General features: G+C 33.7%; 3 protein-coding genes and 1 pseudogene across 3 annotated transcripts; all 4 read left to right on the top strand.

The window, feature by feature from the left end:
* Nucleotides 1–8,866: 8,866 nt before the first annotated feature.
* On the top strand, nucleotides 8,867–9,781 carry LOC101267514 (uncharacterized). Its single transcript, XM_010321333.1, has 2 exons — nucleotides 8,867–9,376; nucleotides 9,500–9,781. Exons 1-2 carry the CDS (start codon nucleotides 8,867–8,869, stop codon nucleotides 9,779–9,781), a joined length of 792 nt encoding a protein of 263 aa, XP_010319635.1.
* A 48-nt stretch (nucleotides 9,782–9,829) lies between these two features.
* On the top strand, nucleotides 9,830–15,755 carry LOC138348004 (uncharacterized). The gene is made up of 5 exons (XM_069296608.1): nucleotides 9,830–10,001; nucleotides 13,179–13,237; nucleotides 13,355–13,520; nucleotides 14,596–14,867; nucleotides 15,090–15,755. The coding sequence occupies exons 1-5, from the start codon at nucleotides 9,830–9,832 to the stop codon at nucleotides 15,753–15,755; spliced, it is 1,335 nt and encodes a 444-aa protein (XP_069152709.1).
* A 16,073-nt stretch (nucleotides 15,756–31,828) lies between these two features.
* Nucleotides 31,829–40,209, top strand: LOC101262611 (probable alpha,alpha-trehalose-phosphate synthase [UDP-forming] 9). Its single transcript, XM_004237212.5, has 4 exons — nucleotides 31,829–32,075; nucleotides 37,077–39,167; nucleotides 39,348–39,615; nucleotides 39,703–40,209. The coding sequence occupies exons 2-4, from the start codon at nucleotides 37,186–37,188 to the stop codon at nucleotides 40,024–40,026; spliced, it is 2,574 nt and encodes an 857-aa protein (XP_004237260.1). The 5' UTR covers nucleotides 31,829–32,075; nucleotides 37,077–37,185; the 3' UTR covers nucleotides 40,027–40,209.
* Nucleotides 40,210–49,755: 9,546 nt separating this feature from the next.
* Nucleotides 49,756–55,501, top strand: LOC138348003 (uncharacterized; annotated as a pseudogene).
* The last annotated feature ends 16,588 nt before the right edge of the window (nucleotides 55,502–72,089 follow it).

Here is a 72,089-nt window from a genome sequence, read left to right as displayed (position 1 = left end):
ATTGAAGGATTACGACATGAGTATCATATATCTTTCTAGTAAGCCGAATGTGGTGGTAAATTATCTTAGTCGACCATAGATGTGAAGTGTTTCTCATGTTGTGGATGATAAGAAATATTAGTATGTGATGCTCATAGATTGGCCCAATTAGGTGTTTGTTTTGTTGATTATAAGGAAGGTGATTTAGTTATACAAAATGATTTGTAATTATAGTATGCATCGGATGTGAAGGCTTCATCCTCTGATAGTTGAGTTAAAGAATTCGGTTTCTGAAAAATCCATTAGGCTTTCTCCCAATAGGAACATAGAGTAATTCAATATCACGGTTGGTAATGTTTTCTAAATTTTTATAAGGTGGGATATAATATTTTGATTGAAGCTTTTGGTTCTTAGTATTCTATTCACCCGAGAACACCATGGTGTATCGTGATTTCCAGAAATTCTATCAGTGGAATGGGATAAAAACGAATATTATGGAATTTACGGCAACATGTTTGAATTGTCAACAAGTGAAGTCTTAGCATCAAAACAGTTGGTTTGGCTCAAAAAAATTAGTATCCTTTAATGGAGGTGACTATATTTAAGTATGGACTCCATTATGGGTTTACCCCGCACTCGATGATAGTTTGATCAGATTTGGGTTATTATGGATCAAGTGAAGAAATTGGATCACTTTATTTTTTGAAGGGCTTTATTCTTAGTGGAAGAGTATGCCGAGATTCATATCCAGGAAATGGTAAGTTTGCATGGAGTGATGTTGTCTACTATCTTCGATCATGGAACTCAACTTACATCTCAATATTGGAAGTAACTTTAACATTCCTTGGTACTCAAGTGAAATTTAGCATGACTTTATACCATTAAACCACTAAATAAGTCTAGCATAATTAAAACATCAAAATATATGTTACGAGCTTGTGTGATTGATTTTAAATGTTATTCGAATAATCATTTACCTTAGATTGATTTTACTAATAATTATAGTTGTCATTCTAGCATTAGGTGTTTGAGGCTCTTTATGGTAGACGGTGTAGGTCTCTTGTATGTTGGTTTGAATTTAGTGAGGTTGTCTAATTAGGTCCTGATTTGATGCATAAGGCTATAGAAAATGTTCGGCTTATTTGCAAAAGTTTGAAAATAGCTCAAAGTTGAAAAAAGACTTATCACAATGTTAGAATAAGGGAGCCTGAATTCGATGTTTATATTGGGTCTTCATAGAAATTTCACCCATCAAGGGTGTAGTAAGATTTGGAAAGAACGGTAAGCTTAGTCTTCGCTATGTGGACCCATATCAGATTTTAAGTTTTATTGGAAAATTTTCTTATGAAATTGAGTTGCCTAATAATTTAGCATTGGTAAATCCAGTATTCGATTTGTATTTGTTGAAGAAGGTTGTTGGAGATCCAACATCTGTTGTGCCTTTGGAAGGTTTAGGAATTAAAAATCTTAATATGCAGGGGTTTTGGTAGAGATTTTTTATCATCAAGTTTGGTTGTTAAGTATTAAAGTAGTTACTTCCAAGAAGGTTTTTTTGGAGATAAAAACTAGTTGAGAATGCTACTTGGGAGGTTGAACAATACGATGTCTCAGTATTCTGATTTCTTTCCTTTATCTTTAACTATAGCTTGAGATATTAGATCCTCATGATTCACTCTTTCAAATTCATGGACTTTAGTTTTTCTCATGTTCACATATCCACGCGTGTTCATGAAAAGTAATCTTTATTTTTGACGTTATGATTTAGCTTGAAGTGATTCTCCATGTTTTTGTGCATTATGATGAGGTTTTGCATTCATGTTTGGCTATTAGTCTCTCTCTCCTAAGCTATTCATATTAGTTAGAGTTCCATTCAAGGGTGGATCTTCGCAAGAGGAAGATATGGTAACACCACGGAAATTGGAAAACCAAGTTGAAAATAAAAGTTTAGATTTTTGAACGTAGTGTTCTACGTGTCCAATCTACAGACGTTAGGAGTCCTATGGATCGTACAAAGGCAATTGTTGAAGTTGAGTTAAATTTCTGACTTAAGTACAAGTAGTAGAAATTTTCACAAGTCGTAGATTTCCTTCATAGAAAGGACTCAGAGATTTTATTATTAGACATCATGTCAAAGAATGTTTTAACAAGTCATAGTTGGTTTTATGGATCATAGAGTGGTCCCATAGAACTAATCTTGACTTAGTAAAAATTTTGTACTTGGACTTGAGTTCTACAAAAGAGGCATACTGACCATATAAGGAACGATAGATCGTAAAAAGGTCTCGAGGGAAGTTAAACGTATTTTGAGTTTTTGAATTGTTCTATGGTTGACTAGTATGGTCCATATAAAGTTCTATCGACCATCGGTCCACACGCGTAAAATCCATCCAATAGTTATTTTAAGGGTATTTTGGTTGTTTCCATGCATTTAATGTTTATATTTTGTCTTTTCGACCCTAATTTTAGGTCCTGTAACTACCTCTATTCCTAAATCTACCAAAACCCTCCCATTCTCTCAAATTCTTGATTTGACTTTATGATTAACAAGTAGGATATCCCTTTTGTAGTTGTCACAACTCATTTGATTTTGTTGATTTTGAGACAAGCTTTAGAAAGTAAAACTAAAAAATTGTAGTGATATGCACAAGTGAAAAGGAAATGGAAGCATTAGGTCTGTATCTTAGTCACTTTACCAAATAATATCCTACATTTTGCAAAAAACTAAGTTAAGCCTGCAAGTCTTTGAGGATTTTGAGTCTTGTATATATACATTAGTGGCAATCGTCTATGTGTATATACTGGAATTAATTTATGAGTAATTTTGCAGGATCTATAATCCCTTGAATTAACATTCTTAATTTTGTGTGTGATTCACTTTTGTTTGAGTGGCATTGCATCCTTCATATGAATTGTGATGTCTTGATTTCAATTGAGTTGTGTGAATGTGACACATTCGTGTGAATCTTTGGGCAACCATAGAAGGTTAACACTATTGACCTAAGATGTTATGAGATTTGTACTTGAAAGAAAGATTGTCTCAGAAGTGCATGTTAAAAATATTTTGTTTGAAAAAAAGGAAACACATTTGTCTCATAATGGTAGAACCAATAGTGGATTGTGCTTATATAAAGTCTTTTTTTATTTTGGAAACCTTTTGTTGTCATTTATATGGAATCAAAATTGTAATAATACAAATCATATACGTCTTGGGTGTAGTTGAGTTTTAACGCTATTCTTAGTAAGCGTTTAGCTTGAGAACAAGCAATAGTTCAAGTTACAAGGTTTGATGAATTTTTATTTTACCAATTCATTAGACTCCAATTTATGAATTATTGTCACATTCTAATGCTAATTGAAGGATTTTCAGGCCTTAATTAAATTGGATGCATAAATATTTTGGAAAGAGCAAGTTTGATGAATTTGAAGACAAAAATCATTAAAGTATAACAACGATGAAATTGGCATCTTGTAGGATCCAACAAGCATCTCGCTGGATTAATTGGATATGTGTTACCTAAGTACATGCACTACTATTGGTTTGGTACAATAATTGATCAATAATTGACCATTTCCAACATAGATGACCATGTAAGAAGTGAAGGTCGAAACGAATAAGTGATCCAGCACAAGTTTGGAGATGGATCCTAAAGGGGAAAAATGTAACTATAGAAAATATTGCTTCATCTGGATTATTTCAAGGATGAAATAGAGATTTGTGTTGTTATGTACCATTAGCTTCTTCCCAATTAGGGATAGACAGAGGCCTAATATTGTTAAAATTATAGATAAAGAATAGTGAAGAACTTCTTTGCTAGTTAATAAAGAAGCCTCATATTTGTGTCAATCTAAGATTGGAATTCAATTTGTGTTCATCAAATTAACTTACAGTGGAGATATTCTACTTGGTTGTTGTCTCTATTTCTTCTTTTATGAGAAACTAGACCCTAAACTAGATGTGTGTGTCCGAGATAGGGGTGTAAGACTTCAAATAGTGTATTGATTAATTGATTATAATATTGATTGTACGATATGAATCTATTGTTCTCTAGAAGTTTTAATCCTAAAATCTGTGGTTGTAACCATTGATTGACCTCTCTAACATCGTTTTGCCTAGGAAAAATAAAATAGAGTTGGGTAAGACTCAATAGTGGGGACTTATTGAAATTACTCTATGAAATTAAGATAGGGGTGGGATAATACGAGTGATTTCACATTCAATGATATGAGCTAGGAATAGTCTATCTACTCAAGAAATATTTTGTGTTTTATTTTAAAGTGTCTTCGAGTTTTGATGAATCCAAAGGATATATGCTTGCTAGTTAGAGAGAATATAATAGTGTAGCCTAGACCAAGCACTATTCATGTATTGATCGATGTTGTTTCAGTTAATATTTGCTTATTCGAGTTGTAAGTACAAACATTAAGCACACGCCAGCTCTCAGTCCTTTCTAAACATGTTAGGTCTTATTTTTAGTTATATTTTTGTTTTATTTTTTAATATTGATAAAAGTTTTGTTTGAAAAACTCCATTATTTATGTGTGTGTCACGCCACGAGGAACCCTCTTTGATGTAAACACAGGACCTAGTATCATGAGTAACTCCAAGCTAACCCTGAGCTAGCATAACATAAGTATACAAACATTTTCTTAAATAAGAGATCATGTGTGGATGTTTAACACATGAGATAAACTGAAATGGTGGGGAATACACAATACTATTCTGAATGTAAATAATGGATGAGAGTTTATTACATTGGAATACAACTCCAAAAACTAAAGTTGAATCTAACTATATCTAAAATAACCCTCTAAATGACTAGAGATGATGGGGCATGCATCCAGCTAACTCTAGCATAGTTGAAACTAAAATGAGAGACTGAATGTAAAAGAACATATTTATCATCTTCGATGAATGAGGACTCACCATTTATACTTAAGAGTATGGATCGGAAACCAAAATACACATGATCTAAATGTTGGGAACCTAAATATATATCATGAAAAGATATGGAGTAGAGTATGCATCAGCACTTAAAATGTACTGAGCATGCAGAATAAGGAAAATTTGAACAAAATATAACATAATAAGTATATTGAATGATGAATAATATAAATATGAAGAAGATACTTATATAAAATGAGTATGAACTAAACTGAATACAATGACCAAGTACATAACATGTTGAGAGAAAATACTGAAGTATAATTGATAACCTAGCCAATGTAATAGAGTCTGACTGTGGTAGATATTATTAACCGACTTAAACTATGTGAGCTAAATGTGGAGTGTGATGTATATGACCCATTGAGAGGACCCAATATGCCTTGTCAGGGGTATAAAGGCATGGCTGGCGTGATCACTAAATTTGATGCCCACATATGGGACTTATAAACCTATGGGGGTACTTAGCTTTTGGACTATGAGGGTGACTAACCCTAGTTAAACTTTGTTTTAAGCATAATCCCAACTAGAAATGTGTTCTATACAACATAACTGAAATATATTGGATAACTCAATATTCTACCATATGAACTGAAAATGCAACATTTAAAGACATATAATGAAACATATGAGAACTGAGGCATGTATATATGTTTATATGTCCTAGCTAGTGTTATTCATGAACTAAAAGAACTACACAACTAGGGTTCTGAGTTTGACGTAAGAATCTACCCAAAAATGTTATTAAGACATTACAATCTAATTAAAGACGTTCAAATAACTAAATCATATCAATTATCTGAAGTTGTATAAACCCTAGGTCTAAGAAACATATAGGGGATAAAGATTCCAAATAAATTCTAGGGACCTAGTGGACGAAAGGAATCCACTAGTGAAATCCCACATACCTTGTGACAAATTTCATAGAGAAATATTCGATTTCTCAACTAGAATTGACAAAAAAAAATTTGTGTTCTCTAAGAGAGTTTGGTCAACTGCCTTTGCGTCTTTTCATTCTAATTGGGTGAATTTCAGAGAAAAAATTACTTTTGGTAAGTTCTCATTTAGTTACTAGGGTTAAATTGACCACAATAACGTAGTTTATTAATTAAACAATGTAGTTTAGGTTCCTAAAGCATACGGGAAAAAACAAAATGATCCCACTTATATTTAACAGGGCCCGACCACAGACACAAAGATGGATCGTCAGAAAGACCACGGTCTATCATACACGTTGTGGTCTGCTAACCATTGTCTACTGGTTTTGGGGAGGTCCGACCACAAGCTCTACCACGACTCGTGTGGAAGACCCTAGATTGTGACGGTCATTATGGCTTTTCACTTGGGCTGGTGGTCTAGTGGCTCAGGTCCGCGAACCTTCAATTCCCATGGCCCGTCATCCAGACCATAGCCCATGGAGGCAATGTGGTATGGAACCAGAGCTTGGGAGATTCTGCCTCACTTCCACGAACCTTTCCACGGCTCGTGTGGTGGTCCACAGCCCGTGAAAGGTTCGTGGTCCACTATTTATGGGATGGTGTGACTCACAATGAGGGTGATGGACCGTGGTTCCTTTCGGCTTTCACGTTCTGTGAACTGTCCGTGTTTCACATGTGTTCTGTTGTTCTGTCTTATTTAAGTTTTGAGGTTTGAAATTGTGTGTGCGCTCCCGTTCATGTGTCCATGTGTGTGTATGTTAATATATCAATTTTCTAATTTGTTTCGAATTTTGCAATCAGTTGAAGAAGAGTCTAATATGTTAATTCTTGTGGTTTGACCCGGCCATCACAAGTTGGTTTATTATTTCTCATACAACCATCTTTCCCCTATAATATTGGACATAGTTGAGAGTTTATTAGAAGTTTTATCCAACCATACTTTTCTTTCTTAAGTGAAAATAAACTTAATAAGTTCAACCCAAAAGTTTAACTATTGCTTTTCCTGGAGCAAAGCATTCAAAAAGCATATGATTGATGCTCAACCACATATGATATATGTTATTTGGAAACTAAGTACCATAACTCAAAATTATCAAAAATAAAAATACTCATAGCAAAAGACTTTTTATACAAACACAACTCACAATCGATTCCACCATTATCGAAAGTCATCTTTTTTAAACCATTCTCATTTACGATCAACTTCTCAATTTAAATTGAGGGGAAATATTTTATTTAAGTAAAACTCAAAGCATCTCAATTCAATAGCATCAACCATTAATGATTGCCTAATAATTCACACAAACTTATCATATATTCATGCAACTTAGTTGAAATAAAGACCTCACTGTTCACATGAAGGATGCAGTGTCACTGACAACAAGAAAGATTTCCACTCAATATCAGGAATATTATATCAATGAATTGTAGATCATGAAAGTTCACTCACTCTTACAAGAAAATTTAAGCATGCACACATTGAACCATAGGATTATTTAATATGTAAACTTGACATTAATGTAGATTGGTAAAGCCTAGGATCACCAAAGACTAACTAGGGGAAATAGTAGGATATCCTTTAAAGTCAAAGGATTTTAGAAACCTTCCTAATGCGATCAGATCTCACTTTGAGCATATCGCTCACATCGTTGACTTGTTTTCACCTGAATTCTCTCATTTATGACAACAATCATTTATTGAAACGTTCATTTTTCTTTTTTACATAAGGCATTTGCACAATACGAGTTAACATCAAATCATTACTTTTTATTCTTTTGCTCTTTCATACAAAAGTTCACTATACGAGTTAACATAAAATTTTTATTTTTTATTCTTTTGCTCTTTCATCCAAAAGTTCACGAAAGGATATACAACTTCTGTTTCTTGTTTGGGTGTATAAGATACTTATGACGATGGAGAAGAAATTGAAAAAACTTGATTGCTATTGTAAATTAAGTTATGATTGCATCTGAAAGTGGCTGAATATTACTTGTAGTTGTCCTGTGTGCAGAAGGTGTGCCTTGTCATCATGATGTTATAGTTTCTTATTTCATTTTAATCAACAAGTTTTCTTGTATCTAGATAATTCTCAATTACACTTCATCCTATTCGAAGTGTAGGCAATCTCTAACAAGTATTAACTCAACTAAGAGTTGGGGTCGATCCCGTCAGGAGTGATACATATAAGAATTCAATTAAGTAAAAACTGTTAGTTTAAAAGAGTCCGGTTAGTTAAATAAGAGTTGGTAGTAAATAAGACTCCTATCTGATAGGTTTATCCTGGTCTTTAGGAAGTTGTTTTTTATATGTGGGTTGTTGTCTAGTTTTCAGGAGAAATCTTTGTAAGCTAATTCCTAATTTTTAGTCCAAGTCTTTTTTTTATTTTGCTATAAAAAAGACTATAGTAACAGCATTGAAGAATATCAGTCAAGCAAATTTCTTTCTACGTTTACTGCCTCTCTTACTCTACTTTTGCTTCTTGAATCTGTTTTTGATATCAGTGGCATTAGAGCCAGGTTAGACAAAAAAAACAGAGAGAAATATTAATAGCTTATGGATTCATAGAGCAATTAAGTTCAAGCAGTTATTCCTCATTTTGATAGTCACTATGACCATTGGAGAATGCTGATGGAAAACTTCTTGCGTTCAAAGGAATATTGGTCAATTGTCGAGAACGGAATCGTAGCTCCGGTGGAAGATGAAGCGTTAATGAATTCTCAAAAGGCGAAGTTCAAAGAAAGAAAGTTGAAAGATTTGAAGGCAAAGAACTCTCTTTTAAGCTATCGATCATCCAATCATAGAAAATATTCTTTGCAATGAAACTTCTAAGGATATTTGGGATTCGATGAAGAAAAAGTTTCAAGGTACTGGTAGAGTGAAGTGTGCACAGCTTCAAGCCTTGAGAAGAGATTTCGAGACATTGCAGATGAAGGAAGGAGAGTCAGTAATGAGTTACTGCGCTAGAACAATGGGGATTAGCAACAAAATGTGATTTCATGGTGAAAAAATGATTGATGTCACAATTGTGGAAAAAATATTGTGCTCCCTGATGCCAAAGTATGACTATGTCGTTTGCTCCATTAAGGAGTCAAAAGATATAGATGAGTTATTGCTTGACGAGTTGCAAAGTTCCTTATTGGTATATGAGCAAAAAATGAACCGTATTTCATCGTCCGAAGAGCAGTCTTTAAAGGCTTCTACTAATACTCGTGTCTCAAATTTTAGAGGAAGGGATAGAGGTATAGGAAGAGGAGATCGAGGATATAGAGATGGAGGCAACACAGACGACAATAGAAATTTTAGAGCCAATGATGACCATGGTAAAGGCAGAAGAAGGAATTTTGATAAATCCAAAGTAGAATGTTATCGATGTCATAAATTTGGTCATTATAAGTCTGAATGTTATACCAGGCTGCCTAATGACAAGGATGAGAAGTCAAATTTTGCTAAAAGTAACGAAATTGAGATATTGTTGATGACATTCCAAGGAGAGAAGAAACCTGAAAAAAAATGTTTGGTATTTGGATACGGGCTGCGGCAATACATGTGTTGAAGTAAGTTTTCTTTTTCTTCTTTGAATGAAGACTTCCGTTCGACAATTAGTATTGGCGATTCTTCCAATGTGAGTGCAATTTGAAAGGGTGATATTAAGGTTAGAGACAAGAATGGTTTTGAAGAAAAAATCTCAAATGTATTTTATGTTCCTGCTTTGAAAAGCAATCTTCTAAGTGTTGGTCAATTGCAAGAAAAAGGATATGTTATAACTATTGAGAAAGGTGCATGTGAGATTTATAATCCTACTAGAGGAGCTATTGTTGTGGTGAAAATGATTTCAAACAGATTGTTTCCGTTGAGGATACCGAATAGTCACTGGTTGTTTGAAAGCAGAAGTTATAGATTCGTCATGGTTGTGACATTTTAGATATGGTCATTTGGGTTTGGGGGAATTAAAAGTTCTCCAACAAAAAATATGGTTATATGTCTTCCTGAAATTACAATTCCATCTGAAGTTTGTGAGGAATGTGTTGTTGGCAAACAACATCGTTCTCAATTTCCTAAAGGAAAGTCGTGGAGAGCCAATGTTGTTTTGGAGCTAATACATTCAGACATTTGTGGCCCAATCAAACCAGTTTCTAATGGAGGTACACAATACTTTTTTTATTCTTCATGGTAACTTTGTTCAATTGGAAGTAGTCGATGCACATTCTAGTAAACCCATATTTCTTTCTAATAAACAACATTGGAGAGCCCCATGGAGAAATACTTGGACGAAAAAAACCCTTGTTTAGAAAATCCTTCAATCGCTCTTTCAAATCAGCCGCATCAATTCTATAAGGAGGAATGGAGATAGGTTGTGTATTCGGCAAAATATCAATGCCAAAATCAATTTCCCACTCGGGAGGAATGTTGGGTAAGTCATTGATAAAGAATGCTGCTTATAATAACATAAGTAATTTAGAAAAATAAAATAAAATAAAATAAAGAGAAGCGGAAAGAAAATTGACCTGTGGCGGCGACATCGAACGAGTGCAGGTATGTATCATCCTGAATGGATTCTTCTTTTAATTTCTTGCTTGTTTTCAATATTATATATTATATATTATATATTATATATTATATTATATATATATATATGCATAGGAATATATGGTAACTAGAAAGAGAAAGAGTAATCGATTAGCTCCCTTTAAAGTTTTAATTATTGTATAATATTTTGATTACTGAAAATAAAATATATAATACTAATAACCTAGTCATTGCCAATGATTAATAGGGTATGATCAAATATATATATATATATATATATATATATATATATAATCAAAATATTATAAAATAATTAAAACTTTAAAGAAACAATTCGCAGACTTACTGCATCCAACCGATTCAATTTTTATTTTTATTTTCTTTTGTTTTATTTTTCTTTTCTTATTGTTTACACTAGAAAATAAGATATTATTAAAATGGGTTGTTGTAAGTGATTGGAAAAAAATATATGTAAACATTTGTGCTTTTGCAAAGTTGAGAATGTACGAGTATAATGATCTCTACTAATTAAGCCTTTAACTAGATGGGTAAGTATTGGAGAGTAAATTTATAGAAATATCGTTACTATTGTTAGCATGTTATAATTCAAGTTTTGTTGTACTAAGATAGAAAATTGATTATTGGTGCATTATATCGTCTGTGAATTATTAGAGATGGAAAATATGGTGGTTGAAATGTTAGTTGGCATCAAGAATTAAGAACTTGATTATAAATTTGGGTGAATTTTTTTGGTCAAGGTTAAACACATAATAGTGTGGGTATAGTTAGTTCCTCAACCTTACTGTGAATATACATAGTTGAATAGATTCCATTGATTCGAAGCTCAACGGAAAGGGAAGGCTCAAGTCCCGAAGTGATTATTCGATTGGCTAAGGCAAGTGGATTTCTAAACCCTTGTTAAGAGTATGAAATTTGTGTTTTTCCTTGTGTGATGTTGAGAATGACTTGGAGACTTGTTGCTTATTTTTTGGTGTTGTATTCCTTGTTCTAAATTGTGCTTTGTTATCAAAATGGTTATCTCCTCGTTTCGTTTGAGCATGTCATTTGTATTGTATCTGAGACATGGTTGTGGTAAGAGGATGTACCATTTCAAGGGTCTTGTCGCGTGCCGTGATGGATATTATATTTCGATGGACGTATCATGTGGCGTGAAGGTTACTTTTATCGAGAGTCGTGTTATGCGCCGCAATAGATGCATGGACAGATATGTCCCCCATGGGTCCCAATCTGAGAGACAGCAGGTGTGTATCGTTAGGGAAGAGATGCATCAGTTTACTTGACATTGAATCTCATGGAATTACACATTTTTATTATTGATGAACTTGAATACGTGTTTTACTGATCTTGTGTGTGGATCTCTGTGAAAATTGGGGGTCAAGTCGCACTAGTGGTTATTCTAATAGAGGATGAGCAGCATAGGTATGAGAGATTTCAAGAGATGGACCCTCCTTAGTTTCAGGGTGGGGAGAGTGAGGACGCTCATGAGTTTCTAACTACATGCCAAGAGTTACTAGAGGTAATTGGATTAGCTGAGTCACATGGGGTTCGATATGCTACACTCCAGCTTCGTAGGCCAGCGAGAGTGTGGTGGAGGACTTATTCGAGGGTTTTACCAATTGGATCTCCTCCAGTGACTTGGGAGCATTCTTCTAGTGCATTCCATGATCATTTTATCCCTTAGAGCGTGAGAGAGGATATTTGCTTGAGGTTTGAGAGTCTTAGATAGGATAGTTTATCAGTCACAGAGTATGAGCCGCATTTTTGCCAGTTGTCTAGGCATGTGTTGGCCATTATTCCAGATGAGACAGAGAGGATCCACAGATTTGTGAGGGGATTGACTTTTTCTATCATGTCAGCAGTATATTGGGAATCTAGAGAAGGGGATTCTTTCCAGTCCATTGTGAGCACCGCCAAAGATGTGGAATTGATGGAGAGAGAAAGGAGTTTGGGGACCCTAAAATGACTCGTACATCAGGTTTGTTTCATGAGTGAGTGGTTTCTTTCAACAGCGAGGACTTATTCATGCATCTATCCCGACATTTTAGGGTGGTCAGACATATAGGGGTTCTTATAGCCCGGATCAGGGTTCGTACAATTCACAGCAGTTACCTACATGGAAACGCAATGGGTTTTCAAGGTCCACAGCAATTCCCAGGTCAAAGATTTTGTTTTACTTGTGGAGATCCCGATCACCTGATGCTGCAGTGTACTTCTCAAAGGGGTCATGGTGGGCCTCGACCTAATTTTTCATTTCAGACGAGACCACCAGCACCATAGGGTAGAGACCGTGGAAGACTTCAGTTAGTTAGAGTTTATAGAGTTTCTAGTAGTGGTGATGCAACTCAGCAAAGTTGGGGTAGAGGTACCACCCAGGCAAGAGGTAGACGAGGGGGCCACTATTATGCTTTCCACGGAGACTTGAATCGGACACCTCTGATGTTGTTATCACAGTATCATCCTAGTATTTCGTCGACCTGTGTCTATACTGTTTGATCCAGGGTCTACATTCTCGTATGTGTCTACCTATTTTGTTGTTGAATTTTATATGATATGTGATAACATGATTGTACCTATTCGTGTTTCTACACCCGTGGGTAAGCCCTTAGTGCTGGATCGAGTGTATCGATCTTGTATTATTTCTTTGGCTAGATATGACACTTGTGTAGACTTATTAATTCTGGAGATGATAGACTTTGATGTTATCTTGGGTATGAATTGGCTTTCTCCTTATCATCATGTCCTTGATTGTAATGTTAAGACTGTGACTTTAGCTATGCGTGGTGTTCCGAGGGTTGAGTGGAATGGTGTTAGTGCTTCTTATCCTAGCAAGGTCATCTCTTTTATCCATGCTCAGAGATTGGTGGAGAGAGGGTGTTTGTCTTACTTAGATTTTCTTCGGGATACTAGCATTGAACCACCTCCCATGGACTCTGTTCCCGTGGCTTAGGAGTTTCCCGATGTATTTCCTTCTGATCTTCCAAGTGTTCCTCCCGATAGGGATATTGATTTTGCTATTGATTTGGAGTCGTGCACTAAGCCTATTTCTATCCCTCCATATCGTATGGTTCCAGCAGAGTGTAAAGAACTGAAGGATCAGTTGCAGAATTTATTGAGTAAGGGTTTTATTCTCCCTAGTGTATCACCTTGGGGTGCCTTGTATTATTTGTGAAGGAGAAGGATGGGACTATGAGGATGTGTATTGATTACAGACAGTTGAACAAGGTAACGGTGAAGAATAAGTATGCTCTTCTGCGTATTGATGACTTATTTGATCAGCTATAGGGAGCATCATTGTTCTCTACAATTGACTTGAGGTCTGGGTATCATTAGTTTAAGATTAGGGCATCAGATATCCCTAAGACAACTTTTCGGACCCAGTATGGGCATTATGAGTTCCAAGTGATATCCTTCGGATTGACTAATGCCCCTGCAGCATTCATGGAGTTGATGAATGGGATGTTTCAACCATAATTTGATTCTTTTGTGATTGATTTCATCGAGGACATCTTGGTTTACTCCAAAACTGAGAGGACCATGTTTGACATTTGAGGATTGTACTTCAGAGGTTTAGAAGAGGAGTTTTATGCCAAGTTCTCAAAGTGTGAGTTCGTGTCCAAGGATGATATTAGTGTAGATCCGTCCAAGATTGCGGCAGTTAGAGGTTGGATGCAACCTACTTCACCTATTGAGATGCGGAGTTTTGTGGAATTAGCAGGATATTATTGACGATTTGTTCAGACTTTCTCTTTTATTGCAGCTCCATTGACTAGATTGACTCAATAGGATGTGGGTTTTCAATGGTCTGATGAGTGTGAGCAGAGCTTTCAAAATCACAAGACTTCGTTGACTTCAGCTCTTGTGTTGACTCTACCTGAGGAGGGTGTAGACGTTACAATGTATCAGGAGTTGGATTGGGTGATGTATTGATGCAGAAGGGGAAAGTGATTGCTTATGCTTCTAGGCAGTTGAAATCCCATAAGAAAAACTACCCTACTCATGATTTGGAGTTGGCGGTTGTTGTATTTGTACTTAAGTTATGGCGTCATAATTTGTATGGGGTGCATTGTGAGATCTTCACTGATCATTGTAGTCTTCAATATATCTTTAGTCAGAGGGATTTGAACTTAAGGCAGCGGAGATGGCTTGAGTTTCTGAAGGACTATGACGTGACCATTTTGTATCATCCAGGGAAAGCCAATGTTGTGGCCGATGCTCTGAGTAAGAAGACTCCTAGCATGGGGAGTCTTGTAGAGCATAGTATTGATGAAAGACCTTTGGATAGAGATGTGCATATATTAGTTAACAGTCTTTTCCCCTTTAAGATTTTGGAAGAGAGTGATGGGATGATTGCATTTATTGAGGATCGGTCTTCTTTAGTCGAGCAGATCCGTGCACACCAGTTTAATGATAAAAAGTTATGTCTCATTCGAGAAAAAGTATTGAGATGGGAAGCTAAGGAGGTTGTCCTTGATTCTGATGGTGTCTTGAGGATCGGAGGCAGGATTTGTGTGCCCAAGACAGGCGATTTGATTACATTGATTCTTGAGGAGGCCCATTGTTCTCGGTATTCCATCCATCCGGGATCGGCAAAGATGTATCATGATCTTAGTCAATATTACTGGTGGTGTGGGATGAATAGGGATATTTCATACTTTGTTTCGAGGTGTTTGACTTGCTAGCAGGTCAAGTGTGAGCACCAGCGGACCGGGGGTGTATCTCAGAGGATGTCTATACCTACTTGGAAGTGGGAGCGGATTACCATGGACTTTGTTGTGCGTTTACCTACCACAGTGGGTGGTTATGACTCTATTTGGGTCGTCGTTGATATGTTGACCAAGTCTGTGCACTTTATTCCAGTTTGGGTGAAGTATACGGCAAAAAAGTTAGCCGAGCTATATATCAGTAAGATTGTACGACTACATGGATTTCTTATTTATATCATACCAGATCGAGGTTCACTATTTAGTTCTCACTTCTGGAAGGCATTACAGTATGGTCTGGCTACCCATTTAGGTATGAGTACAACCTTTTACCCTCAGACAGATGGTCAGTCTAAGCGGATGATTCATGTGTTAGAAGATATTATCCGAGCGTGTGTTATCGATTTCAAAGATAGATGGGATCGACATTTACCCTTAGCGGAGTTTGCCAATAATAATCTGCTTGCCAATAATAACAGTTATCACTCTAGTATCTTGATGGGCTCACTTGAGGCGTTGTATGGAAGACGATGTAGATCCCCAATTGGTTCGTTTGATTTGACGAAGATGGACTCTTTGGATACAGACTTGCTTAGAGATGCTATAGAGGAAGACCGTATGATTCAGTATAGACTGCAGACATCCTAGAGTTGACAGAAGAGTTATGCAGACCGGAGAGTTAGAGCCTTAGTTGTTATGAAGGGTGATAATGTTTGGCTCCGAGTATCACCCATGAAGGGAGTGGTGAGGTTCGGAAAGAAGGGCAAGCTTAACCCTAGATTCGTTGGACCTTTTGAGATTTTGCGCCGAGTGGGAGAGGTGGACTATAAGTTGACCTTACCACCTAGTTTGTCGGCAGTCCATCCTGTTTTTCATGTTTCTATGCTTCGGAAGTATATTTCGGATAAATCTCATGTGCTTTCACTTGATTCTGTGGAGTTGGGACCACACTTGACATTTGAGGAGGAGCCTATAGCTATTCTTGATAGGCAAATTCGACAGCTTAGGACCAAGGAGATCGCTTCAGTGAAGGTGCAATAGAACCACCGATCTGTGGGAGAGGCAACTTGGGAGACAAAATCTGACATACATGCTAGATATCCACAACTTATTGAGGCTTCAGGTACTTCCTTTCACCTTATGTTTGAAGACGATATGATTTTTAGTGGTGGATAATGTAATGACTCGGACCCGAAAAAGTTATTTTTGATAATTTTGAATAGTCATTGAACTATATTAATTAATTTAGGGATGATTTAGTTATTTTTAATATTGATGAGTCAAGTCTGAAATATTAATATAGGTTATAAGGAATGCTACTTTTAATAACATAAGTAATTTAGAAAAAAAATAAAGAGAAGCGGAAAGAAAACTGACATGTGGCGGCTACATCGAACGAGTGCAGGTATGTATCATCCTGAATGGGTTCTTCTTTTGAATTTGTTGCTTGTTTTCAATCTTACATATTATATATTTTAATTATTTTATAATATTTTGATTGTTAAAATAAAATATATAATACTAATAACCTAGTCATTGACAATAATTAATAGTGTATGATCCAATATATATATATATATATATATATATATATATATATTTTCAATGTTTATTTTTCTTTTATTTTATTTTATTTTATTTTATTTTATTTTTATTTTCTTATTGTTCACACTAGAAAATAAGATATTATTAAATTGGGTTGTTGTATGTGATTGGAAAGGAAAATATATGTAAACATTTATATTTTTGCAAAGTTGAGAATGTACGAGGATAATGATCTCTACTAATTAAGCCTTTGACTAGATGGGTAAGTATTGGAGAGTAAATTTATAGAAATATCCTTACTATTGTTAGCATATTATAATTCAAGTTTTGTTGCACTAAGATAGAAAATTGATTATTGATGCATTATATCGTCTGTGAATTATTAGAGATGGAAAATATGATGTTTGAAATGTTAGTTGGCATCAAAAATTAAGAACTTGATTATAAATTTGGGTGAATTTTTTTGGTGAAGGTTAAACACATAATAGTGTGGGTATTGTTAGTTCCTCAACCTTATTGTGAATATACATGCATGAAGAGATTCCATTGATTCGAAGCTCAATGGAAAGGGAAGGCTCAAGTCCCGGAGTGATTATTCGATTGGCTAAGGCAAGTGCATTTCTGAACCCTTGTTAAGCATATGAAATTTGTGTATTTCCTTGTGTGATGTTGAGAATGACTTGGAGACTTGTTGCTTATTTGTTGGTGTTGTATTCCTTGTTGTAACTTGCACTTTGTTATCAAAATGGTTATCTCCTCATTTTCATTTGAGCATGTAATTTGCATTGTATCTGAGACATGGTTGTGCCAAGAGAATGTACCATTTTGAGGGTCGTATCGCGCGCCGCGATGAATATTATATTTCGAGGGACGTATCACATGCCGCGAAGGTTACTATTATCGATGATTGCGTCGTGCGCCGTGACAGATGCATGGACAGATATGTCCCCCATGGGTCCCAGACTGAGAGACAGCGTGTGTGTATCATTAAGGAAGACATGCATCACTATACTTGACATTACATCTCATGTTATTACACATTTCTATTATTGATGAACTTAAACACGTGTTTTGTTGATCTTGTGAGTGTTTCTCTGTGAAAATTGTGACTGTTGAGTATTGAGTTGTTATTGAGAATATGTAAACTGATAGAGTGTGGTTATTGAGTTGTGTGTTTGGTAAACTGTGAGTTGTTTGTAGTGTGGAGGTTCAGATAGGGTGTAAGGAGTACTCGTATTTTGTTCACTTATCTTGTGTTTAGAGGTTTGCTTGTTGGGTACCGCCTGGTTTGGTACTCACCCCTTGCATCTACAAATTTTTGTAGGTTACAAGCCTCGATCTTCGTGATACCTCTCATTCTTTTTGTTTCCGACGCATCTAGTGGATGATTGTAAGGTAGTTGCTTGTCACCTGAACGAACTTTTCTACTCCAGTTTATGACTTTGTTTTTACTTGAAAAAACAACTTCATTTTAGACTTCTATTTTATTTCAATTCTAATACGCACGTGACAACCTTGTTTTGGGGATTGAATTTAGATGAGTTGTTTTCATAATCGAAATTGTTGTTGGATTGTTATTTACTTTCACACTTTGTTAGATATGGGGTTTTAGGCTTACTTGTCTTGGTGGGATAAGACAAGTGTCATCACGTCCAATTTTGGGTCGTGACATAGAATTATTGAAAATTGGAATTTGACAACCCGAGTCCTACAATCCATGGAGGCATAACATGCATGCAACTAATCCATACACAAAATCACATTAAAGTCCAACATGTCTAACTTCACTAAATCCACTAAAGTGGCTTTATAAAACAAATAAACAAGAAAACTTCTATAGACTTTTTTTTCACTACCAAGTCACCAACCCGGATAGAAACCGAAAAATGTTATACTAACACTTCGGGAGTATTTCAAAATTCATAGCTACAAAAGGTGTAACAAAGTACAAAGTGGCACCGGGATATAAATGTATATATATCAATAGAAAAGACTTATAATGTACTGGTCACCACATCTGGGGAGCTCTCTTGGTCACCTCGGTATTGAAGGGCATAAAAGTGTTTAGCTTTTGAGCATTGGAGTTGGAACCGCTTGGAAGATTTTGTTTGCGTTCTCTTTCTCGGCCATGAATACTGGGAATCTCTCATCTTCTGGCCACTCTTTCCACACCCATAGTACCCATATGAGCCGACTAAACATTTACCTTCATGTTTTCTATCACATTTTGCACAATTAGGCCTAGCAACATCTAAAACACAAGTATTGCCTCTTTGAGGTTTGTAGTTGGAAAACCTATCCTTGTCAACCCTTGTAGTAGTAGAGGAGCCTTTATTGGAGAATATTTTCTTGAAACTTTGTCGACCTTACCCATTGGACTTAGCATTGGAAAAATTCCCTTCTCTAGGACTAGATCTTTTCACCTTCTTATTGTTACCTTGGAGTTTATCACTCTCTATTTGTTGGTCAAACACCATAAGATGTGAGATATTCATGTTATGGAAGATCATTACCATGTGGTATTCTTGTCTTACCACCTTAAATGTACCCGTCACATACTTACTCATTTCATCCCCTGTATCCGCCACTATATCCGAAGCATACTTGGAAAATTAGGTGAACTTAAGAGAATATTCTTGAACACACATGCCTCCTTGATGAAGGTTGATAAATTCTTCTACCTTAACTTCCCTTATCTCTCGAGGAACGTACCTATCAAGGAATTCCTTCTTTAACACCTCCCAATCTATGGGACCCGCTCTTACCAGCCTATTCTTCTTCCATCGAGTATACCATACTTGGGCCACACCCTTCAATCGGTAATCGGCTAGATCTGCTTTTTCTACCGAGGTCACCCCATAGCATTAATTATCTTGTAAACCTCTTTTACAAATTCTTCAGGATCTTCTCCCATTTTGGAACCAAAGAACATAGGAGGGTTCATTATTGTGAAATCTCTCAACCTTGAAACCATGGAGTTTATACTAGGGTTTCCATAAGATCCAACATCCCTATTGGCTTAGGTTGTCATGGCTTGAGCCAATGTTAGAAATTCCAACCTAATCTCCACATTTGTCATAGCCGGAGGATCAATCGGAGTTTTCTCTTCTTGAGGAGTTTCATTATCTTGAGGAACTCCTTGATTCACTAGCTCCTCTTCCACCCTTGTAGCATTTCCCTTCGTGTATTCATTTCCTGAAGATGCAAGAGAAGGATTAGGAGGACTTTCTTAGAGTTAAACTCTATGGTATGACTCAAGAGTAATGAAAGAAGTGTAACTTCCTAAACATCTTGTAGCGTCTTACTCATAAATGTGGTGCGCTTCACACTCATGAACAAGACTCTACTAGACTAGCTTATGAGACATCATCCTAAAATCATTCTAAACATTTTGATCTGATTTTCAAGTTTGTTACAATGTTAGGGTACCCCCTAAACGTAACATGACATATAACACCCAAAAAGGCACTATGTAAGTCACTTAGAATCTCATCGTATAAGTAAAGAACAATAAAGTGTAAAAGCATTTTTTTATCAAGTCCTAATAAGTTTTCATAAAGAAAATCAGAAATCTAGACATAGTCTCATTTAGCCATCTATTACAATTGAAGTCTCAAAATAGGGTCACATCCCTTACAACAGAAAATTCAAAAGTCTAGTACAATAAAAGGAATGGAGCAACAAGACATCACTCGTCCTCGGAACCATGACGACTCACCACAAGCTTTGGAGAATAGTCAATCCAATATTTGAACAAGAAGTAAGATCATCTCAAACGTCGGAATGTACACTTTGTAGAAAATGTAGAAAAAATATGGATTACTACAAAAAATACACTAAGTATGACAGTCATGCATAAAAATCCTTGAAATCATGCTAAAAAGGGCATTTTAGTTTAATGTATGCATTTTACCAAGTTAAGAGTTCCTCATGAAAATTAGTGTAAAAAGCATACTATACAGTCATTTCAACAAACTGATCATCACATCATAATTGAAACAAACCATAAGTACCCTCAAAGCATCCTTGTGCAATGTATGAATAAGATCCATACTCTTAAGCACACTAAGGAAAGCTTATGAAGTGATTATAGTTCATAACTCCAATTTTAGTTCATACTATAATACTGAATTATCTTTACACATGGAATGCAGTATCTACCCCACCAAAAAGGGGTGTCTTACTTGCCTAAGAGAACATTCAAATATTAGCTTAGGATGATCACTTAGCTAAAAGTCCTATGAGGGCACATATCGGATAAGGGGATGGTAACTAGAAAACCCGATCTATACTAACTTAAGGGCTTCCAGAAAACCTCGCCTCTACTAACTTACGGTCTTCCCCATCCCAACAGATTGTTCTTAGAAACCCGACATCTACTATCATGAAGTCTTCTATTTCATATCATTATTCACTGGTGCTAAGCATAATTCCCATTAATTTTACATTAAGTCTTGAATCAAATTGATAATTATGAAAAAATGTCTTGACACTCAATCCAACAAACTCATGTTAAAGCTCATAAACTTATTAGGGGAGACTAGTCTTCAACCCTTAGAATCACTACATCAGACAAACATTTCACATTGTATGATATTCATACCTAAGTATACAAATGAGGATAATCATCCAATAAACACAACAAGTTGATTATAATGTATTCACTTTACTCTAAAATAAATCTAATTGTTTACACACAAGTCTCATGCGCATAGCTAATTCCCATGTTTTTCCCTTTAAGGGCTATAGATCACATTCAACCAATCAATCTAGAATTACTACATAATACATAGATGGTGACATGATTCAATTAACTAAACTACTATAAGTACAATTGCATAATTACTACAGTTTACCTAAATTCACAAGTCATAAATTAGGGTTATGGGAAATTCAGGGATCCATGGGATATTTTATCATAAAACCACTATAAAAAGAAATTCGATCATAATATAAGTTAATTAAATAAGTTAAAACAATATTAGAAAGAATCCATGACTTGGAGTGAAAACCCTAGGTTTTGGAGACCTTTCTACTTTGAAATTGAGAGTTTGAGGACTGATGGATGAAAGCTAACCATGAATCAAAAACTACCATGCCTTAGATACAAAAAATCCACCAAAATTTTGTGATCTCCCTTCTTCTTCTTCTTCTTTTTGGGGTTTAAAGAGAGAAGATTTTGGAGAGATTTTGATTTGATTTTGAGATTTTATGTATTATGATATTAGATGGGCTCTTTTAGGTGATTAAAATACTTATATAATTGTTTAAAATAGGCCTAAAACGACACCACATAACCATTAAATAAAAAGGAAATTACAAAAAGACTCCTAACCTTAACTGTCAAAAGCCAGTTCAGGTGAGATCTAGAACTAGAAACCCAAAGACCATAGGTGGACCTACTGACTATCTGCAGGTCCATAGGTCCATGATATGGAGCTTGATTTTTAGGGCTTGACCCACGACCCCGGCCCACCTACGGAGCGTGGGTGGACCTTTGGGGCGTAGGTGTCCTCTTGGGTCACTACCTAGGTCAATAATTTTGGTTCTTTCCTCAAGGATGCATGGTTGGTCCTTGGAGTTTAGGCCTTGACATCCTAACACCAAACCATGATTTCAAGGTACGAGAAGGTACTTTTAAGGCTCTAATTCTAACGTCAAGTTCTAGCTTAGCCTACTAATTTTATTTTGGACACTACTTTAATATACAAATTTCTAAAATGTTACAAAAGAGAAGGTCGTTGAATTGTCTGTTTCGAAAAACTATCCTCATAATAGTGATTTGGAGGAAGAAATTCCCATTGCCAAAATAGATTAAACACTGAATTTAATGGAGCTACAAAATTGTCTGAAAAGGTACTTATTTTTCTTGAAAAGAAATCAGAGTTGCATTTTTTTAATCCAAACTAAATTGGACAACCAAATCGTTATGAATCTTCATAGATGAAGATGGATCACTCACTACATATTTGAGTTCTACATGAAAAAATAGTTCTATCCACAACCAATTGGGAAGCTAGCTATACTAATTATTAAGCCTTTGTGTTTGGTGTTCACATCATATATCACTCCTTCAATATTGTATCCCCGTACTTACCTTTGATAGATTACAACTTATTAATCATTCTCCAAAATAATAGTGGAATTATTAAATAAGAATACATATATAATACAATCAAAATTAATATAACAACAACAACAACAACAACAACAACAACAACAACAGCAACAACAGCAACAACAGCAGCAACAGCAACAACAGCAACAGCAACAGCAACAACAACAACAGCAACAGCAACAACAACAACAACAACAACAACAGCAACAGCAACAGCAACAGCAACAACAGCAACAACAACAGCAACAACAACAACAACAACAACAACAACAGCAACAGCAACAGCAACAACAACAACAACAACAGCAACAGCAACAACAACAACAACAACAACAGCAACAGCAACAGCAACAGCAACAACAACAGCAGCAACAGCAACAGCAACAACAGCAACAACAGCAACAACAACAACAACAACAACAACAACAAATTTAATATTTTCCAATTTTGTTGTCTATATACAACCCAAAACACACTATCAACTCCACCAGTATATGTACCCAAAATTTTTTACCAAAGTTGGTGTTTATATATGTATGACCTCAAACATAACAATTACACCGAAAAAAACTCTTGTATTATGATTTTTATTAAAAAAAATATATAATATAGGCTATCTATTACACTAAATCATCTACACTAAGTACACTATCAATTACACCTTATATTCTACCAAAAATATTCATAAAATTTGACGTTTATACACAAATTAAAATGGACCATCATTTTCGGATCCGGCTCTTCTTTTGTTTCTCTTCTCTTCATTTTCTCCAAGATCCCTATTTGGATTAGTGACACATGGCATAGGTTAAAATAAATGATTAATATTTAATTTCCAAAGTAAATACATTATATATTATAACTATCTTAGCAACATATTATCTTATCCATAAATATAGGGGGGAAATTCTCTTCCTAAATTTCTTTTATACGTCAGATTTTTTTAAAATTTTCTTTTAAATAATCTTTTTATCTAATTAACTGAATAGAAGTATAGAAACTATAATTAACTACCGTATGAAATGGTATCACCGTATTTGTAATCTTATTATGAAATTGAAATTAGTTTGTTAAAATGGTTTGATTATCACTAGATAATTTATAAATCACGGATCAATATACTTTTAACAAAAGATTACAATAAAAATGTTATATAAACGGAAAAAAAAGATCCTACGATTAAAAAAAGAGAGGAAGAAATTCTATATTTATGGACAAGATAATATGTTGCTAAGATTGTGAGATTTTAATAATTTTAATACTTGATATATAATGTATTTATGAACTAAATCATGATTAGAGGTTAAATTTAAAAAATTAAATCTCAACCATTTATTTTAACGTGTGACACGTGTCATTTTCAAATAGAAACTTGAAAAAAATGGAGAGATGTAACGACCTGTGGGTTAGTCGTTTTGAGCAGCAGATTTTATTTTGAGAAAAACAGGCTGAGGCGACGGACCCCACGACGGACCGTCATGGGCACGACGGACCGTCGAGGGTGTCTCGTCCCAAAACACTTAGAAATTCTGAAATTTGGGTGCTGAAATCGACTCTCTGAACTTTGTAACGAAATGGCAGGACGGACCGTCACAGACCCTTGGTGGAAATTTGGGTCTCTGAACTTTGCGACGACCTGCAGGACGGACCGTCGCAGGCACGACGGCCCATCACAGGTTGCGCAATCCCAGTCCGGGTCAGATTTCTTGATACGTTTTAAGGGACGTTTTTGACTATTCTTGCCTTAATTATAAAGTTAGTGGGTTAATGTTAATAAGTCTAATTACTTGGGGGTTAAAAGAGGTAACCTTAAGTTAATTAGTGGGGCATTATTGCCATCTTTTATCCTTAATTATACACTAATTAGGGTAAAAGAAAGAGGGTTTGAATAAAGAAAATAGAAAGAACAAGAGAAAGAGAGAGAAAGTTGAACGAGAAAGAGGAGAAACGAAGAGGACACAAAGCTTTGGGAATTTGCTTGCTTGATTTCTAATCTTCGGTGGAGGTAGGTTATGGTTTTCATGCTTTCATAGTAAACTCTTAATAGAGAATGATATGTATTGATAGTATTGTAAACCCTGCTATGTGCTTAATTGTATGCATGCATGAACGTGATTATATAATTGTGATTATATTAAGCATGATGAAGTTATTGAATCCCAAATCTTGATAAAAACCTAATCTCTTTTTAATGATGATGCCTTGGTAAGGGAGAAGGCTTGATGAACTAAAGTAATGAGATTGATGATGCCTTGGTAAGGGAGAAGGCTTGATGAACTAAAGTAATGAGATTGATGATGCCTTGGTAAGAAAGAAGGCTTGATGAATTGATGGAAGGAGATTAGGGGATCGGGTGTCACGAACCGACACGTAGAATTAGGGGATCGGGTGTCACGAACCGACACGTAGTATTAGGGGATCGGGTGTCACGAACCGACACGTAGAATTAGGGGATCGGGTGTCACGAACCGACACGTAGAATTAGGGGATCGGGTGTCACGAACCGACACGTAGTATTAGGGGATCGGGTGTCACGAACCGACACGTAGAATTAAAGGATCGGGTGTCACGAACCGACATGTAGAATTAGGGGATCGGGTGTCACGAACCGACACGTAGTATTAGGGGATCGGGTGTCACGAACCGACACGTAGTATTAGGGGATCGGGTGTCACGAACCAACACGTAGTATTAGGGGATCGGGTGTCACGAACCGACACATAGATTTAGGGGATCGGAGTGTCACGTACCGACACAAGAGGATTAATGAATATTGAGGGAGCGGAGTGTCACGTACCGACACGAGAGAAATAAAGATAATGAATCTTGAAAGATGTTAATATACTCAATCTAATGAACATGATTCCCACATGAGTATGGTATTGAGGCTTGAGCCCTCATATGTGAATTTGACGGTAATTGTTAATGATATAGTATTTTTTTGTTGCTACATGTTGAGTATCATAGTTGATTTCATGATATTACTTGGTATATATTGATTTCTATTTTGAGTTGGCCGATGATATCTACTCAGTACCCGTGTTTTGTACTGACCCCTACTTTTATGTTTTCTTCTTGTTTATTTGTGGAGTGCAGCAAACGTGCCATCGTCTTCAACTCAACAGTAATTCAAGCCAGTCTTACTACATCGGAAATTCAGGGTGAGCTAATGCTTCTAGCTTGGACTGGATCTTCTTCTTCAAGTCTTGATGCCTTGAACTTCCGGCATGGACTAGCTTCTTATGTATTTTTAGCTTTTAGAATACTCTTAGTTTAGTTATTTGATCGTAGATGTTCTTGTGATGATGACTTCCAGATTTTGGGGAATAATAGATGTTGAATTTTAGAAGTTAATGAATTGGTCCTTATTTAATGAGTTTAAGTCTTCCGCATTACTTTCTGTTGATATTAGATTGAAATGTTAAGGTTAGATTGGTTGGTTCGCTCACATAGGAGGGTAAGTGTGGGTGCAGTCGCAACCCGGTTTGGGTCGTGACAAGAGAAGAGAAATAAAGAGGAGCCGAATCCATCATTTTTATTAAATCATTTACCAAAATAAAATCATCAATTTTGTTGTATTTGAAAATCCCAAAACACAACGAAAGTTGGTGTTTACATACTATCTAAAATATAACAATTACACAAAAAAAATTAACGAAGTTTGGTGATTATAAAAAACATAATATACGATATCAATTGCACCACGTGATTGGGTACACTATCAATTATACTGAATAATCTTCAAACAATATTCATGGAATTTGACATTTATACACAAATTAAAATTGACCATCTTTTTTATCGAATTATTTATAAAAACAAAATCACAAAATTTGATTTTTGAAATCAACCTAAAAGACCTACAAAGTAAATCAAAACAAATACCAAAAAATAATCACAGATTTGTTGTTTAGTACCAACGTAATATACACTATCATTTATACCACTCAATCTACCAAAATTCAATCCATAAAATTGATTTTTAAACGACCTCAATCTTAGTATGGTCAGATTTCGAACTAAAATTTAACAACTAAACGCCTAATGCCGTCTATAACACAAGAACATATACCAACCTAATTGATTACAAGATAAAGATCATGAAAAAATCGTCAAATATATTAAATAGAGTAAGTAAAATAATCACATCAAAAAACACAAATTCAATCGTGATTTATAAAATTTGACACGTCTCATCATCCGTTGTGTTGAATTAGAATTGAAAAATTGTTGATATCCATAACTGAACATCGATTAGAATAGGGGAAAAGAGAGTTTTATGTTTATTAAAAAAACTTTTTGGTGAGAGAACAAATAACTTATCTGAGTAAATCGTGAAAGGTAAAAGTATTAAAAATATTAGAGAATGATAGAAAATCGTGGCTGATTATTACCACGCTACATTTTTGTATATTAATTCCTATTTTTGAAAAAAAACACTATTGCTATGTTGGTGAATAAATATATTTATTACTATATAATGGTTATTAATGTACTTAATTTGTATGCTCAAGTTTTTTGTTCAGGTTTTTTTAATAAGAAGAAAGCTAACTTATAAAACTGAAAAATATCACATAATTAATCTTATTAATCCAAAATTGAATTATTGAAACCTGACCAAATTTACTTATTTAGTCTGATTATATAATTTGCCAGTTCATATAATGAAATAACACAAAAACCAAATCGAATCGAATTACTCAATAGACGAAATGCTCAATAGCAAAATCATAATTTCCACTAGAAAAATTGCAATATAATAAAAACACTTGAAGAGATAAAAAAAAGTTCAATCTACTATATACATATACTAGATGGGGGAGGCCCGTGGCAAGCACGGGCCCAATAGTCAAAATATCAGTATTAATGAATCATTGATGATAGTTGTTGTAGAAGATGGTTAATGTGATATGTTGTATACTATTAAAGATATTCAAAATATATGTACAGCTGATATTGGACATCAATTTTTTTTTTTTGACATATGAGATCAACATGCAATTGTTTATCATATCATATGTAGAGGATGCTGCTGTTCATTTTTAGTTGCTGAATTTTCACATGAGTTTCTTCTCCTCTGCCCTTTTTTGTTTGATTTGCTAAGAATTTTTAGTTGCTGATCTACTTTATCTAATTTTCACATAAGTTTCTTCTCCTCTGCCCTTTTTTGTTTGATTTGCTACGAATTTGGTTTCCATTCTGTGCTAGCTACTTTGTCACAATAGACCACAAATACATAAAACAAAGTTAATAATTACCACTCCAACACAGGCTAAGAAGTGTAGTTGAAATGAAATTAGTAAGTCAAAATAGACTCCAAAGGAGTAATAGAAATGATCAGTCTGGAAATAACTAATACTCAACACTGAATTACATGCGCTACTCCAAGGGCATACCTTAGATTTTCCTCATGGATTGTATCCTCTTAAATTTGAAACAGACCTGATTCGGGCACTACAAATGCAAATTAATGAATAGGATCAGTTTGACATTGAACAACCTGGGAATGGAACCAGCCTGCATTGATGCCCATCCACTACTCTTTTTGAAGAACCACCTGCAAATGTAGTGGATACCTATGATACCTACTGATAATGTAGGAACCTACTTCCTAAGGAAAATAAAATATAATGAATGGTGAATCTTATAATTTAGAAAACCTTAAGCTCCACAGCAGCATCAAGGTAATGACCAAGTTTTATCATCCTCAACTCCAGATATATAGAAGTCCATGCATAGACATTTTGGCTAGTCGTAGGGAGATATTTCGTCAGGAAAATCTTCAAATTATGACCAAACAAAAAGTCATACCAACCCATTGAATTTCATCCATAAATGGAACAGTTCTTATGAATATCATTTATGATGACAGAGGAAGTAGGAGCTTTGAATTTGATATGCAGAGATATCCACCCCATTCATGAGATGGTGTGTAGGAGGAGACGATGTATTACATCACAAAATGTTCTCATTTTGCGTAATACAGAATGTGTAAACCAAGTTCCTTAAACCGAGCACCAACAAATGGAGTCATTGAAATGCTCATAGAGTCTCCAGTATCCAAGTGAAGTCCTATTTTCCGAAGGCATAGTCTCGACAGGTTAGCTAGTAACCTTCACTGCACTTTTGCTCCAATTGTGAAGGAGACTGTTGGCATGAAAAAAACCTTTCCACGGTCAACAGGCGATTCTCCCATTGGGTTTGGGAGACACTCGTAAAGTTGTCAGCCAATTAGCAATTTGTATCGAACAAAAGGAGAAAGTTATAGTGACAGGACTTCTTACCTCAAATAAGATCTTTGATGGATCAAAGGTATCTTGTGCAGATACTATCTGTGGGAGGGTTTGATGTGTAGATTTTGTGGCAACTAATTTCATGTTTCTAATTGATCAATTATCTGCTCAACTTATAGATGGCTGACGACGAGGATGAAGATGAGGATTGGAATGATGATGGATCACCAGAGGATGAAGCAGCATTTATGAGAGAACTTGAAAATTTTTACAGGGAAAGATCCATGGAATTTAAACCACCCAAGTTTTATGGCATTCCTGTTAATTGCCTGAAGTAAGTGCCTGATGTTTTCCGATTGCACAGATCTTTCATTTAGCCTCAGGTACATATATGATTCTTACCATGAAATTGCTTGATAGGTTGTGGAGATCTGTGATCAGATTTGGTGGCTATGATCGGGTAGGTCTTTGTCTTCTTAACTTGTATGTGACAATATTTTATTTCTATTATAAAAGTTTATAGGGTCCCTTACTTGACAATTTAAGCATTTTTTCACTTCAAAAAAAATTCCACATACCAAAATAAATAAATTCCAGGGGTGCTGTAAAGGTCAAGGTCAAACAATTCAATTTATTTGACAGTTTGGCATCAGAATGCACTGTAAACCTAAAATAAATGAACAAAATGTCCTTTTTTGTCAAAAAAAAAAGATTGTGTGAATCTCCTCATTTTTATTTTTATTTTCGATTTCAAAAACATGAGGCGATGAGGGAAGTGGGAGTGAGACGGTTTGGACATGTGAAAGAGTTGTGAGAGGTTGGCTATATCATGTCTAAGGAGGGGTAGAGGTTTAATTCACTGAGGACATGACTCTAGACAGAAAAGGTATGGAGGTTGACGATAAAGGGTACAAAGGTAGACAAGTGTTGTCGTAATTTCATGTGTGAGAGGCAGCGGGTCAGTTTCCTCTTCTCAACTTTTCCTTATTTAGTAGTATTAGATGGTATTCAGGTAGTATCTTTTTCTTCAATTTTCACTACTACATGTTGCTTCATTTCCACTGTTTATCTTGTTATCATTAACCTTTCAATCCCTTCTATTACAGCAAACAGTCTAAAACTTCAGAGATTCCATACACGTTCTATTAAAGCATAGAACCCTCACACAGAGTTCTAGTCGAGAAATCTTTCAATTTTACTCAGTGAATTCAATTGCCAAAAAAAAGATCAAATTGAATTAATCAAATAAAAACATATCAAATGAATGAACAGAGTAAATAAAAACCAACAGTTACCTGTTTAGCCATAGATTTTTGTTGATCAAGTGTCGAAACTTCCTTTGATTTGCAAAAACTACGCCCTAACAACGGCTCCACCATACATTCCAGCAATGCATCAACTACTTCCTCTGTTGCACACATCTTCTCCGTCACCTCCATTTTTTCCGTCATCTGATTCTAGTTCTAGTTCTAGATTTTAGTTGATAGAGCAAAAATCAATGATCGAAAACGTGAATTTCAATAAAAAAAATGCAATGGGCATGCAAAGAAGCATGGGCTTTTACGCCCTGTGATATTTGGGGGGAAATTGGATTTTTCCTCTTCTTTTTTTTTTCAGGGTGTTAAAAAAAATCTCACAAAAAAAGTCACTTTTACCCTATTAATAATTGATTAAATATAGGAATAGGTTGGAATAAAAGAAAGTTAAGAATTAGATTTGTTCAATTGCATCCTAGAATGACACGTACACAATGTAAAAACAAATTTAAGCCTAAAGGAGACACGTAGCAATTATACTCAAATGATATCATTTAACACAACAAAATCATGAAAGTTCCTCTGCTACTCTTATTCATTTCATCTTTGATGTACACCTTTTATTGCATAGGGTACCATCCATATTACCGTGTTCGTACTTTCAACTGTCATTTCTAAAATAGGAGGAAATACGAATAACCCACAAGTATCCCTTAGACAATGAAATATCAAAAACACACCTTAACCAAAAAAGATCCTATTACCCAAAAGAAAGGATAAATAATAAAAATCTCACCTTTAAGTTCTCTTATTATCATTATCCCCTATTAGTTTTACAAATCCTCAAAAAACCTCATTTTATTAATGTATTAGCGTGCCAAACTAATGTATCTCGCACATCAAATAATGTATCTGGCGCATTAGATTAATGTATCTTGCGCATCGATTAATATATCATGTATAAAATGTACATCAGATTAGTGTATCATGTATAAAATGTAATGTATCTTACTTAACGATTAATGTATATCGCGTATCAGATTAATGTATCAGCACTTATATTATTGTATCATTTGAGGGATTTTTGTAATTATAAATTTATAAGGGACAAATGATAATTTTACCTTAAAAATATGTAATTTGTGTCATTTATCCACAATTTTTTTTAAAGATTTTATACTTGTATATTTTCCTCATACAAATAATATAATTCTACGTCAAAAAATTTTTGAACCCCCTGGACCCTGGCTAGCTCCACCCAACGTAGGTCTACTTCCAAACCCAAACAAAAAAGAAACAAAATAAAATAACAAAAAAGAAACAAAATAATATAAGTTGGTAAGGTTATAGTAGTAATAATATGGTAATAAGATGGCAATTTGTGGAGAGGGTTGGAAGAAAAGAAAATTAAGAAATTTTATATGGAACCATGGTTAGTTTGTAACTAAGGTAAAACCTCCTTAGTAGTATACAGTAGAAACAATCTTTTCTCCTCTTACACGTAAACATGAACACGTGGTACTTTGTGCAACAACACTTATACAATATATATATATATATATCATTGTCAAATACTCATATCCTCATTTGGCTTTATCACTATCCATTTTCCTCTCTCCAGAAAAAATACTCCTCCTCCTCTGATCTCTCTCTCTTACTGTTTCTTCTGTTGAAAGTTCGAATAAAACTCGTCGGTTCGGTGTTTTTTGGTTTTAGCTGTAGATTTTATGTATCTGATAACCTTGACCTCTTCGGAATTCATCGGTTTGTGACGTCAACGTTAGTTTTCCGGTCATCGGAATTGCATGTTTTATAGGTAAGGACCTTCCTCTCCTTTGATCTGCTTTTCCTTTTCTTTTTTTTTTCTGTTGAATTAATGTTTTTAACTGATTATTTGATGGGAACATTGTTGCAGATAATTAAAGGGAAATTGAAATTGAGTTCAGCTTTTTTTTTTTAAAAAAAAAATATACTTTTTAATTTTTTTTGGTGAGTTTTAAGATAAACCAGATGATTGATTTCTAGTTGTGTGTAGATTGAAGAGCGTTCACTGGAAGTGATAATTTTAGTGAGCTGATTTATATTGATTCTCTCGAGAAATTGTTGAGTCCTTTTGAAGAGTTTTAATTTGACCTAATTTGAATTTAAGGTGAGAATTTTTTTGTTAGCTTAATGTGTTCATCGTTCATTCATTTATTACTTGGTTTTACCTGTATCTTGACTTGATAAAATCAATTTAAAAACAAATTATTTGTGTTTTTTTTTTTTTGATCGAGTGTTAGCTTCTCTCTTTTTTTTTTCTTTAAAAAAAGAAAATTTCGTTCCAATTCGCCAGTGGTTTACGTTTACCATTTTTTGATTCTTTGCTTCTCTTACTCTGAACTCTAAGAGGAGCTAAAATGTTTTGCCTTGATATGAAACTCTCAGCATTAAATGGTTATTTTACAGAACCTTGAGATATGTCCTTGGGTATTTTCTTAATTAGGTTAGATTTGTGAATTTTTTTTTACATGCCTTCTCCCTCTATTTTTAAATACATCATGACATTGAATTGTACCACTAAGGGGTCGATTGGTGGGGAATAGGTTATCATGTGATTAACTAATCCTTTATTATATCTTGGAATTATTATACCGTATGCCTCACGTCAAACGGCTCTCAAGTGTATGCTAATGGAAAAATGTGTAATGAGTCATGAAAGTAAATAAATGTCAATATGATTTAAATGAAAACTATTGAAGTAGGGATCTCTTGGTGAGGGTTTATAAGATAGTGATGTATAGGATGGAATCTGGATTAGTAATGCTGACATTATTTTTTATCCACGGCATAGTTTGGTGTATTAAAAATGAACGTCGTACATAGATTATTTCTAAAAAGCATCATTTGTTTAAAAAATACCCTCCGCATTCTTTAGCTTTGTACACTTCCAGGGCATGTGTCTTTAACTATGCCTGTGCCTGTACTAAAAATCCTTTTATTGCTAATACCATGGTTTGCTACGTATTAGTTATAACTTATACACATTACACAGGATACTACCAAAAAGGGTGTGTCACAAGCATCAGTTGTACATTGGTTGAAAAATTGTACCGAACAAGGGATGAGTAATATCAAAACTGATAAATGCACTATTTTCTCTAATACCTTCCATCAAATTTCATGCCATGCATAAAGTGCTACCATGCTGGTGTAGTGTAGGAGGAGAGTGGGCATGTGTTGTAGATAGCTCCCATTGCATTTATGCAAAGAGGATATTTCCTTAATTAGAATCCATGGCCTACAAGCACTAAAGGAGCATGTCTGAACATCGAGATGAAATAAGCCGTGGGGCCGGCAAACGGAACTAAGAGCTGCTCAAGGCACCACCAGCCCTTGGCACAACGATCAGGATCCCCAATTCTTCATTGATCCACAAGACCTACATAATATAGACACATTTATTTGTACCTTCATGAAAATAAGAAGTATGTCACCCATCTGTTTGTTAGGCATTGGAAAAATTAGGATAAGAGATTTCTTTCTCAAAAAAAAAAAAATTGGTTAAGAGAAAATGGGAACAAGGAAGTACCTAGAGAATAATCAATGGAGTATTTTATGTCATTATACTTTGAGAGTTTGAATCATGCACGAGAGTTTGAATCATGCACGCCCATGCACGTAAACCTGCATACCCTTATAGGAGAAGAAAGTGTTATTGTCTAATAGAAGTTCCACGGGTTACGATGGAAAGATTTATGCTCTATAATGCATGTTTAGAAATTCATTAATGAGTTGATGAAAAGGATTTCTCCAATTTGGGAACCCTCAAAAGTTTTGAGGTAGACGTATAAATTCGAAACAACAATCATGTCAAAGCAGATTGATCCGTTAGTAGCCGCTAAAGTTTTTAGTAGTTTGTATGCTTCGCCCAGATAAACCTAATTTAGGTAGTTTGTATGCTTTGACCAGACAAACCTAATTTAAGTAGTTTGTATGCTTCGACAGGACGCACCTAAGTTTTAGAAGTGTGTGTCGACCCGATAAACCTAATATTAGTAATCTGTGCTCATCGATCCGACAAAACTGAATAATTTATCAAACTATGATAGAATTCAACACCTTAAAAGTAAAATTAATACTATTCATAATGTGACAAATGTCAAATTGGATAGTCCAGGAAAAGTGATCAGGCATTTAATTCCATTTTAGCTAATATCCAGCAGAACCTAATATACATATTCCAAGTAATATCCAGTTGAGGTTTAAAACACCCATGGTGATCACACACAAAAGAATCTTGTTTTATGGAATTAGACACTACTATCTGTATTTTCTCGTCGAGTGATTTTCTTTGGTTGCAATTAATTTTGCAAAAAGTGCAGTTGATGCATGAGAAAAAGGCGAGCTGAGCCTAGTGTGAACCAGCATGCTATTTGAACTTCTAAAATGGAAAGATCTGGGTGTGGCGATGTTGAAAATATATTCTTTGTTTGGTGTATCGGGGTTCATATGGTCCATCCATGGTTGCTGTCCTGGCTACACTTCGCTCTAGGCCATAACATTTTTGTATACTTATGGTGTCCATTCTAGGTTTTAAATTGCAGCACTATTGTTCAGGTTCATTAGGTAGTTGTTGCCTGTCGTACATATTAGCAATTGCTTCCAACCCTAATTATATGGTTCACTTTGCCAATGCTCCCTTCCCTTGGAGAAATTTTCTGCTTTGGTCACTCTCCTCCTCTAGCCTAGTTTTAGTAAGCCAAAAGACTGTTTTGAACTACCTTTGCCAAGAAAGAAAGAGAAAAGAGAGACAGACTTACAGTACCATCTCCGTGCAAAACCAGTGCCAACTTGTTCTCAAGTTCAGCGTGTTGTACCTACTGGCTGTTTTATCGTTATTTAGATAATAACAAAGGCAGTATAACTTTAATCCGTATCTACTAAACTTGATATAAGCGCTACACCATATTTGGCAGTCAATGTGACACATTTCTACCTGATAAGAGAGAACCCAGGATGGTTTTTTTTTTTCCATTTTGTATAGTATCTGCTTCCACCCGTTTGGGTAAATGCGCTAATTAGACAAAACAATGTCAACACTTAGGAAACTAACATAAAAGTATGCAAAGTGGTATATTATTGCCTATTGGTCTGGACTCTAGTAGTCTTCTTCGAAGTGAAAGCTTTGTAGTTTGACCATGTAGCTTGTTTCGTACCTGAAATTGGGTTGAAGAGAACTCATGAGAACAATTTGGGAGCTGAGAGAGAAAGTCCATAAATAATCAAGACTAATCTGATGCTAATCGATTGTTCTGTGATGTGAAATCCTTCGACTATATAACTATCTTATTAATCCAAAGTATGGACTCTTATGCTATTTGGGGGAAATCCCAAGTATCACTTGGGAGCTCAGAGAGTAAAAAGGCGTATTGGTGGTGTATTATGCAATTAGTAGTCTCTTCCGAAATGAAGTCCTTGTGGATTGGTCATATGGTATCTATTTGATTCAAACAGTTCCAATAGTCATTGACAATTTTCGGATATAGTATTGGAATAGAAAGGTCCATTACGTAATAATAGTTGGTGTTGGCCCATCTTTTATTTGCTTTCTTTTTTTGATAGGTGTTGTTAGGTGATGTTTTTATTGTTCGTCACCAATGTGAAATCTTTCTCTTTATAGTCCTTATCAATTGGATTTTGGGAGATCTTTTGTATTTTAGAAAGTAGAAAGGATGTTGTTGGTTTGGAAAACAATTTTTTTTATAATGGTGGTATCCGAAACAGTTAACACACCTCGACTGTTTCACAATACCTGCTACGGCACACCAACATATATACTGGTTAACTCTATCCACCAAAGTTTGGGCAGTTGAAAAAGTTTTCTATATTGCCTCGGACAGCATTTGAGCCCTAACCCTGCTATAATATTCATCCCTTTTCATTGACTGCTGCATGACTCCCTTGGGTTTAAGTTGAGGTTTCTACTTTGAATTATATACTAAGGAGATGCAAGACAAGTTGTCGGTGAGACTTAGTAGCTCAGTTGGTTTGCTATGAAAATCCCAACTTATTGGTGAGGGTATGATACCCAACCTTGTAATCCCCTCTCCATTTCCCCTTAATAAATAAATAAAAAAATTGGGAGGAAAAGTTGTCCTTGTTGTTTTGAAGCAGCTTTGGAATGTTTATCATTTCTTTTAATCTGAAAAGTTAAAGGCAATAAATAATGCACCTGAACTTGCCTGTCATCTGGTTTTCAAGTGGCTTCCTTATTGTTTATCTTTCCTGAACCCCTTCGCAGCCTTCTATCCAGTGTATCCGACACAGGAAATAATAGAATTGAAATTGTTTATTCCTCCAGAACTCAAGTCTTTTCAGCTCAAGAACTAGCATGATTGCTACATGGTGGCAATTGTTTGTAAAAAGCCATGTGCTTGTCGTGAACTTTCAATGCCATCACATTCGAAAATTTTTGTTCAATCTGTATGTATCTATGCTTAACCCATCACTGTTACCTGTTAAAATGGGATTGTATTTGTATCTTCTGTATGTTGTATTTGTCAACTTGGAATATTCATTATAAAGGCATTAGAACCGTTGAGTACTGAAGATTATATTTCACTTCATCTCAAATTGTCTAATTGGGATGAATCCTTGGGATAGGGTAGTTAGGAATCGGGTTTCTCCTCTTTGACAATGTTTTCACAAACGTGTAGTAATTATTTTGAGATTATTCTTGCTCAACAATTCTATTAGCCTTTTGTTTTTGGCATGTTTGACATCATCCGCTGGAATCATCTAGACTTAGAAAATCTCTTTTTTTGTGGTTATGTAGACTGCAGGAAAATTTGATTCAGCAATTACTGGGACACACTTTCCTTTGGTTTCACATATCTCAGCAGAACTTGTATGATATAACGTAAGCTAAGTTCTACTTCAGAGACATGGCATCAAGATCTAGTGCAAACTTTTTCGACTTGGCATCTGAGGACATACTGGATATACATCAGACTCCTAGAGCACTTCCGCGTATGATGACTGTTCCCGGGATAATTTCTGATGGCTGTCGCAGCAATGATGGCGATTCAGATAGTATGTCATCTGCTTGTCATGAGCGAAAGATTATTGTTGCAAACATGCTGCCTTTGCATGCTCAAAGGGATACAACAGCTGAAAAGTGGTGCTTTAGTTTGGACGAGGATTCACTTTTATTACAACTGAAGGATGGGTTTTCACCTGAAACTGAGGTTATCTATGTGGGTTCTCTCAAGGTAGATGTAGAGCCCAGTGAACAGGAGGAAGTTACACAGCGATTACTTGAGGAGTACAAGTGTGTGCCTACCTTTCTACCTTGTGAAATCCAGGAAAAGTTTTATCATGGTTTCTGTAAGCAACAACTGTGGCCTCTTTTTCACTACATGCTCCCAATGTGCCCAGACCATGCAGATCGTTTTGACCGTCAGCTGTGGCAATCTTATGTCTCAGCAAACAAGTTATTTGCTGATAAGGTTATGGAAGTGGTTAATCCCGAGGATGATTATATCTGGGTTCAAGATTACCACCTCATGGTTCTTCCCACATTCTTAAGAAAGAGGTACCATAGAGTGAAGCTTGGGTTCTTTCTTCATAGCCCATTCCCATCATCAGAAATTTACCGGACTCTCCCAGTTAGGGATGAAATTCTAAAAGGATTATTAAACTGCGACCTGATTGGTTTTCATACTTTTGATTATGCACGTCATTTTCTGTCATGCTGTAGTAGAATGCTAGGTCTAGATTATGAATCTAAGCGAGGTCACATCGGACTTGATTATTTTGGTCGTACAGTTTACATTAAAATTCTTCCAGTAGGCATACATATGGGTCGACTTGAGTCTGTGTTGAATCGTTCTTCTACATTTGCTAAAGCTAAAGAAGTTCAAGAGCAGTTCAAAGGGAAGAAAGTCATTCTTGGTGTGGATGATATGGATATCTTTAAAGGTATTAGTTTGAAATTACTAGCTTTTGAACACCTTCTACAGCAGCAAGAGGATTTGCAGGGTAAACTTGTTCTTGTCCAAATAGTAAATCCTGCTCGTAGCTCTGGAAAGGATGTTCAGGAAGCAAAGAGGGAGACATATTCAACTGCCGAGAGAATCAATGAAATTTATGGTACTTCTAATTATGAGCCTGTAATTTTGATTGATCGTCCTGTTGCTCGATATGAGAAGACCGCATACTATGCTGTTGCTGAATGTTGCATAGTCAATGCAGTGAGGGATGGGATGAACTTAGTGCCTTACAAGTATATTGTCTGTAGGCAGGGCTCTCCTGGTATGGACGAAGCTATGGGTATCAAAGTTGATTCTCCTAGAACTAGCATGCTTGTTGTGTCAGAATTTATTGGTTGCTCACCATCGTTGAGTGGGGCAATTAGGGTAAATCCATGGGATATTGAAGCTGTGGCTGAGGCTTTAAATGTTGCCATTACAATGACGAATTCTGAGAAAGAACTACGTCATGAGAAGCACCACCGCTATGTGAGCTCTCACGATGTAGCTTATTGGGCTCGTAGTTTCATGCAAGATTTGGAGAGAGCATGCCAAGATCACTATAGTAAGCGTTGCTGGGGCATTGGCCTGGGCCTAGGTTTTAGAGTTATTGCACTTTCACCAAGCTTTAGAAAGTTGTCCTTAGATCACATTGTTTCCTCATACAGGAGGACTCAGAGAAGGGCTATATTTTTGGACTATGACGGTACTGTTGTACCTCAGTCATGTATGGTTAAAGCTCCAAGTGCCGAAGTTATTTCTCTTTTGAATGCTCTAATTAATGACCCTAAAAACACCGTGTATATAGTTAGTGGCAGAGGAAGGACTTCATTATGTGAGTGGCTTGCACCATGCGAAAGGCTTGGAATAGCTGCTGAACATGGGTACTTCATAAGGTAAAGACCTAATCATCTTGTATTCTTAGGGTTACATTTATACTTGTCGTCAGATAGTCCTCCTTGTTTTGCAGTTGGACTGTAGTTTCTCATTTGGAACTTGTGTTCAGGTTTTGTTTTATTTTTATTTTTTTACACATTCATCTACAACATGGTCTCTATTGTTTTCTCTCGTTGCAGGGATTGTAAAACTTCTGAATGGGATCATTTAGATTCTGATCTTGAATGGAAAGAAATTGCGGAACCTGTGATGCAACTTTACACAGAAGCAACTGATGGATCATATATAGAATCTAAAGAGAGTGCATTGGTGTGGCACCATTATGATGCAGACCCTGACTTCGGCTCCTGTCAGGCAAAGGAATTGTTGGATCATTTGGAAAGTGTACTTGCAAATGAACCTGCAGTTGTTAAGAGGGGTCAACATATTGTTGAAGTCAAGCCGCAAGTAACCCTTCCTCCTCTTAACTAATGCCAGCACAATCATGTTGCATAATGCTGTTCAGAAGTTTTGAATTCTTTATTTGACTTGCAGGGTGTTACCAAAGGATTAGTTGCTGCGAAAGTTCTCTCTATGATGATTGATGGGGGGAAACCGCCTGATTTTGTGATGTGCATTGGAGATGACAGGTCGGATGAAGACATGTTTGAGAGCATATTAAGCACTATTTCCAGTTCGTCGGTCAATGCTGCCCCTGACATCTTTGCCTGCACCGTGGGGCAGAAGCCAAGCAAAGCCAAGTATTACCTTGATGATACTGCTGATGTTCTTAAACTTCTTGGAGGTCTTGCTAATGCTTCTAATCCAAAGCCAATGGATACTGCTCAATTCCAGCTTGCCTTTGGTTCTGTTATTTGAGTCGGTCAAGGATGCAGACAACTTTGATATAGAAATTAGAAAGTATCATTAGGGCTAGAGTTCTTTTTAAAATATAGTTTCATAGTAGTGATTGTGCCTGCCTGAATTATTTACAGGCACTGATAACTTAACTTGTACATATATATGACTCTTTAATATGAGAACTTGGTTTATTTTCTCTTAGGAAGCTCCGCGAAGACGCATCAAGTGAGTTCTTCATATCATTGTGAAATGTGCACGTTGTACCGAGATGAGGTACCTTATTAAGTGACTATGGTACAGGGAATCTTACCTTAGTTCAATTGGTTGGCTTCTTGAATTTTTACCTTTTTGGTGACGGGATGGGTTTGATTCCTCTCTGCATATGGCGCCTGTAGTGGTTTTCATACATTCCAGACGTCCCAAGTTAACCCCAGCCCTTAGGCCAAACATATGTAAAACTCCTTTGTCCTTAAATTTCATTGACACTCAACCCCATTTTAACCCTTCAACTCCAATTTTTATGTTTCACTTTAGCACTTCTTTTTATCTCACATATTTGTTATGTGCGTGTTGGACAAGCACAACATATCTGCTATCACCATGTGTTTTATTTTCTCCATATCATCCAGGTTAGGGTAACCCTACTTTATTACGGATCCTTGGAATTATTTCCCTCCAAAAGTGAAAAAGACTTCGGTAATTATTTCTCCAAAATAAACAGTCTCTTAACCTACTCTTTGGAGAAACCTTTCAATACAACAATTCTTTTCCAGATCTCCACCCTTAGAAGAATGAAACCTTCTGCAGTTTGTCAATGATTTCTTCCCATTTAAAGACAAAGTCACATTTGAAGACTACAATCTTCTATTAAAATTGCTTTGGTTGTTGCTAGTAAGCAAATCATTTAACCATGCTTTGGAGTTTTTCCGATGCTGTGTAGGTGCCTTTTTTTCTTTTTCTATTTTAGTACTTTTTAGTGTTTCTCATTAGGCATTTTTTTATACAAGATTTAGATTTTTAATTTCGAAATTCACTGTAAAAATCAGTTTTGTTTGTTTAATAATAGGTACATAAAGTTCTACATAATCTTGCACTTAAACCCTAGCTTATTTCAAAAATGAAACGACACTATAATTCAAGTTCGACCCATTTAAAGTATTTGCATCTATGATGCAATAAGTAAGAAAATAAAATAGATAAAAAAAGAATTGGAAAGAAGAAGAGATAGAGGAAATAAATAGGTAGAATGCCAAATATTAATATTAATGAGATCGCCTGTTAAAGATGAGATGACAAAACTATTCAAGTCAGCATTTTGTGTTAAAATGGAACATAAAATTGGAGTTAAAATGAAACAAACTTGAATTGAAGTGCTAAAATAAAATTTAAGAACAAGTTTAAGGGGTTGTACATGTGTTTGGCCCAACCCTTATGTGTACATTCTCTTTGAATGTGTAACAGTCATTAATTTTTCACTATTTTAAATTTTATATGTGAAAATATTGTCACTTTAGAAGCAAGTTAAAACAACATATTATAAAAATAAGATGATATTCATCATTCAGAAACATGTATGCAAAAAATATACACTCCTATAATTTATTTTAAAATATACTAGTAATTAGTTTGATACAAAACCATCAATATATCACCACTATGTAAAATTGATATTGAATGAATTAGATATTATTCAAAATCTAGCTAGTATTTTCAAGGGGTCTTGGGCAATCGAACTACTAGCTAGATGGCTAGAAGTATTCACTTGGTGGGTGTTGTAAATGGGCCTAGATTACTATTGGCAAAGAAGTCTAATACCAGATTGAGTGGCTATGTGTGGGATTCGGATTGACAAATAGAGTCTTTTGAGGACAAAATATGTTTTATGTATGATTTGACAAAGATTGTGCTTCATCCTTAATTCTCTCTTAGTTCCATCATCCCTTCTTCTTTATCGTTACTATTATTATTCATGTTCTTCATATTGTAATTTTGCATTTTCGTATGAATCAAAAATTATTAGTTTGTTCTCTGTTGTTTGTTGTTGGATTGAGAAAATCACTACAACCATTTTAGTGTTCGTTACCGTGGGTGTCAAAATCTATGGATTCCATCACATTCACTAAAGAAAATATAAAATTATTTTTTCTTGTCTTTTTAAATAATAATAATAATAATAATAATAATAATAATAATAATAATAATAAGATCTACTCCAACTTTTCAACTAAATATAACCTAGTACTCATGTTCGTTTGGGTGGCTGATATAGTATAAATTTAATTTTTAATCGATATTTACTATAGATTTTAAATATTTCTATGCTAGTGCGAGGTATTACTTTATTTTGTTTGAAGATATAATTATTTATCCATATTATCTACTTTACAAGGTTATGTGCACTAAATTATTTGTCCAGCTTTCTAGTATTAATATATGCATAGATGTTTGATAATTATGTAATATTAATTAAATACATATGTAAATGTTTTCTATAAATTTAAACAGAAAAAGGATAAATATATAAATACTCTGTGTTAAATTTTCAGAACAGAAGCAACTTTATCATCTGATCAATGCAGTGTATATATATTCTTTGGACTAATAGGGAAACACGTGTGTCGATGTTAAAGATCTATTAAAAACTTTTTTTATCTTTAACCCACAATTAAAAGATCGAGTTAATATCTTAAAATATCACTCAACTAATAAAATCTGTCTAAAAAGTTATTAAATTTTATTTTATATCAATAAAATCGTTCAAATTAGATTTTTGTATAAAAAGATTAAAACTAAATTTTAATAGTTACTTCTCCTTGTCATTTGTTGACTCGATCATTCCTTTGTCACTCTAAAATAAAATATAAACTGAGCTTCTTTCTAAATATGTATGCTAATTAAAATAACGTCTAGAAAATCTCAAGCTATGGTCTCCCCATTTTTTAATTGAATTAAAATCGCCTAGTACTGTGAATTTTACCGCTATACAAATATTTAAAAAATTCGAAGCTCTTGATTTGTGAAATCTAATAACTTAGATTTTGAAACATTGGACACAATAGAAAAATAAGAATTAATTTCATATATGAATATTTAACTTAATCCGTAAAACAAATTTTATTTTATTTTATTAATTTATTTTAGGAGTTAATATCATTCAATTTTAGGAATAAATAATAATTTATTTTGTCATGATAAATTTTATTTAATGAAAAAGTTAGATGAATGATTTTCTTGATACAAATATTTAAATTGAGTGATGTTATTGATACAAATTAAATACAATGACTTTTTTAAAAGAAATTTTCAAAGTTGAGTGATTATTTGAGATATTGACTTGCTACTGAAGAAAACATGTAGATATATTCTTGTAGTTATGTAGGTCAAATGTTTATTAATTATAATGATAGAACATGAGGATATAAAAATTAATTAATTTTCAAAATACTGTATAATTCATAGAAAAATGGATTATTGATACATTGTTATAAAATCAAGCTCATAAGAATATAATCATAAAGAGAAGAAGACAAGAGAAGTAGATAGAAGAAGAAGAATTTTCTTCTTATTCAAGTGTATTCAAGTCTCATATATATCTATTACAATAGTGAATGAACAACCCTATTTATAGAGTGAGAAATCACTCCAAAGGTCACCATATTAAGTATCATAATAAATAGATACATTCTTATCCAAAAAGGTTCATGTAACCTAGTGAATATGAATGGTTGTTCATGTACCAACCTTATGGACTATCCACTCATTCAATGAATTTATAACACTCCCCCTTGCATGTCCATAAATAATGTGCCTCGTTAAAACCTTACTAGGAAAAACCCTGTGGGAAAAAATTCTAGTGAAGTAAAAAGAGTACACATATCTTTTGATACGCACCATTTGTTGCCTCATTAAAAACCTTGTCAGGAAAACCCAGTGGGAAAAAAACCTCGATCAAGGGAAAAAGAGTGCAACGTGTATTGTACTCCCCTGATTAAAACATCACTTAATTTCTTGTGATGATGTCTCCAATCTTCGTACATTGTGGTTGGTATATTCCTTTTTTAAAGAAAAACCACACATTTCTTGAATATGGTGTGTCATTTATCTGAACCAGATGCACTTTTGACTTGCTTCATGGAGGACTTTTATTTCTGCAGAGCAACATTTGCTTCATTGATCCCCAGGATATTATTGTGCTCCACATGCAAACATATAGCGTGCTTGAGATAGAGCTTTATGCGGATCAGATAAATATTCTGCATCTGCGTAATCAAATCAATTTTGTCTTGGATTCCTCGGGATAGAATAAACTCATAACTATGGTCCTTCGAGGATATTCAATCATGTACTCAACACCATTTCAATGTCCTTTTATCGGGGAGAAACTCAATCTTGCCAGTAAATTTACTGCAAAACAAATATCTGGTCAAATATTGTTAGTAAGATGCACTAGTGCACTGATTGCACCAAGATAGAGTTTCATCACCAAGAAACTCTTCATCCTTCTTTTGAGATCAAACTGAATCATCATTTATGTCAAGTGATCTCATAATCATTGGGGTACTCAATGAATGCGATATATCCACATAAAATTGCATCAATATTTTTAAGTGTATGTGCACTATTAGACAAATATTTTATTTGTCAAAATAACAATCTGTAGGTCTAAACAAAATTTTGTCTTACCAAGACCTTTTCATAAAAATACAAGGAAAATTAGGGTCATTCTTTTGTACCCTTTTTTCTTCCTTGACTATTTCAATCCATATAAGGATTCTTGAAGCTTTATTGGAAAAGTTTCTTTCAAACTCTTATATGCTTCAGACACCTCGATTGTTTCAAGAATTTTCATATAACCTTCATTTTCTAGCTAGACATTACAATTATTCATTTACATGCATTCAAGTTTTCATATGTCGCCAGATCAAAACAAGCCTCATTTCATCCACCAAAGGAGAAAACATCTCCACTAATGTCAGGATTTTTGCGATAAACCTTTATGCCCCAAGGCACAAATCGTATTTGATATCTTACTGTTATACTATCGCATAATAATTTATTTGTACCCCATTGACATTATACCTTGATTTATGGACTACCAGTCCAAAATGTCACTTTTCTAAGTGAAACAGAATATACTTGAATTGTGCATTTTACTTGGCCAACCATTTATCTGTTCACACTATATGACAGATTTGAATTCAAGATCCTCATCACAATTTATATCATTGAGCACTACCTCATATCAAAGATACCGTCGACGGTTATTTGATATCGATTCCAACAAGACATAACTTATCGAGATCTCTTCATTTTTCATTATTTCAGGTACCTGAACCTTTTTCAAGATTTTATGAACTGTTATGTCAATGTGCTCTTTTATAGCACTTGCCTCATTATCATGACCATATTGATCATTTGCTCCTTCTTTCTTCAAGGAATTTTATATTTGGAATCGATTGGTCTATTACGCTTCCGGCGTATCATAGACTCTGTCCTTCAAGGAGTTCACATTGGAGCATTTGCAGCTGAATTATATCATAGAGTCAGTGCATTCATCTGGCAACTGATTTGCAACATTATGCAACTGAATTATCCCTTGAACTTTAAGTTCACATATTTATTTTAACGAGGATCTAGATAATTCATAATTAACCTCACACATAATTTTCAGCTGTCAATCATCTCTCCCCCTAATGTTAGAAAATCTAACATTCATCCCAACCTTATTTGGGAATTCATCTTTGTGCGTGGTGGAGCAATTAAAATCATAACCGCACATTTTAACATTTTAGATGAAAATTATATGGTTCCTGACCCTGAACCAATTTTAATGGGGAGACCTTGTTGGCTTGATGCATACATGTGTTGCTACATGTTAAATAAATTTATCTCACACCAAATTTTGTTTTGGGAGTTCTGTTCTCATAACCATGATTTAGCTATAGTTAGAGGCATACAATTTTAGCTAAATCAACCAGCATTATTAATATAATTTCATAATTTGGAACTGTGCTCTTAATTAACAATTCGAGCAAACAACCTTACATACACCATTTGTAAGTTGACAATAAAACACATGTGATCATCGCATAGACGCATCTATCATATAGTTGCAGATGATCCACATGGAAGGTGAATGGGCCCATATTCACCTTTTTATATGTTCCAAAAACTTCAGGGGATTACAATCCCAACCTTAGCTGGTACAATGAAAACAAGCAATACAAGAGAATTCTTGAAGAATCTTTTATTTCTTCATCATATAAGCCTCATAAATTCTCAATTACGTTTGCATCACATTTAAATCAGAATGGTCAATTGATCATGCCAACTGATTTTTATTGCAGTACACTTATAGTTTACTTTTGCATGTGATTCCATTAGCATGCACATGTTTGCGTGCAACAAACAAGAGGAAAAAATGGGTAATATTTATAACCCTCTTCAATTGTAGTAATTTAAAGATATTAAATTTTTATGATTTATAGTCTCAATATTTCTTTTTAATTCATCCGAAACTTAAAAAGTTTCTTTTGAGACTTACTACAACCCAATATTATTCCATTGATAATAGCACAACTCATTAGAGCTTGCAATTTAATTTTGTGTACTATCACCTATTTCATGACACCATTCCTATGGTGAACATCTCCTTCAAGGAGGAAATTATATTATCATTTTCATGGTCAAAATCATTACGAGCAAGATATGTTTCTTGCTTTACTTTTGTTGTACCATAGGTACACAATCAATGACAAATTTGTATTGCCACACAATAATGACTACAACCCTTATAGGCAAGAACTATTTCTTTCTTTTGCCCTTTCGGTAGTTCACAATAACATACCATAGTGACGTATAAACATACAATACCATTAACTATTTCTGGCAAATAAAATTTATTTCCTCTCAAACCTCCCGTAGAGGTGAATTCTGGTGTATATATCATTTTTTCTCAAACCTCCCATATAGGTGAGTTGTGGCATATATTCAACCCATAATGATTTTTTCACATCTTGACTCATTCTCTTACAGAATGGTCGAACATTCACGATACTCATTACAAGTCACATTCTCTTCAAGGAATGGACTAATCATTTATATGTACTTCATAAATTTGCATTATAAGTACATTGTCATGGTTTTTAAAATTCATCATATTTCCATGACACACCTCAACATCACTTTGAAAGATCAAGTGTATCATCACTTTATCTTCTTGTCTTTTGATGGAGGATTTATAAAACTGTCAAATTGGGTCAACAACATTCACAAGTCCAATGTCCTTTCATACCATTTTATAATAAAAATTGCCTTCACATTTTGAAGGACTATTTGGAGACCCCTTAGTGTTCTTCCTTTTATAATTATCACAATGATGACTATTATAATTCCGTCATTTCATGCCCCTTTTAATATCGTTAAATATTTGTCATCTTTCAGACTAAGTATTTACTGTTACCACATTCATACGATAGAATAGAGCAAGTGAACATGCGATTCCAAAATTATCATATGTTGCTACCACATTCTTTCCAAGGAATGAAGCAAATTCAATAAGACGAATTTCAAGACTTTTCATCAAAGCCTTAGTCATCATTATATCATCACTATGTTGCATTGACTCAAACTCAATGTCTTATCCATATAAGGCGTTTTACGCCATAATTCTATGGGACTTGAACCCAATCACGGTGCATCAAAACCCAAATTGATGTCTTACCCTTTTGGTGCGATAGAACTTGAATCTATCGTCTTATCCTCAAATATTTTTCATTATGGTGCATCCGGAATTTAATCAGATGTCTTACCCTTTTGGTGCGATGAAACTTGAATCCATCGTCTTACCCTTAACCAACGGTATAATAGACCGAAGTACAACATGACTCACCCTTTGAGTCTTTCAAAACAATCAAAATAACATTCAAACTCATGCTATTAAAATTTTATACCTTCATCTATTTAAGAAGTTTTGTATAGCATGTTATATTCAACCAATAGTAGTATATGTCTTCGGTTCTTGATAATTGTTAGTGACTGAATATTATTTTTATTCTAAATCATAAAATATTCTAGAAAATACATACCCGATTTTATGCATATAATACGTTGATTCTCATAACGAGATCAACCAAAACATGAGTTAAAGAAAAACTAAAACTCAATCTTAATTGGCTAGAGACTCGTGCTGATAACGTGTTATAAAATCAAGCTCATAAGAATATAATCATAAAGAGAAGAAACAAGAGAAGTAGATAGAAGAAGAAGAATTTTCTTCTTATTCAAGTGTATTCAAGTCTCATATATATCTATTACAATAGTGAATGAACAACCCTATTTATAGAGTGAGAAATCACTCCAAAGGTCACCATATTAAGTATCATAATAAATAGATACATTCTTATCCAAAAAGGTTCATGTAACCTAGTGAATATGAATGGTTGTTCATGTATCAACCTTATGGACTATCCACTCATTCAATGAATTTATAACATACATAACTTTGTGATCTTCTTATTTTATTTTTTAATTATTATTATTATATTGTCATTATTACTGTTTTTGTTGTTAGATCGATGTTCTTACGTTTTTTTTTTCAAAATAAAATTAAATAACAATTTTATAAAATATTAATAGTTATTGTTTGAAAGAATAAAACATTAACTAGGAGTATATAGGTTTCCATATAGTCAGTGAATTTTCCCTGCTGGAAATCTCTGTTGATTATAATGCTTTATTGCAAAATTTATTATAATTTAATTTTGCAAATGATAATTATTATTATTATTTCAGTTTCTTTTTAAAATTGTGTTTAATGAATTACAAAAAAAAATAATATCTATCTATTTGCATTCTCTACTTCAATATCATATCTCTTCAACTTCTTCTACTAAAATTTTCATAATTAATCAATCTATAAATAGCAATCCTTCATAGAATTGTTTAAAAAATAATGTCATTATTTAAAACAATTAAATGGAAAGCGCAACCAAAGAAGGAAAAAAATTGTACAATACACTATTTTTTTCAAAAGAGAAAAATACTAACAATATTACATAATCATGTAACCTTATGTGTTAATGAACTTAAATATTTATGAATTACCTTTTAACCAATTACATCATCCTAAGATAATCCTTTACACCTTTTCATTTACTAGTTTCACAATAAATTAATCACTGATCTTTCATGATAAATAAATAACGATATAAATCTCCATCTTCCTCCAATTATTTATCAAAATCTTGACACTTATCTTTAACAAATTAAGATAACTAATTCACCATTTAAACAATTAAAAGGAAAGCACAATCAACAAATGAAAAAAATGGTATAAATAACAAAAATGAAATTTAAAAAATCAAGATACACCATTTATCTTCATAGTCACCACCCGCTCATAGTGATCAATTGAGTTAGTTTTTCAAAGGTTCAATATTGCAATACTCTATCTTAGTTTGACTTTAACAAATACTTATACAGAAGTACTACACTGAATAAAAAAATTTCGGATCATTCCCAACAAATTAGTTTGGTGAATTGTAAGGCAAAATATTAGGAATAATTACCTGAATATACAACTTAAGTTTATATATTTTCCATATTTCCCTTGTTTTTTTAAAAATTACTAAAATCCCTATTTTATAATAAATTTAATCTAACAGATACATAAATAAATTAGAATCTTAATTAATACAAACCAATTAAATCGTACCCCTAATTATACTCTTTATTTTCCCCAAATAAAATACCCATACACGACTCCCATAATTAATACTAACCAATTAAATATTATCCCTTATTTTACTCTTTATTTTCCCAAAATAAAGAAACCTTTTTCACCACTCCCACTAATTTATTACTCAACTGTTCATCTTCCTCTAAGTTGTCCGCCATTTTTTCAGTCAGTCTGCCTTTGATTCCGTCCGTCCGCCTTCCTCTAAGTTGTCCGCCATTTTCTCCATCCGTCCGCCTTTGATTCCGTCTGTCCGCCTTCCTCTAAGTTGTCCGCCATTTTTCTCTACCTGTCCTCATTTGAAAATCAAAGTTGTGCTCTCCGTCCGTACGCCGTCGTCTAATCTGTCTGCCTCCGTCCGTACGCCTTCGTCTAATCTGTCCGCCATTTTTTTTTTCTAACAATGGATAACCAAAGTTCGAAGAATCATAAAACACAAAAAGAGGCACATGCTAAGACACCCAAGAAGAGGGGTAGAAAGCTTGCAATGGCCATATCCAGACCTCCACTGCCACCGGTACGTATTTCAATTTTTTTAAAATTTTTTTTGTCACATGCAATGAATATTTGTATTATCAGAAAAAATATTTTTAGATTATTTAACTGATTCTGAAAATACTATTTTTTTTGTACATGTTGTTTATTAAGTATGACTAAAGTATAAATAAGTTGAATTTCAAATTTTTTTTATGTAAATCAAAACTCAGTTGCCCATCATCTTGGTTGTCACCTCCTTTTGGGGTTTATGCTTAATAGATCTTTAATAAGAATATAATTTTAATTTCCTATATCAATTATATTTTTTTGTACATGTTGTTTATTAAGTATTACTAATGTATAAATAAGTTGAAATTCAAAAAAAATTTATGTAAATCAAAACCCAGTTGCCCATCCTCTTGGTTGTCACCTCCTTTTGGGGTTTATGCTTAATAGATCTTTAATAAGAATATAATTTTTAATTTCCTGTATCAATTATATTTTTTAGAGTATTTATCTGATTCAGAAAATGCTAACAGACTCATATTTGTAGTACTTATAAATAAGTTGAAATTCAAAAAAAATTATGTAAATCATACCCAGTTGCCCATCCTCTTGGTTGTCACCTCCTTTTGGGATTTATGCTTAATAGATCTTTAATAAGAATATAATTTTAATTTCCTATATCAATTATATTTTTTAGATTATTTATCTGATTCAGAAAATACTAACAGATACATAATTGTAGTTATATTTATATATCAAGTATAACTTTGAATTTTTTGTATCATTTAGTATCAAGTAGACAAAATTATAATTGTAGTTACAATTATGTATCAAGTACGAATTTGCTTTTTTTTTTTTTGTTATCAAATATAACTTTGCATTTTTTGTATCATGTTAGTATCAATTAGACAAACTTATAATTGTAGCTAAACTTATTTATCAAGTATGACTTTGCAATTTTTGTATCATGTTAGTATCAAGTAGACAGACTTATAATTGTAGTTACACTTATGTATCAAATACGAATTTGCCTTTTTTGTATCATGTTAGTATCAAGTAGACACAATTATATCATGTTAGTATCAAGTAGACAAACTTATAATTGTAGTTACACTTATGTATCAAATACGAATTTGCCTTTTTTGTATCATGTTAGTATCAAGTAGACAAACTTATATCATGTTAGTATCAAGTAGACAAACTTATAATTATAGTTACACTTATGTATCAAATACGAATTTGCATTTTTTGTATCATGTTAGTCTATAAAGTGTCTGTTAAGTATCATTTTGGCTGAGTTATGATACGTTTTTGGAATTATGTATCAATTTTATTTTTGCATTTTATGTATCATATTAAGCTTGCATGTTATATTAAATATCAATATCACCTTTTTCAATTGCAGAATATGAATTATTTGGTTAAACAAATTCCCAAACACTCTCTTAAGTTTGGTTGTACTTACAATTCAAACATATTAAGAGACTTAGAGAAATCAATGGGGGTTAAGGGTATAGAATTATTTAGGAATAGTATATTTGGTTCATATTTGAATATTCCTAAATGTAATTATCAAGGTCAGATCACAAGTGATTACTTCTTTTAGAGGTGGAGCAAGATAATCTAGTCGAGGAGCTTCACATTCGTCATGCTAAAGGAAATATCTTAACCTTTACTATGAAAGAATTTGCAATTATTACTGGATTGAAATGCAGTGGAAATATTAAAAATTTTACATATCAAGATTCAAAAAGAAGTAGGCTAGTTCAGAGGTATTTTTCGGGGCCTAATTACAGTGTAAATAAACAACGTTTGGTAGATCAATTTATGTTGGGTGGTTGGGATGATATTGATGATCAACTTCAGATGGCTATCATGTTTTTCATCCACTCTTTTGTACTATCTCAACTTGGTACTGCAACAATTCCAATTGAAGATTTTTTAATGGTTGAAGATGGCACTAATCGGCAGTATCCGTGGGGTCAACGTACTTTCAGAAGTTTAATGAATTCACTTAGACAAGAGTTCAAATCTGAGAAAAAAATGTATCGATTAAATGGTATGCCGTATGCACTTAATGTATGGATATATGAATGTGCTTCTGTGTTGGATAATGAGATTGCGGTTTAAGAACAAAATGTTATTCCAAGAATTTGCAATTGGAAAGTTGTGGCTGAAAAGCCCAAATTTGAGATGTTTATGAAAAGCGTTTTCACTGAGGTAATTAATATATAAATGTTTAGTATTTTTTTGGTACTTATCGATATATTTTTTGTTCGTTCTAACAATGATTCAATATTTTGTTATTTTTCAGCATAGCTGTACAAATATTCAGCCAACTGGAGAGGAATGTACAACACTGCAATTACCTCAACCCAGTCATGTAACTCATGATGAACCTGGTACATCAAATGTTAATATTGATGTTGGGAAGCCACAAGAGGTTCTTGGATTTGAAGACTTTTCATCTGAACCACCGGATCAATTGTTGAGGAGATCAATACGAGTCTCTAGCACAGGAGCTACCCCACCACCGAAGAGAAGAAAGGTTGTACATCCACATAAAACAAAGGTTTCCAAATCAACAACAGCAGAAAAGCAACGAAGTCAGAATGTTTACACTTCAGATTTACCAACTTCTCAGGCTGAAAATGTATCTAATGTTCCCGTAAATTCAGATTTTGGAAAAGTAATTTTCAAAAATTCACAATTAGAGGGACTGAAGCAATACTTGAAGGGTTATGTTAGTATTACAATCATATATTTTTTTGTGATTATCTTATATGTTTTATAATTATTGTTATTTATTATGAATTCTTTATAAATTGTGTAATTTGTATACAGGTTGACCAACAAGTTGGTTGTCTTGTGGAGTTGATAAAAAAAAATCATTCTGAGTTGATGAAAGTTGTTGGCGAGAAAGACAACAAAACTGAAAAGGTATTATTTTTCTTTTTTTTTGTTTCATTTTCATTGGCACTTATCGATTTTATTTTTTCAATAGAAACATAATGTTGATCAAGATATTGGTGGATCTGCTGTTGATGCTGATGAACAGGTTAAAGATATCAATATTGAAAAAGTTTGTATATGACACTTAAAAACATCATGTTATTATTTTATATGTGATTGCAAATGTTATTTTTATTCATCTTTTTCTTTTCCGCCTTTTAATTTAATAGATTTATGTATTATGTTTTGGTATTGTACAGACAGATAAAGTGGACCAACAATCTGTTTCACCTAATCACATGGATTGTTCAAAGGAACAACATATGGAGGATGCCTTAGAGGTTATACACTCACCACAACGTAGTCATGTTTTGATTGAAAAAGTTTCTCTTAATAATGAAAATGTAAGTACAAATATTATGAATCAGTATACATTAATTTTTTTGTTTGTGTCTGAATTTAGTCTAACAAAATATTTATTAGGATTATACAACTGGTGAAGCCTCTCACTCAGACACAAAGATTTTAAATGCGGATGAACATGATGTTGATACACTTCAGCACAACATAGAAAAACACACTACAAGTCTGTTTTCCGTTGATACATCTACAGAAGTGGAAAACAATGTCCAACCACTATGTTTGATGAGTCGTGTGGAACAAAATGAGAATGCTTTTTGGTTATCTGATAGCCAACTACCCACCCAACTACCAGTAAAGAAATCTTCACTTCCTCCTGATACTGAGACTCCAACACCACGACACAGCATGCCTTCAAGAATTTTACGGTCTCCATATTTGACAGATTTTGGATCCAACGATAGAGGCAAGACAAAAATAGATGATGATGTTCTCCCACTCTATCCATTCGAAGGTTGTGGTATTCTTGAACAATTGCCATTAGGTATGATGGACGAGTTCTCGCAATGGATTGAAAAAGATCTCTTAAAACCACATGCGAACAAGTAAGTTATTATAATATGTCTTGCTGATTTTGTGTTGTATAATATTATTTTAATTTGTTTCTAAAAATTATTTATGTGTGTAGGAAACAATCCGAGGACAAATACAGAGAAAAGTTTGCTTCATTTTGTGTTGATTATATTGACTTTGTTGTCGCATTCCCTATGGACAAGAACTGGTTTTATACTATGTCACAGCCTAATAGATGTTGGACTGATGAGGTATCATATACATTATTTTGTCAAATTGTGATTTTTAGGTATCACATCAAAACTTACTATATTATATGTAGTTAATAATAAGTATCAAATACTATTACTCTTTTTTGTATCATGTTGCAGATTGTTATTAATATTAAGTATCAACTTGATTATTTAAAATATATTTATCACTTAGGGTATCAAATTAGTTCCTGCATATGTTTTCCACTTATCAAATACATTTTACCATGTATTATGTTTTCTCTTATTTTGCAGCAAACAGATGTAATCTTTTACTATCTCCGCAAGAAGTTCAAACAAAGAAGCATGAATCAGTATAGATATACTACAGTCAATTGCTTGTTTAAGTCTCATATAAACAAAGCATATTCAAGGTATTATAATAGTCATGCAGATGATACAATTAGCACACAAGAACACATGATTCGTGCTACTGCCGTATCAATTCATGAGAGGTCTATCATTAACATCATCAATGGTTTTTCTATTCCTGTTGCTTTACCATGGCATTTAGTAGATGAGGTTTACATTCCTGTAAACTGTGATGAAAATTTTCATTGGGTGTTGGCTATTGTGGTTCTAAAAGAAAGGCTTATAAGGGTGTATGACTCAACTTCGGGATCAAGGAAGAGAGTTCATTTTACAGACATCAAGAAGTTGTCTCAAATCCTTCCAAACTACCTTCATGATAGTAGCTTCTTTGAAAAAAAGGAGCGAACAAATTGGGCAGAATTGGATGCATATAAAGACATGAAAACTGGAGAACTTTTGGGTCCACAACATTCGTTTAATGTGGAGTTTGCTCAAGACAACATGCAACAAATAAGTGATAGCCTGTGAGTATTGTTTATTATTTTATTTTATTTTTTGTATCTAATTCGTCCTTATAATTAATGTTATTATTTTTGTAGTGAGTGCAGACTGTTTGTAGCTGTATATGCAGAATTTTTGAGTGACAAAATCAATGTCATGTAATAGTTTTGAGAGTAGCTATCTTCGCAAAAGATATGCGATACTTTTATTGAAGTATGGTCTTGACAAGATGAATGTTGGATATATTAGCAACAGTGATGACCCTCCAAGAATGAAGAATGTATTAAACCCATCATCTGAAGATGAAATTGTTAATGTAGTCTAGTTAGTTTTCAATGTTTGAATTTTTTTTTTTGGAGTTAAACAAGATGTTTGAAGTATTTATTAACATAACAACACATATTGTTAAATTATGAAAGTGTTTTGATTTTTAAAATGGTTTATTCTATTACTTTAATTTTTTTTATCATTGTTATGAATTCAGGAATTATGTATACTGTTAGTGGGACATTAATGCCATTATTGTATCAAAAGATAATAATAATTACACTAATGTAATTATTGTCATAAAAAAACACTTATTATATATACGTAAATATATTGTATGATACAAAAAAAATAAAATTCTGTACGTAATTAAATTATGTATATGATACACGAAATATCAAAATATATAATATCACAAACAGTGATACTAGTTATTACACTTGATACACACCAGTTTTTTTTAAAAAAATTAATATCTTTTGTACAAATAAGATATATTCAGTACTATGATTTATATATATTACGAACAATTAATTTCCCTTCAAAATATGAATTTTTTTTAAGTATCTACACACATGATACTATATTACTAAATTAAATTAAATTAGAACTGAAAATAATTTGGGTGAAATTTCTGCAATTAATATTTATTAAAGTAAGTTTGAATAAGGATTATAAAATAAAGTAGTTGATACATAAATATAATGTCAAATTTAAATAGAGTTTAACAAAAAATAAAGAATTGTATGATACAAAAAAAGAAAATTATATACGTAATTAAATTATGTATATGATAAATGAAATATCAAAATATATAATATCACAAACAGTAATACTAGTTATTAAACTTGATACACGCCAGTTTTTTTTTAAATTAATATCTTTTGTACAAATAAGATATATTCGGTACTATGATTTATATATATTACGAACAATTATTTTCCTTCAAAATATGAATTTTTTAAGTATCTACACACATGATACTATATTACTAAATTAAATTAAATTAGAACTTAAAATAATTTGGGTGAAATTTGCGCAATTAATATTGATTAAAGTAAGTTTGAGTAAGCATTATAAAATAAAGTATTTGATACATAAATATAATGTCAAATTTAAATAGAGTTTAACAAAAAATAAAGAATTAGAGAACACATTTCCAAATGATCAAAGAAATTTATTGAATCAGAATCTCTGTGTAACAGTGGAACCAAATGTTACAGTATTACATTTATTAAAGGAACTCCTGAAACATAATCATTATGAATCTTTTGGAAAGAAAGTACATGTTCTTGTATTGTGACCTTCTTGTCCACATCGTCCATAACAATTTGTGTTTCCGCTTAGCTTTTCATCTGCATTTTTTTTTCTTTTTTTCTTGGTCTACCAGGCATTTTTTTGTATCTTTGTGGCAATACAACTTCTTCCAAAACACTTTCCGGAACTATCCAATCACTTTTGTCCGGCATTGATTCCATTGGAACTGCATTGGTGTTTGCTAATGCATCAGGTTTATAGTAATCAGAACAGTATGGGCGTACATCTTTGATATTTTTCTTCTTCAGAACAGCCATTGCATGTGCACAAGGTATTTCATCATACTGAAATCTACCAGAAGAACAATTCTTTCTCTCAAGGAAAACGATGTATCTTATACCACCTTCATAAACTGAAAAAAATGAATTTTGAAGATGCAACAACCTGCAATAGTTTTTAAAAAGTTACTGTTGGATTTTTTGATACAAAAAAAAAATCTTAAAATATTTAAGCAAGATACATAATATTTGATATATGAATAAATACCTTCATTTTCTAACATTTGGACGCGTTTATAATCAATATCTCTTCAAATTTCCTCCCTAATGTTTCCTTTGTATAAGATGCTATTTCTCTATTTTTGCAGTTCCAAGAACCAAATAGAATTCTGGCTTCTTCCAAAAAGTCCAAAACAGGTAGTTGCCGTGCATCAACAAGACAACCATTGATACATTCCGTTAGATGTCATCATTCTACCCCTATTCACGGTTGCATGAGATCTAGACCACCATTCATAGCCATCCTCTTCAAGATACTTTTTAACTCTGCCATCTACTTTTTCCACTTTAGCCATCCATTTTTTAAAATCCTTTTTTCGATAAGCCTTAGCCATCGAATAAACAGATCACTTAGAGTGTTTTTACTTCTCTTGTAGTATGTATAAACATTTTTCCACAAGTGCCATATGCATGCAAAATGTGGAACATTTGGATAAACTATACTAACACTCTTAATTATGCTTTCGTTTCTATCAGAAACAACACACATTTTTTCTCTCTCACCAAATGCATTTTTAAACTGTGTGAAGAACCATGTCCATGAACAATCATTTTCCATATCGACGATCCCGTAAGCTAATGGTAATATGCAACCTTAACATAGTCAACACACAATATTATTGTACTTGATACATAATGTTGAAACAATGTTATTATTATCATTTTAAAAAAATTATAATTATGCAGCAACATGACATACCTGCCCCATCAAGAGTACTTGCGGATACAAACGTCCCTTTGTAAGCTCCAGTAAGATGTGAACCATCAACAACAACAACAGACCTACAAAACTCAAACCCTCTCATCAAAGGCCTTAAAGCAATGAATAGATATATAAATTCATTTTTTTCTGATTTGTGCATCCGTATATAAGAATTTGGATACACCATTTCCAACATATGTATGTATCTTGACATATTTTTATATGCATCTGCAGGATTGCCCCTTATCAACTCTAGTGCACGTTCTTTAGCACGCCATGCTTGCTGGTAAGAAATCTCAACACCATACATTTCCCTAACATAATCAATTATATCATTTGGAGTATGTTTTCTTTTATGATTTACAAATTTTGGAGCTGTAAAAGTACCAATAAATCCAACAATATCTTGTACTTTACTTAATACCCTATCCCTTAATGGACATGTATGCTCACTGTTGAAGTATCTTACTTTGAATATATCAGTGTTTTTCCTAACATACGCGTTTAATTTCCAACAACAATTCTCCGAATAACACTCTAAAACATAGCTGCAATTATACCAATATAAATTTGCTAGTTAAAAGTAAAAATGCATACTTGAAACTTTAAGATTTGATACAAAATTTTTGATATTTACAGTCAATGTATGTAAAGGTATGTAACATTTACAATAACACCTCATATTATATTCATGTCAAACAAACTATTTTAACATTTATATAAATGTCCACTGTGTTTTACCTCCTACACACAATCACAAACACGTCAACATAATAATACAAAATAAATTAAATTGTCACAATTATAATTCCATCTTTGACTTATACAAAATAAATTTTCAATTATCCAACACCAAGTGATATACTAACCATGTAAATAATCCAAATTTATCTAAAAATATCATTGTCTAAAGTGTGTAAACAAAAATCAAATATGAAATACTTACATACCTTTTTGTATCTGACCGTTTGACTCTAAAATTGAAGCTAGTTTTAATTTTTTATTTCATCATTACATCCATAAGAGTTGCTTTATCCTTGTACAATTGTTTCGTCTCCACATTTGATATATTTGTATCTGATATATAATTTTCTTTCTCCATCTCAAGTATGTAACAAGAATCACCAATGTTTGATTCAACAACGTTTAGATCATTAGCGTCTCTTTGTCCACCTTCAATACACATAATTGCACCACTGCTTGAATTAAAAATTTGTAACTCCTCTGTACTTTTATCATTTGTATCGATGCAAAGCGGATACATACTGAATCCAACCTCTTGCTTCTTTATTTCTATAAACAACTTCACACCCATATCATTCTTAATTATCATCGGAGAAGAATTGTCCTCTACAATATATCGGATAATAATATTTTTTTTCAATTCATCAATATTTAATTCAGTAGCAATTGCTGAGATTAGATTCATATATGAAATATTTTCTCCAACCACTATCCCATCACTTTTGTATTGATTGTATTTAACCTCACTCTCCCATATTCCTGAATGCCTTAGCAATATCATAATATTCATTACGAAACCGGATACAAAATTACCTTCAACGAAAATTTGAATATCGTTTCTGCCAAAAAAATGGAAGATCACTAATCAAAATCAAAAATTTCGTTTCTGCATAAAAGAAGAGAAGATCACTAATGACAAATTTTAAGGGAATATAACTGCTTTTAAAACACACAAGTTAATGCCTTTATTTAAGGGAATAATAACCGTGGCATATAAAAAGTAGGAATTAATTCAAATTTCAATTTTTAATCCACCTAATTACTCAACAAACGGATCCCCTAAATTACTCAACAAACGGATAAAATAGAATACAATATAATGCATCTAAGTGTTTTATTATGTATCAGAAACTTATTAAAAATAAGGAATTTTTTGTAAATTGAAAAAGAGTAGGGATAGGAGGTAATTTATGTTTTACACTATGTGATTTATATAATTTTTATAAAATATTAATGATAATTAGAGCTCTCAAAATGGATTTAGTCCGCTAGGCCTGCCCAATCCAACCCTTGAATTAAATGACGTTGAACTCAATTTTTCAACCCATTTAGGAATGACTTTTTTTAGCCCAGCCTCATTTGGCTCATAGGCCTTGTAGGCCCAATCTGCAAGCCTCAGAGTCTAGCCCAAGGGCTTTAAATTTTAAAAATATTTATTTTATATATTTTAAATAGCATTTTACTTGCTAAAATTTTGTCATAAATATTTTTAAAATATTAATATAAAATCAAGGCTTTTTTTTACATGTATTTTACATTTAGGGTCATTAGCCCACTAAATTTTGTTATTAACCCAAGTCCATTACTCCATTATAACTATGAGTCTTTGACCTCTTCTACTTTTGATTTTATGCCTAATTTTTTACTTCTCCTTTAATTGTCTTGTCTATGAAAATAGTGGTCATGTAATATTTTTTGTTCATATAAACCGTAGGAATGTTGTTTCTTGACTATTATGTAATTGTTTTGTAAACATTCACTTAAGTATATGTAATTCATCAACATTCGTATTCTTTCTAAGAGAAAAATTTTATCCGTTTTTTGGTTGAAGAGTTAACCCGTCCAACCTTAGGGTTGGGTTGGACTGTTAATTTAATATGACCTTTAATTAAAGGAATAACCCGTCCAACCCATTTACTCTCTAGCCCGTTACAATTGGGTTGAGTTGGTTAGACCAACTCAGTTTAATAGTTCTAATGATATTATAACTATATTAAGTTGTACTGCTGTTCAGTTAACAAAATATTTATTTTTTAATAAAGATGCAACTAAAAAATCAAACAAAGCTATTAAAGTGATGTATGCAAATGTTATACAAGAGTGAATTGCATATATAAAAAAGGAACAAGAGCATTGAAAAAATGTATACTCAAGTGAGTTTTACTAGATCAATCTAACAAAGAATGACATGGTCTTTTTCATGTATTTCAATATAATAGGGAGATGAAATAATTTTTGATTAGAGAATACATTCTCGAAAATCAATCTAATAACAAATTATAGGACGTTGTTGATGTGTTTCTTTATGTTTTTTCCTGTTATTATACATTGATAGCCATTTCTAAAACATTCACAAAACTATCTATGTAAGATATTATTATCTCCGTCAACTTTTAATTGTCATAATGTCTTTTCTTGAGTTAAACAGTAATAACTTTGACTAACATTTTATGATGTGTCTTTTCATCACATTGATATGAAAAAAATTAGAATTTATAGTACTTTTCATATAATTTTTAAATATCTCAATCTTTTGTGTAAAATATCAAACTAATTTAACTTTAAAAATTAGTTAAATTGACTTCCAAAAAACGTAACATGACAATTAAAAGTGAACGGAAGGTGTACAATATAGAAATTCAATTTCCTTGGTATCTTAATAAAATGCAAGGAGGAACATCAAAACATACTAACAATATATTCTCCATTCCTTGGAATGGAAATTAAGTAATTTTTAATAGGGCATGTATCATTTCAAATTAAGAGATAATGATACGTCCGGATAATACAAAGATATAATTAATCCACAATATTCTAACACATATCTTATAACCCTCGCGTGAAGCGCGACTATGTTCCTGTCATGATTGTCTCGATTGACACCAACACTACAATTTGGTGGGAGAACCACTACTAGCAACCAACCCAAGCAATAAATCTAGATACTAAAACATTTAATTTACTGAAGCTAGTTAAATAACTAAAGACAAGATTCCATAACTAAATAAAGATCTAATAACTAACTAACAATGTGAAAGATAAACCTATAATGTGAAAGTCAATGCACTAAAACTAGAAACGAGAACCAAATCTAACACGAATTTCTAGTATACTATCTAAGTAATTAAAATAGGGTCTAGGTCCAAAAATGATGGACATAGACTAAAGAGAATTCCATGGCAGCCCGAACGGTGTGGCTCATCCTTGAACTCGAAGCAATCATTGATCTCCTAAGTGAAGTATGCCAACAGTCGCGTGAAGATGCCCTGTACTCAAAAAAAGATAAGAGCAAGTGCAGAATCAGTACACAACCACCGTGCACTGGTAGGTTCATGCGTCTATCCTACTAGTGTAATAGAAACAAGCAATTACAATATCATAACAAAGACATATATATCAACATATTAAATAATATCATAAGAATCAACATCACAATTCACATGCTTCATCACATAGTTGGTCATCTCAAAGAACACAAAGTCAAACGGTTAGCATATCGAAACATGGTAATTTGATCCCATTTTTATGCCAGAAAATGGCAATCGATCCTATTTTTATGCCGAAATATGGCAACCAATCCCATTTAGCCTGCCAGAATGTGACAATTCGATCCAAGTTAGTGTGCCAGAACGTGGCAGTTGATCCCAATCATACACCACAATAACACATCAAGATCACCATTCAAGTCATGATTTCATGGTGTCAACATTCATATATCTCATTCAACATCTATGATCAATATTGCAGCATGCATACATATACAAGTATCACAATGAAGCAAAGCAAGTGTATATCACACAATCATAGAATCACAACCATCACCTACCTCAAAACAAGCTTCAAACCCTCGACAACTTGATCTTTCCCTTTCCGGATTCATTCTGCTTGTTTGTCGTCTACAAACAACAATTTATATACGAGAATCAATAAAGAAACATTGAATTCTCGGGATACTAGCAAACTATGAACCCTAGTTCAAACCCATGACCCAAATAGTCAATTTAGGGTTAATTCCACCATATGATTCTTCAAGAAATCCTTCCCCATCAATATTGACCCATTCTAAACATTCTACGGATCAAATATGAATTTGGGGATTGAAAAGCTTACCTCTAGCTTAAAGAATGGTGGAAAATGAGTTGGAATAGACCAGGGGTCGTTTCTTAACTCAAAAAGTTGGAAAATGCAAAACAAGATCATCTAAGGGTTTTATTTTTAATTTAAAAACTCGCAATCCCGCTACAGCGACACCGATCCGGCTATAGCGTCACTAATCCCTCTACAGTGGTACAAACTGAACCAATTTGAGTTCCATCCAAAAAGAATCCCAAAATTATTTTAATTCAATCTCTGCCTCACCAGCTAAAACGACACCACTCCCGCTGTAGTGGTGTCGTTGCAGCGTCAGAAATCCCGCTACAACGGCATGAAGCAAGGTAGTGAGCTTATAATAGATTATCAATTTCCCCCTTTCACAACATACTATTATCCCACTACGCTTACAAAGTGTGCTTAACGGTAAGTCAATTCCTGATGATCTACTTATCCATATTTGATGTCGTAAAGCCGTACAAATTTCTTAACGAGTTATCTATCCATTAATGTAATCAAGTACACCTTTACTCCACCCGATTGCTACCAGATCTCCCTACCCTTTGATGACTCCAAATCCGTCCAAATCTGGACAAGGTTAGAGAAAATCCTAGTACTATAGAAAAGGTTTTTTGGCCCCAATTTTCCCCATTGACATTTATATAATGACGAAACTCGATTGTTACAATAGATACCAATTTAACCTTCAGTTGCCCCGAGTGATCAACTAAGGAAGGATAGGCTAGAAAAGGAACAAGGTAATACCTAATTCGACGAACAATTGTGGATACTTGTCTCGCATATCTTTCTTGGTCTCCCAAGTAGCTTCCTTAACCAGACAATGCTTCCATATAAATTTTACGGACTTAATCTCTTTGGTCCTCTACTTTCTAAAATCACAATCAAGTAAAACAATTTGTTCCCCCTTATACTGGGGTCCTTGTCTCGCACTCTTGAGTCTCACTTAATGATATAATTATAATCACCGTTATATCTCTTCAATATAGACATATACATTATGGGATGTACACTGAACAAGTTTGGTGATAGAGCCAATCTATACGCCACCAGCCCTACACATTCAAGAATTATCAAAGGGACCAATGTAGCGAGGACTCAACTAACCCTCTTATCAAATCTAATCACCTTCTTAATGGGTGATACCTTGAGAAGAACATTCTCGCCCGTATGAAATTTTATGTCTCTCACCTTCTGATCCGCATACTTCCTTTGTCTACTCTGCAATGACTAGAAGCTGTGCTTGAATGCTCCTGACCTTATCTTGAGTGTCCTTCACAAAGTCAACCCCAAGGTTTTACATCTTCGGATTCAAACCAACCTATGGGCGATCTACATCCTCTCCCATATAATGCCTCAAATAATGCAATATCAATGCTCGAGTGATAACTATTATTATAGGAGAACTCATATAGGGGTAGGAACTTATCCCAATGCCCTCCAAAGTCAATTACACAAGCTCTCAACATGTTCTCCAACACTTGTATAATCCTTTCTGACTGTCCATCCGTCTAGGGATGGAAGACTGTACTAAAAGTGAGTTGCGCTCCCAAATCATCATGCAAATTTATCCAACGCTTTGAAGTGAAAAGTGTACCACGATCTGAGATGATGGAAAGGGGCACGTCATGCACCCTCACTCTCTTCTTTACATAAATTCTAGCCAACTGTTCAGCGTTGTAATCCAACCTTACAAAGATGGTCAACCCATCAACTAAAACCCAAATAGAATTAAATTTCGTAAAGTCATGGGAAGACCAACCAAATAATTCATGGCTATCCTTTACCAATTCTGTTCCGAAATTGTAATCCTTTGAAGTAGCTCCGCAGGCCTTTGATGTTCATACTTCACTTGTTCACAATTCTAACACTTCGCCACAAACTTATCAATGTCTTATGTCATACCTTACCACCAATAAACTCTTTAAAATCTCTAACATCTTGTTCATGCCCGTGTGAATAGAACAACGTGAGCCATGAGCCTCCGCCAACAATCTTGGATCAAATTATCAACTCTTGGAACACATATTCTACCCTTGTAGTTGAGCACACCATCCATATCTAGATTGGTTTTTTGAGACTCAACTATGACAATTTTTGTTATGAGCTCATCTAAATCTCCATCTTATAATTTTTTTTCCCTTGATTTCCACTATGAACATGTACTTAGCTTCAATGCTAGCTAACAACCCACCTCTCTATGAAATGCCCAACTACACGAAATTACACTCTAAGGTCTGTATTTCTTGGACAAGAGTCACTTTGTTCCACTCAAGTGATCCAAACTACCCATACTTATCACTTGTCGACTCAAAGCGTCTGCCATAACATTTTCCTTACCCGGATGGTATTGAATAGTCACATCATAATCCTTGTGTAGCGACCCTCATAATTAAATAGGTCTAACTAGAGTTCTGATTGTGTTTAATGAAATAATAATGTGTTAAAATACTGAATTTTAGTGTTGAGGTCAGTTTTGAAGTCAAACGTCAAGGGACTATCAAGACGTTTAACAACTAGACGTCTATGTGCTTTCATGTGTTCTAGTGTGTCTTTGCATATTTCATGAGTTATTTGGTGTCTAAAATGATCGTTGGTGACCCTAATACATATATGAACATTTATAGGGTTTAAGTTCTGGGTAAGACTCCCCAAGAACCACCCTAGGGGTCCTTGAGTAGGACCTAAGACTTGGCAAGAAAACTGCCAAACACTGCCCAAACGACGCCCTTGTTTACAGGCAGTAGATTGAATGATGCCCCGTCATTTGGTGGCGTATATCCACACATATTGGTGGTATATTAGCCAAAAATAAGGAAGCCTCTGATCCAAATGACGCCCAACAGGAGGGGCCATCGATTAAACGTCACCCCTTAGCTTGGGTCCATTGTTTGGCACTGCAAAAGCTGTTTGTGATTCGTCCAAGCTTGTGGTGTTTTGGTAAATTCACCCCAAGTATTTTATGAAAAATGGATGATTTGTAGGGTATTTATGGTATTTTAAGTTAGTTTATACTCCTAGAACCTAAGTTAGTCTTCATTTTCAAAAATCAAACCCCTACCTCAAGAAAGACTCTCTCAAACCCCATCGAAGTTAGAACTCAAGGTAGATCTTGGATCGAAGGTTTTGGGTGGTTTCTTCACCAAATAAAGTGGTTTTATTCATATTAAGATATGATATTTCATCCTTGACTCTTCTTTCATTCAAGGAGCCCGTTCAAAGACTTTTCAGAATAGGTTTAAAACTCCAAATTCTTCTATTTTGAATTCTAAGCATGGCTCTTTGCATGAAAACGTTTTAATGAATGAAATATGATATTTTCAATGTCAGTTGATGATTTTAAGGTCAAAAAATAAATCAACCCTTGCTCATGCATATCCTCCATGTTTGACTTATGGAGTGGGTTTAATGTATATGTTTAGATAATGTTAAAGTTATGTTTCTTTAGGTTGTAGTGTGAATATTTACTTCCTTATTATATTTTATTATGATGATTTTGTGAAAAATTGAGAAAAAGTGGTAAAGTCTTGGATGAAGGGTAAGTTGGTTTATATTGCTTCGTTCTTATTGTGAAATGATCTTGAGTAGTATGGTCCATCATTGGTGGCAGTGTTTACTTGAAGTATATGAATGCACATATGTGTATTGTGAGTATGGACTTGAAGGCATATAATGTGAAGTAAAGTGATAATTATGATGTATATGCATGATATGTCTTAGGAAGTTGAAAATGTATCTTGGAGGTGTTATGTTTAAATGAAAGTATATGTATATGTGAAACATGATAGTATGTGAATTATGATGAATGTAGGTATGAGCATGTTTAGAAGTTAATGTTATGGATAATAATGATCATGTGAAAGGTGTGCTCATATGCACTCACACACACACTTTGAATATATGAATAAAGTTGATGAATGAAAAAGGGGGATCATCGCTTATTCGTGTCTAGACCATTTCCTACTATTCCTAAAGAACTCTAGTAATGAAAAGGGGAATTTTGTGGTAAGCACTCTTCATGAGTTTAGATGTTGTGTTTAGTAGCAACCTCACTATTCCTAAGAGATCTCTAAGATAGATTGAAGGTTGGATACTCTTGTGAGTTGAGATGGGGTATTCAAAAAGTAACCTCTAGGATAAGTACTCTTCTTTATTTGAGATGTGGTGATAAATAGTTATACCTTAAACTATAGTCAATGAATGTTTAAGACTCCATGGGGGAGTTATGCCTAGCACCGAGAGGATTTGAATAAGGGGTGGATACACATTGTGAGTTGAGATGTTGTATCTAATGTACCTCTTGAGATGAGTGCTCCTCATTAGTAGAGAATGAGTTATTTAGAAGAAATCTCCTAATCCCTTAATTATGCACCCGCGTATGTGTAGCTATATGAGAATCCATATAAAGTCTAAGAGTATGACCTTACCTTAGGCAAGTGGGGATCCCTCATCCAGTAGGGGTTAATACCGAGATTCCATGTCTAGCTCTCATGGTCTATTCTGTTAAAGCTAGCCCCCACAAATGAATGTTATGAACTAAGTCTTCTTAAGGGTGTAATACTTAGGGTAGGTGGTGGAATGATACACTATCTATATGTTGCACAAGTAGACATTTGGAGGGAGTCTTGGTGTGTCCTTATATGACAATGTATGAATGAGTCATTATATGATGTTAATGAAGTAGTGTGACTTTATGTCTAATGTTAAAGAAGCATTTTGATATTATGTATTGTATGATGAAAGTTATGTAAATGATGAATTTTATGTGCCTAGTATAAGGGAATTCTGAAGGAGCACTAAGATATTACTTTCACATTGCACTAAGTGTAACTTGAGGGTTGTCTTAGAGGATGGTCTTCATGTGAAGTTCCTAAATGCATGTATGTTCTTCTAGTATCTTAGTAATGAATGTTGATTTGTTAAATGAAATGAAGTATGATTATCTTTGTTAATATTAAGGATCACTTAGGTGTGTATTAAAGAGGTTATATGTGCATGTGATAACCATGTTTTTGGGGTTTAATTAAGATATCTTTGTTATTCGTCTTTTTATTTGTTGTTAAAGTTTTATTTTTGTTTTAATTATGCATTTTATCATATTTTTTGTCTTTAAAGCTGAATTATCTTGGTTGGATAAGACGAGTGTCATCACATTTATTTTTGGTTCATGAAAAAATGTATCAGAGCCAAGGTTCACGTGTCTCATGTGTGTACAAATAAAGTTGAGTAGAGTCTCGACAATCAGTATAGAGAAGTTTATTGCTTAATACGAGAGACTATTGTGAATTTTAGGAAAATCTCCATGTTTTTAACCTCTTCTGTTCATCTTTGGTCTGACTAATTTTTATATCTTCATTCCTTTTCTCTTACTTATAGTGATGACTCATGCGTGACTCTTCTTGGGAGAAGTTGGTGTGTCATGTATGGATTGGATGTTAGATATGGTACTAAGGTCAAAGTAATAAACTTATGAAATGGAAACATGGTCAAATTCAGAATATTCAGCGATTAAAAGGGGTTAATGTGGTTGAACAATTGTTTGAAGGTCATCATGAATGTGTTATATTTTTCTGATTAGTTACCCAACAAGGGTTTAGTACTTATGTGGTATTGGTGATATCTTTAGTGGTTCAACAATATAAATTAAAGTGGTTTAAGTACGAGTTATAAACATGTTAGAGTTAGTTAGATATTTGTTATTATAACTCATGTTAGTAGATGTTTTTTCCGATAGTTATTTAGATTCCACCGTGTTACATTGTCTTTATGATTTTGTGTATCATCAGATTATGGGTTCGACCACAATATCTCATTGTTAGCTTCCACACACACACACATTATATATATATATATATATATATATATATATATATATATATATATATATATTCATTTTTTCTATTCATTTAAGTAATATTAATATCATGCCATGCACTGAGGTTAGTTTGGGTCACTTGTGGCTGTAAGAACTGTGTCACATCTAGGGAATGTCTCGTGGCGTGAAAAAACTAGTAGCAAAGCGTCAGTTTTGAAGTGTCTTGTTTAAGATGTCTAAAGTCAGTTTAAGTAGATTCTTATTCATTGGTATGAAACACACCATACTTATGAATGAGAGACTATGAGATATTTTAGAAAACACTTCACTTCTTTCATACTGATAATCATGCAATATAGTCTTACTCTGTAAAGTTTACTTCTAACTTATGTTTTACATGTTTGCGAAGTCATGCCTGTCAGAAGAGCTTATGTCAAAATAAACAAGGATAAGGAAAACAAGCACCTCTGACTCTAGTTGGTCCTTTGGATGAACATGTTACTCATGTCAAAATAAACAAGGATAAGGAGAACAAGCACCTCTGACTCTAATTGGTCATTTGGATGAACATGTTACCCATGTTTAGTTTTGGGCTATTTTCCAAGTTCTAGCCTAAGATATGACTGCTCACGATAATCGATAAGTTGTGGCCCAAATCAAACATAATGTTAATATGGTTTAAGTTAGAGTCCAGAACTTCACTCGGATGAAACCTCTGGATTTTCATTGTTCAAAGTTCATTGAGATTATTCAGAAGATCACTTAAAACTATGGGTGTCACTCCTATTGAGAAGACTGATTTGGCTTCTTATCAGATAAAGGGAGTTGTCCAGATTTTGTTCAAGTAATGGAAGGAGGAAAGGGTTTTTGATGTAGGTCGATTTGATTGGAACAAGTTCAAGGGTTCTTTTCTGGAAAGATTCTCAAGTGTCTAAGTTTAGGTAAACCAAAGAAGAACAAATAACCAGAAAAAGGGAGAAATGAATACCATACTGCTACTAAACATTAGTATATCTCTTTGAAAATGTTGGAATCATTACATTTTCTAGATAATTGCTTGTTTGAATTTCACTATAGTTATATTGGATTTTTGGTTCATATTTAGTTATTCCTGAGTAAAATTTATCCTTCATAAGCTTAGGTATGATACACTAATACCACATATATTGTAACACCCCAAAAATTTGAACTCATACTAGACGCTAAAATTTTAGTCTTTAGACTAGTGCCATGGGAGGCATCTACAACTTATAGAAGTATCTATGGACCGTAGGTGGGTTTGTGGAACCATGCTCTAATTTTTTTTCTCAGGTCCAAGTTTCACAAACAGGACTATGAATTGTAGAAACCTTTATCGCCCGTAGAAGGGTCTCGTGGATTCCAAATCTTAAAATACTCTCCGTAAGCTTTCTACGGTTAAGAAGGACGGACCATCAATGTTCCTATGAGCCATTGAAATGATATGTAGACCTAAACTTCAGGGATCTAGAACCCAACTAGGTTTCTAAGAGAGGTTCTACGGTCCATATACTTATTACGCATCGTAGATGGACTTTCATAGATGACTTTTGCCAATTTTTAAGAAAGGTTATCTTTAGTATTTTCCCACCCATGAGAAACCTATGCCCTAGACGTTTTTACACCTATTTAAGGTCACAAGAAACCCTTAGCACAAAGTTGAGTTGAAAGCTTCCTTACCAATTCACTTTTGATACAAGATTCTACTTAGCTCAATTTCAAACAATCATATCTCTTTGAATAAAATGAATTAGGTTACCCATAACCTATCAAATTGAAGGTCTATGAGTCTTCTTTCAGCAATGCTAAATTTTCCTCATTCCAAGTTTGGAGTTAAACGTAATTCCCATTTTAATGAAGTGTTGTCAGCCACTCTAAGTTCTACAAATGATAACTATGGATGGTAAAATGTTGCACGAGCCATAGAGCCATCCGTGAAGGCTTGCTGCAATTATTTTTCAGCAAATTCATGCCCATGTTTCAAGGTTATTTTGGTAATTTATCAAGATTTCTAACCACGTTCTAAGTCATTTTTTAGTGTTTTAACTAAGTATATCAGCCCCTAACTAGTTTTCCCCTCAAAATCGTCAGTCTAAACCTACAAGTATCTAGAAATTTTCTTGAAATTCATCTAGGGTTAATCTTCTCCATCAAGAACACTAAAACCTTCAAGACACAAATTCTAGATACAATGAGAGGTCTTCCACCCAAGGTTTAACCAAGTTCTTCCACTCTATGAACTTCATAAAAGAGTATCTTATTCCAAGTTCAAGCCCTAAGATTTCCAAGCTAAAATATTTATTCTGAGAAAGCTAATGTTCTTCCTCAAAATTAAAATAAATCAAGTCTCCACCAAGGTTTGTAGTCTAAAAGCTTCATAATTAGGTATCCAAGGCTATACATAGTGTTGGACTAGTTTACCCTTAAGCCCTAGATATAAATTTAGCAAGTACAAGTTTAGTCCAGTACTTTGCCTGAGATCAAGTTTGGAGTAAAATGTTACTTCAATTTATGTGTAGGACTGTTCAAAAGGTATAGTTTGACAACCCACTAGTTGGATCGTGAAGCATCAAACGACCAGTGAAGAATTAAACAACCTTTGAGACTGCCATTTTTAGGCACCTTTTCAGTTTTAAAGTTGTGGTCATTTAGGTCTTTCACCTATGTGTTTGGTACTCAAACTACGTCATTTTAACCCCTATTCAAAGCCTAAAATATACCATTTCACACTAAATTATGGGCTGATAAAGTGTTAATCAATTCATTTACATTTAGTAACACTTAAAGACATTAGAGCATGGTTCTAAGAGGAGAGAAGCTAGGGTTCAAATTTTCTTCAAGTTTTTTTGATTTCTCCAAAGAACATTGTTCTTTCAGATATGTAAGGCTATTGATAGAGTTATATTAGTTCATCCTCATGCCCTAAATCTCACTTTAGTCAAAAATTGTTACATTTAAAGGAGATATTCATAGTTTATGATATTTGAATTCGGTTCTTTAGAATTTGAGGTTTCGATTCCTATCTTATGTGTGAATCTTATAATGTTGTTCATGCTTAGTATCATATGAACCCTATTGATTTGGTAAAGTATGTTTTCAATGAGAATTTCCTGAAAGTTCCTCGTATATTGATTTTGGGCTTGAAAGATAATTTCATGAGCATACGTCTTAAAAGTGTAAGTTTTAAACAAGCTTGAAAAGAGAATCATTTCATACATACTTTTTGACAGTTGAGAAAGAGAGAGTATGATTGATGTTTTTGAAAAGTTCTTCGGTAATATAATAGTCCCTTTGTTTGTAAAGGGTGATTGAATAAAGTGAAAGATAATGTAATGAAATAGTCCATTTCTTTGTAAAGGGTAATTAAGTAAAGTTAAAATTAAGTGAAATTATAGTCCCTTTCTTTCTAAAGGGTGATTGAAGGTCAAGTTATGTTGAGTAT

This window comes from Solanum lycopersicum, chromosome 4, assembly GCF_036512215.1.
Source record: "Solanum lycopersicum chromosome 4, SLM_r2.1".
Classification (NCBI taxonomy): Eukaryota; Viridiplantae; Streptophyta; class Magnoliopsida; order Solanales; family Solanaceae; genus Solanum; species Solanum lycopersicum.
The sequence above is the reverse complement of the archived record's forward strand: the minus strand, read 5'-3'. Positions and strand labels throughout refer to the sequence as shown.

Bases quoted from the DNA above. Each gene is read 5' to 3' on its own strand.
- LOC101267514 (XM_010321333.1), top strand. From the start codon at position 8,867: ATGATTGATGTCACAATTGTGGAAAAAATATTGTGCTCCCTGATGCCA. The intron at 9,377-9,499 runs GTATTTGGATAC...GCAATTTGAAAG, and splicing joins AACCTGAAAAAAAATGTTTG to GGTGATATTAAGGTTAGAGA.
- LOC138348004 (XM_069296608.1), top strand. From the start codon at position 9,830: ATGGTTATATGTCTTCCTGAAATTACAATTCCATCTGAAGTTTGTGAG. The intron at 13,521-14,595 runs GTAAGGGTTTTA...TGTATCATCCAG, and splicing joins TCAGTTGCAGAATTTATTGA to GGAAAGCCAATGTTGTGGCC. The intron at 14,868-15,089 runs GTTGTCCTTGAT...ACTTGCTAGCAG, and splicing joins TGAGATGGGAAGCTAAGGAG to GTCAAGTGTGAGCACCAGCG.
- LOC101262611 (XM_004237212.5), top strand. From the start codon at position 37,186: ATGGCATCAAGATCTAGTGCAAACTTTTTCGACTTGGCATCTGAGGAC. The intron at 39,168-39,347 runs GTAAAGACCTAA...CTCTCGTTGCAG, and splicing joins GAACATGGGTACTTCATAAG to GGATTGTAAAACTTCTGAAT. The intron at 39,616-39,702 runs GTAACCCTTCCT...TTTGACTTGCAG, and splicing joins TTGTTGAAGTCAAGCCGCAA to GGTGTTACCAAAGGATTAGT.